This window comes from Staurois parvus, unplaced genomic scaffold (genome assembly GCF_062004578.1).
Source record: "Staurois parvus isolate SC_StPar_1 unplaced genomic scaffold, SC_StPar_1.0 ptg000827l, whole genome shotgun sequence".
Classification (NCBI taxonomy): Eukaryota; Metazoa; Chordata; class Amphibia; order Anura; family Ranidae; genus Staurois; species Staurois parvus.
Window position 1 is genome coordinate 1829043 of NW_028318623.1, and position 62933 is coordinate 1891975.

The window sequence follows — 62933 nt, forward strand, 5'->3', positions numbered from 1 at the left end:
GACCAAGCCATGCCTCGATAGCTGAGGAGCTTCATGCTGACCAAGCCGTGCCTCAACAGCTGAGGAACTCCATGCTGGTTGAGTCTTGCCTTACAGCTGGAGAGCTCCATTCTGAACAAGCCATGCCTTCACAGCTGGAGAGCTTTATGGTGACCAAGCCATGCCTCCACAGCTGAGGAGCTTCATGCTGACCAAGCCGTGCCTCGACAGCTGAGGAGCTCCATGCTGGTTGAGTCTTGCCTTGCAGCTGGAGAGCTCCATTCTGACCAAGCCGTGCCTCCACAGCTGAGGAGCTCCATGCTGGTTGAGTCTTGCCTAAACAGTTGGGGAACTCCATGCTGACTGTGCCAGGCCTTAACAAGCCAGGAGCTCTATGCTGAACAAGCCATGCCTAAAGGTCATCCAATACGTACATTAGCAAGTGCACTGTTATAAATCATAGTTATCAAAACAGATTTCATTGCTTGGCCTGAACAAAGTTCAGAAAACGGAGAGTTGCTGTGGGCAATTGTATATCACTGCACCATTCTATTATTTACGTTTTTGATGGTCAAACCATGAAGTAAAGCTGTAGGCCTCGGCAACCAAACTTCTTTTGGAAACTACAGCATGGATAATAAAAAGCTGCCTTCTGATTGGTTGGCAACAAATAAACGCTCAGTAACTGCCACTTGCAATGCTGACAACGCTGCTGCCAGTAGCTCAGTCTAGTTGGCCATAAATTATTCAAGTTTCTTGTACAATTTTCCTTTTGATTTACCAAAGCCATATAATAGGAGGTCAAACCTAAACACTTTCAATTTGTATCCAATCAGGCAGGCTCTTGCAGTGCATAGTTGAAGGTAAATCTAAAGGAAATTGAACAAAACATTGTATAATGTATGGCCAGCTTGATATTACCTGAATGGAACAGTCTGATGAATATGCATGTGTATTGAGATGTGGCCACTGTCATTGATCTGTACAATTTTCCTGGATGTCAGGTGTTCCCAAAAGCCTGCGATTCCTGCCGCAGAAATCTGCTATCCGTTTGTGAACGTAGCCTAAGGCTGGCCACACACTGTACAATTTCCTTTAGATTTACCTTCAACTATGTAGTGCAAGGCCCTGCCTGATTGGATACAACTGAAAGAGTTGTTAGTTTTGACCCTATATTATATGGTTTTTGGTAAATCTAAACCAAAAATCTCAAGAAAATTGTATAATGTATGGCCAGCCTTAGAGACTGATTTACTAAAGGAGTTGAGAATCTTCACACAATAAATATTCACTTCAATTATCCAATCAGGTGAAAGCAAATTCTTTTACTTTTGAATACCCAATCAGGTGCAGATGAAATAAATAAACAGGAATTTGCTCTTCACACGATTGGATAAGGTTTTTAGCAGCATGCGCTAGGTGTTGCCCCTCAGGCTGGCCAAATTCAGATATTTTTTGCATTCAGCCTTCAGGTTGATTGGCTATTTAATACCCGAACAGCAGCTACAACTCATTGGATACAGCCACTGTTTGGCCGACAATCAGTCTGGGTCAGGGGCAGACTGACCATTTGGAAACTCTGGCACTGCCCGAGGGCCCGGGCTTAGTAGGGGGCCCCATGAGATGCCCCTGGTACCTTTTTCATAGGCTCTTTTGAGTTTGGGCAAGGACACGGGCCCCATGATCCCCTATTACCCGGGGGCCCCATGAGTTGTCAGTCCGCCCCTGGTCTGGGTTCACACTGATCCAATGCGGAATGCGCAGCGATTTCTGTGTGAATTCCGCACTACATCACAATTGCACCCCGTTCATGCGAGCCGCTGCAGGTGTGTGTGTTAAGTTAACAACACCCCGAAATCGGTCCGGTGCAATGTGCAGAATCGAATCGCATTGGTGTCAATACCCATCCAATCCGGTTCTAGTGTGGAACAAAAAAAGGGTCCTGCGCCTTTTTGGTGTGGATGCGGTGCGATTTGAGCTATACAAAATGTACGGCTCAAATTGCAGCGCACAGAATTTGCATGTGACTTGCAGAGGAATGCGGTGCGGTTCCTGTGCGAACCTCATGTGATATGCCGCACAAGTGTGAACCCAGGCTTAAGGCCTTCATCAGGAGCCAGCCAAAATTCGCATAGTGTATGGTCATCTTTAGTGCACATTTCTATATATACATTTCTCTTATTTGGTCCCTTTTGGTCTGCTACTCTGCAGGGCCAATTCACACTTCATGCGTTTCAGTTGCTTTTTTTTCTGCATCCAAAACGCACAGAAAGTAGGTGATATGGTTGTCAATGACATAGTTCACACCAGTGCTTGCAGTTCCAGCAAGTTCCAGTTGCAGAAAAAAAAAGTAGAACAAGCCGCATTTTTTCTGCACAGAACTGTACTGGAACGTGGTAAAACGCATCAAAAACGCACCAAAAACACACCGGAACGCACATGTCCCTATTTAAATTGAAGAAAAAGAGGGAAAAATGAACTGAAATGCATCAAAAATGCACTGGAAAGCACATATCCCTATTTAAATTGAAGAAAAAGAGCGGGAAAAATGAACTGGAATGCATAAAAAAACCCTGCACTGGAATGCATCAAAAATGCATCGCATACCGGAACGCACCAAAATGCGCCGAAAACACAATGAAACGCACATGTCCCTATTTAAATTGAAGAAAAAGAGGGGGAAAATGAACTGGAATGTATAACAAATGCATCAAAAACGCACTGGAATGTGTAAAAAATGCATCACACACCAGAACGCATCAAAATCACACCGGAACACACGTCCCTATTTAAATTGAAGAAAAATTAACTGAAATGCATCAAAAACACATCAAAAATGCACTGGAAAGCACATGTCCCTATTTAAATTGAAGAAAAAGAGCAGAAAAAATGAACTGGAATGCATAACAAATGCATCAAAAACGCACCGGAACGCACCAAAAACACCAGAACGCACATGTCCCTATTTAAATTGAAGAAAAAGAGGGGAAAAATGAACTGAAATGCATTAAACAAAAAAACAAAACGATGGAATGCGTCAAAAATGCATCACACCAGAACGCACCAAAATCACACCGGAACACACATGTCCCTATTTAAATTGAAGAAAAAGAGGGGAAAAATGAACTGAAATGCATCAAAAACACATAAAAAATGCACTGGAAAGCACATGTCCCTATTTAAATTGAAGAAAAAGAGCGGAAAGAATGAAATGGAATGCATAAAAAAAGCATCAAAAACACACCGGAACGCACATGTTCCTATTTAAATTGAAGAAAAAGAGCAGAAAAAATTAACTGGAATGCATAAAAAAAAAGAAAAACGCACTGGAATGCGTCAAAAATGCATCACACACCAGAACGCACCAAAATCACACCGGAACACACGTCCCTATTTAAATTGAAGAAAAAGAGCGGAAAAAATGAACTGGAATGCATAAAAAAATGCATCAAAAACTCACCGTAATGCATCAAAAACACACCGCCACGCACATGTCCCTATTTAAATTGAAGAAAAAATTAACTGGAATGCATTAAAAAAAACGCATAAAAATGCACCAGAACGCACCAAAAACGCGAATGCAAAAATGCATCCAGAATGTGTTTCTATAGTGTGAACCAGCCCCTAGCCCTGGTTCACACTGATGCGGTCTGGAATTGGCAGCATTTTCTATGCAAATTCTGTAACGCATCAGAATCGCACCCCATTCATGCGAACCACTGCGGGTGTGTATGTTAACAACATCCCGAAAGCGGTCTGCAAAACGCAGTGCGAAGTGCAGAATTGGATCACATAGGTGTGAATACCCATGCGATCCGATTCTAGTGCGGACCAAAAAAAGGGCCCTGCACCTTTTTGTTGCGAGTGCGGTGCGATTAGAGCCATACAAAATGTACGCTCCGATCGCACCGCACACAAATCACATGCGATATACCGCACCACATATATGTGAACCCGGGCTGAAAGTTTTGTATAATATTTGTTCTACAACTGCAAAAAAAAAAAAAAAAAAAGACTTCCTGTACTTCTGCCTGGACTGTTATGTCAGGTAGCATTGTCCTCTTATCTCTGGACTACAAAACACCTCCCCCTACAAAGAAGAGATATGTCTGTGCCTGCGTGGGTTTCCTCCGGGTACTCCGGTTTCCTCCCACACTCCAAAGACATGCTGGTAGGTTAATTGGCTCCTGTCTAAATTGTCCCTAGTATGTGTATGTATGAATGTGAGTTAGGGACCTTAGATTGTACGCCCCTTGAGGGTTAGGGACTGATGTGAATGTTCAATATATATGTAAAGTGCGGCGTAAATTGATGGCGCTATATAAGTACCTGTAATAAATATGTAGTCTAAAGCAGACAAGTGCGTTTCATTTTCAGAGATTCGAATGTATACGAATCTCCGAATGGACATAGCAAAGAATGTCAACGAATCTGAAAAAAGTTATAATGAAATGAACGCATTTGTGCCATTCAGATGCCATCACATGCGATTCGATAGTAGTTTGGGCCAATGGGGAAATGAATTAAATTTTTGAATTTGTTCAATAATTTGGATAACGAATGGACTTGATTTTTGTTCCATTCGTTCATTTCGATGCACATGACGCCAGTCGGTATTGTCCAATCAGCTCACGTGACTCGTCTTGGTGGGTTGGACTAGCATCCTAAAAAAAAAATCCTTACGATTCGAATCCGTCCGATCTGATAATATCGAATATACAAGAATCTTCCAGAAAAACTGCTCTTTTTAATTCACCCGGACCAACGAATATACCAAACAATTCCGAAGATACGAAAAGAATTCCGAAGACGAATTGTTCAATATGACAAAACAAAATTCTTCAATGTATCCGAAAGGAAAAAATTCCAACGTGCACATGTCTGGTCCAAACACAGAGTTATGTAGTCCTAACCAGGGGCGTCCCTAGGGTTGGTGCAGGGGCGGACTGACAACTCATGGGGCCCCCGGGCAATAGGGTATCATGGGGCCCCTGTGTCCTTGCCCACACCCAAAAAAGCCAATGAAAAAGGTACCAGGGGCATCTCATGGGGCACCCTACTGACCCCGGGCCCTCAGGCAGTGCCCGAGTGCTCGAATGGTCAGTCCGCCCCTGCGTGTATATATATATCTCAATTATTTATTACCCACTTGCCCTCCTGAGTCCCCCCCCCCCCCCGACCTGGCCATTTTTTGTGTTACGGCGCTGCGTTACTTTAACTGAGAATTGCGCGGTCATGCAACGCTGCACCCTAACAAAATTTACGTCCTTCCTCCCACAAATAGCGCTTTCTTTTGGTGGTATTTGATCGCCTGTGCGTTTTTGCGCTATAAAAAAAAAACTGACAATTTTGAGAAATCTCATGGGGCCCCCTACTGACCCTGGGCAGTGCCCGAGTGCTTGAAAGGTCAGTCCGCCCCTGGTCGCACCTGAAGTCGGAATGACATCCAACTTCCAGTGAAGTCGCACGATTTCAAAGTTGTATCGGTGTGACTGGGGATTCCTCCCAGTGGCCAAAGGGGGTTGTACATATGTCACAGTAAAAGGGATACTCCCTGATCCATTCACGTGAAAGGGGCTGCACAGGCAAAAGGATACCCCCCCCCCCTTGCATTTGTCAGCAGTGGCCCATTCAAGTGAAAGGAACCACCTGCAATGAGGAGAGCTGTGGCACAGTGGTGCAGGCTTTTAAAGGGTTAAAACAGGAGCTAAAGACATCGCCTCTCAGCTGCCTGTCAGTCGCCCTCAGCAAAAAGAGATCCAGTGGAAAAGAAAAGTTAAAAAAAAAAAAAAAAAAGTAGAAACAATTATGATCCACACTAAAAATATTTAGTTTTTACAAGATGACTTCAAAAATATTTTGCTTGTAAAAAAATAAATAAAGAAAATCCCTGCCTTAAAGCCTCCCGGGGATTACTCCCAATTAACGCATTATTACTACACAGGGTGGGAAGTCGTTCCGCTCAAGGGATAAAAATGTGTCAAGTTTACGCTTTAAAATATTTAAAAAACACACACAGGATTAAATCGACACCTACAATGTAACATTGAACACAAAACGCAACACGAAACCGACCATCTGGCTCAGTGCACTTACCGTCATGGGAGTTTACGCTGAAAAATCCACCCTACGGAATGATAGGAAAAAAAAAAAAAAGAAGAAAAAAAAATATATATATTAAAAAATCAGAACAGCTGGAATTCTGCTTGGAGAGCAAAAAAAAAAAAAAAAAAAAAAAAAAAAAAAGAGAAATCAGCTTTCGAATTGCTCCGGCTCGAATTAAAGTCCTTGGGAGTCAATAGCTGTTCCAGCAGCCCAAGTCAACGTCCAGGTCAAGAAGGAGCCAGCAAGGCGACTCACTTGAGTGGTGGAGATCAGACAGGTCAGGAGGAAGAGAAGGTCAGGCCAGGAGGAAGAGTAGGGATCATCAGCATGCAGGAATAGAAAGAACCTGAAATGACAGATGACTTGTTGCTTTGGGAAGAGTTTTCTCCTGCAGGAACAGGGGGGCTAATTTCCACTGCTGAATCACAATGTGTTCCTCCTTTTCCTGTAAGCTCACCCGCCTCTCTCTCTCTCTCCCCCCTCTTCTCTTTCCTTTTCACCAGCTCAGCCCCTACTGATCAGAAGTCCAGCTCAGGTAGCTGGAGGAGGGCTAGGAGGAGGGCTGGGAGGTCACATGGCTAGCTGGGAAACAGGTAGAAGCTGTACAAAGGGCCAGAGGCAGGTGCATGGTGGAATGTGAGCATTCCTCAATGACCCTCCCTCTGCTTCAACTTCGCAGCTAAGTCACTGACTTGGAACGCAGCGATCAGACGTAAACTCTTTGCAGATTCGCCCCGGGAAGGGGGGGTACACAGAAAACAAGCGTCCGGATCAATTTATAATAGGCACATTGCAAAGGGCGATGCATTCCGGAGCGGGTTGGGAGCTCAAGTAGATGATGTGGTATTAAAGGATAAGTTCACCTTTTAGACCACAGTTGTCAAATACAAGGCCCCCCGAGGGTCGAATCCGGCCCTCCAGGACATTTCATGTGGCACCCCCCACCCCCTCGTCTCCACTTTGTCTCAGCAGTTGGCAGAAGGGAGGAGGACAGAACTCCTCCGCCAAGTCCTGCACTTCTCCATGCACCTGCGAGAGGCTCATCTCTTCAACCCCCCCACCCGTGGTCTCAGCAGTTGGCAGACGTAGTACAGGAGTTGACCAGAGACTGCGAACGTAGTACAGGAGATGACCAGAGACTGCGGACACAGTTCAGGAGATGACCAGAGACTGCGGACATAGTACAGGAGATGACCAGAGACTGCGGACGTAGTACAGGAGATGACCAGAGACTGCGGACGTAGTACAGGAGATGACCAGAGACTGCGGACACAGTACAGGAGATGACCAGAGACTGCGGACGTAGTACAGGAGATGACCAGAGACTGCGGACACAGTACAGGAGATGACCAGAGACTGCGGACGTAGTACAGGAGATGACCAGAGACTGCGGACACAGTTCAGGAGATGACCAGAGACTGCGGACAGTACAGGAGATGACCAGAGACTGCGGACAGTACAGGAGATGACCGGAGACTGCGGACACAGTATCGGAGATGACCAGAGACTGCGGACAGTACAGGAGATGACCAGAGACTGCGGACACAGTACAGGAGATGACCAAAGACTGCGGACATAGTACACGAGATGACCAGAGACTGCGGACACAGTACAGGAGATGACCAGAGACTGCGGACACAGTACAGGGGATGACCAGAGACTGCGGACACAGTACAGGAGATGACCAGAGACTGCAGACACAGTACAGGAGATGACCAGAGACTGCGGACACAGTACAGGAGATGACCAGAGACTGCAGACAGTACAGGGGATGACCAGAGACTGCAGACAGTACAGGAGATGACCAGAGACTGCAGACAGTACAGGGGATGACCAGAGACTGCGAACAGTACAGGGGATGACCAGAGACTGCGAACAGTACAGGGGATGACCAGAGACTGCGAACAGTACAGGAGATGACCAGAGACTGCGGACAGTACAGGGGATGACCAAGAGACTGCGGATCTTTGGGGAGGGAAGGGGAGCGGGTACCTGAAGTTGTCCTTTCTTTAGTGTGGGCACGCTGGCTTCTTCCCGTGCCGCCATCTGTGATAGCCGGGTGCCCACTGCGCATGCGCGAGAAGCTTTGTGAATGGCCCGGCGCCTTCTGGGACCTGTCATGTGTCCCAGAAGTCGCCGGACCATTCACAAAGCGCAGCGCTTCTCGCGCATGCGCAGTGGGCACCCGGCTGTCACAGAAGCCGCTGCGGGAAGACTACAGCGCTGGACAGAGGAACAGGTAAGGTCCTGCAGGAGAGAAGAGCTAAGCGGCCGGCCCGATATTCTGACATGGTGGCGGTGGCGGAAATACTGGACCAGCCGCTCCATATTCACTCCATAAGATGCACTGATATTTTCACCCCTTTTTTTGGGGAAAAAAGTGCGTGTTATGGAGCGAAAAATACGGTATATATATATATATATATATATATATATATATATATTGAAATATATTGAATATGGACAAAATTGTAGTGTTTCTAATATATGTCAATATACTTGGGAAGAATATTTTTAAAATATATTTTTCTCCCATGTGGGTAGGAATAAATGTTAACATTTAACCCTAACGTGACTTTGGACACAAAGTTTCTGGCACTACTTTGGTGTGACTTTAATGCTGCTTAGATGCTACTTGAGTGCCAGAGAGTGTAAAGTCACATCAAAGTCGCACTACATGAACAGAACTGTCATATTCCTATTAGCCGAAAAAATAAAACTCAACACTTGCATTTTTTTGTGCGGGTCCATTGAAGTCTATTACATGCAAAACTCAAGCTGCTGTGAGGAAAAAGGTCCCAGACCCTTCCCAAAAAACGCTCAGATGTGAACTAGATTGCAAGCTCCCGGGATCAGGGCCCTCCTTTCCCTCTTGTCTTGAACTGTATTGTTGCTGTATTGTCTCCCGTTATATTGTAAAGCGCTGAGCAAACTGTTGGTGCCATATAAATCCTGTATAATAATAATAATATATAAATCCTGTATAATAATAATAATATATAAATCCTGTATAATAATAATAACTAGATCCATAGGAAACAATGTTAAATAGACTGTAGTGCGTTTCTCTGCAACCCCCCACCCTCGGTCTCAGCAAACTGTTGGCGCCATATAAATCCTGTATAATAATAACTAGATCCATAGGAAACCATGTTAAATAGACTGTAGTGCGTTTCTCTGCAACCCCCCCACCCCCACCCTTGGTCTCAGCAAACTGTTGGCACCATATAAATCCTGTATAATAATAACTAGATCCATAGGAAACCATGTTAAATAGACTGTAGTGCGTTTCTGCGAAATGCAAAACTCACTAAAAAACGCATAGGTGTGAACCTGGGGTCAGATCTCACTTCTGCAACAAGCAATCAGGATCAAGACCAGCTGGTTTTTATAGGACTCGATAGTCATTATTGATAAAAATTGATCGAAATCAAATTGAAAGCGATTGGTGCTGGTGAATGTAGTTTGCTACTTTAGATTTTGGATGGTCCAAATGTACTTTGTAACTGCAGTTCAGCATCTGGCAGATGTCCGGTTAGGAAAAGGAAGTGAATTATCAGGAAATCGATCGATTGTTGCTTTACAACCATGCCACAGAGAGGAAAGTGCTTCGCCAACCTCCCCACTATGAGAACCCTATCATTATTGGTTCTACTATTAGGTTTTTTTTTCCCCCTTTTTCACCGCACACTGGTGTGGAATTCACACCAGTTTCTGTGCGGAATTCACACCGGTTTCTGTGAAAATTCTGCACCGCATCACAACTGCACCCCGTTCATGCGAACCGCTGCAGGTGTGTACGTTAAGTTAATGACACCCCGAAATCGGTGTGATGTGCAGAATCGGATCGCATAGGTGTCCCTATTTAAATTGAAGAAAAATAGGAGAAAAAATTAACTGGAATGCATAAAAATGCACCAGAACGCACCAAAAACGCAAATGGAAAAATGCATTCGGAACGTGTTTCTATAGTGTGAACCAGCCCCTAGCCCTGGTTCACACTGATGCAGTCCGGAATTTGCAGCGTTTTCTATGCAAATTCCGTAACGCATCAGATTCGCACCCCGTTCATGCGAACCACTGCGGGTGTGTATGTTAACAACACCCCGAAAGCGGTCTGCAAAACACGGTGCGATGTGCAGAATTAGATCACATAGGTGTGAATACCCATGCGATCCAATTCTAGTGCGGACCAAAAAAAGGTTTGCGCCTTTTTGGTGCGGATGCGGTGCAATTTGAGCCATACAAAATGTATGGCTTCCATCGCACTGCACAGAATTTGCATGTGATTTGTACAGGAATGCGGTGCGGTTCCTATGCAAATCACATGCGATATGCCGCACCGCAGAAGTGTGAACCCGGGCTGAATCTTCCCAACGATCCAACTAGTTACAAATCCCAGGATTGTTCATTGTCTAATATTTGTTCTTCACATAGGAAATTCAGGGTGAGATGCCAGACTCTTATGACTTTGGTCCTTGTTTGCTAAAGGTGACGGCAGAGCCTGCAGCCGTAACGAAATCTTGCTTGGAGCACCAAGAAAATGACATCGTGCCTTCGATTTATTAGTGCCAAGTGGAGAGGTTTCATTTTAGGCATTCAATAGTTTGTGTGTGCACAGCGGAACATCACCATCCTACCATCAAGGACTGGATTAGGACTGGTTCAGGGGCGGACTGACAACTCATGGGGCCCCCGGGCAGTAGGGGATCATGGGGCCCCTGTGTCCTTGCCCAAACTCAAAAAAGCCTATGAAAAAGGTACCAGTGGCATCTCATGGGGCCCCCTACTGACCCCGGGCCCTCGGGCAGTGCTCGAGTTTCCAAATTATTATTATTATACAGTATTTATAAAGCGCCAATAGTTCGCTCAGCGCTGTACATTACAAAGGGGGACAGAAAATGTGACAGAACAATACCAATACAATGCAAAACATGAGGGGATCGAGGGCCCTGCTCTTTTGAGCTTACAATCTAGGAGGGAGGGGATGGTGGCACAGGAGGAAATAGCTGTGGGGGTTGGAGTGGTAGGAGGAGTGGAGGAGGTCGGCAAGTTAGCAGGGGGTGGGGTAGGCTTCCCTGAAGAGATGGGTTTTCAGGGTGCACCTAAAGGAGAGGAGAGTAGGTGATAATCTGATGGGTTGGGGCAGGGAGTTCCAGAGGATGGGTGACACCCTGGAGAAGTCCTGGAGGCGGACAATGGTCAGTCCGCCCCTGGACTGGTTGCTGGGTTTTTGCCATCTGCACTAAAATACTGACTAAGGCTAGGTTCACATCTGTGCGGGTGGTGAGCACATAAATAAATCATATCCAGTTTTTAGGAACATTATCATGAAGTGGACACAGAAGTGGAATTTATGTTAATTATTGGACATTATTTTGGCTTTTTTTGGATAATTTCTTATATATACTTTCTATTTTTTTCTGATTTATCACATTCACTGGTTGATAGTTATATTATTCACAGATGTTGATAATTTCAAAATATATATTTTTTGTTTATGGATTATATAGTATATGGCTAAATTGAGCACATATTTCACTTTATAAATTATTCAATATATCTAGTGGAGCGCGGCACATATTAATTAATATTTTATTGTGCAGGTGGTGCCGCTGCGGATCCGCACGAAAATCCTTGTAGCCGCACCACCCGCACAGAGGAATGAGGACCCGCGGGCGGGTGCCATTAATTCTAATGGCACGCCACCCGCACTGTAAAACGCAACCGTACTGGGTTTCCGTTTGGGCTGCATTTTCAGAAGAAGTGCAGGGACTTCTTCCCTGCGTGTCACGAGGCACGGGAGTCCATTCAAATGAATGTGCTCTCGTGCTCATTGAAAACGCGGCCTGCATGGCCGCATATATGTGAACCGGGGAATAGCCCCAGTTCACATATATGCGGTACAGGAAACGCAGCGAATCTTGAGCACTCCATTCATGTGATCTGCATGGCCGCATATATGTGAACCGGGGGTTAGCCCCAGTTCACATATATGCGGTACAGGAAACGCAGCGAATCTTGAGCACTCCATTCATGTGATCTGCCACCGGTGTCAATGTTAAATTAATGATACTGCAAAACAGGTCCCAAAACGCAGTGCAATTGCAAGAATCAGATCGCATTGAAGTGATCACCCATGTGATCCGATTCCGGTGCAGCAAAAAATAAATGCCTGCACCCTTTCCTTGTGGGCGCAGTGCGAATTGTGCCCATACAAAATGAATGGGCTCAAATCGTTCAGCAAAGAATTGCATTTGATTTGAACAGGAATGCAGTGCGATCAGAGCCGCCGTCAGTGGGGGGGACAGCCCATACACATGTAGGAGGCCCGCGCCCCAACCAGGAAGAAAAAGAGGAACAAGGGGCAGCTGCCCAGGCCCAGTCATTGCTGTGGGGCCCAAAGCCCCTTGAGCCCCTTTTAATGGAGCTGGGCAGTGAACAGCAGGATGATAGAGCCTTGCTCATTTCCACATGGCGAGCGGGCAGCCACGGGGAAGGCGAGCAGTGAGGGCAGCTAGGACCAAGAACCTGGGGGGGAGTAGACCTCCACTGCCTCTCTGACCCCCGAAGAGGCGAGCAGCTGCAGGTGCAGCATCCCCAGTGCCTCCCAGAGCCTAGACTCCTTCTTTAACTTCCTCTCTGTTCCCAGCTCCAACATCAACAGTGAGGGCGGCCTGGTGGATGAGATCTGGCAGGAGGCACAGGCAGCTGGGGATCCGCTGGAAGGAGCAGAGCACACCCATCATCACCCAGAAGGAAAACAGGTCCTGCCCGCTGGATGCCATCATGGACATCCTACTTTTGGCATGGAAGGTACTAGACATCACACACCTCTCTCACCCCCTCTCTCATTCTCACCCCCACCCCCTCTCTCTCTGTCTCTTACCTCCCCCCATGGAGAACATGGGATGGAGGAGATGGGACTCTAGGAGGAGGACATGGGGTTGGGGGGGGTTTGGACTGGAGGAGGAGGACATGGGGTAGGGGGAATGGGACTGGAGGAGAAGGAGGACATGGGGTGAAGGAGATGTTACTGGAAGCGGAGGAGGACATGGGATGGAGGAGATAGGGCTGTAGGAGGAGCACATGGGGTGGGGGAGTGGCACTGGTGGAGGAGGAGGACATGGGGTAGGGGGAATGGGATTGGAGGAGGAGGACATGGGGTAGGGGGAATGGGATTGGAGGAGAAGGAGGACATGGGGTGAAGGAGATGTAACTGGAAGCGGAGGAGGACATGGGATGGAGGAGATGGGGCTGTAGGAGGAGGACATGGGGTGGGGGGGGTGGCACTGGAGGAGGAGGAGGACATGGGGTAGAGGGAATAAGACTGGAGGAGAAGGAGGACATGGGGTGAAGGAGATGTTACTGGAAGCGTAGGAGGACAAGGGATGGAGGAGATGGGATTGGGGGAGATGTCAGACATGGGATGGAAGAGATGGGACTGGAGGAGGAGGAGGAAATGGATTGGAGGATATACTGTTTTAAGTTGCCAGAGTGTTCAAATAAAAGAGGGTGCACTGAAGGACTTGGTGAGAGAGCCAGAGGGAGAATTTGGTAAGACGGCAAGTGGCCGGGCCCTGAGGAATGTTAGCGGTCAGGCCAAAATTTCTGATGATCACATGCGATTTTCTGCACCACTGTAGTGTAAACCCATGCTCAGAACAAAAAGCTGTCATTAACCCAGATATTTCAAACTTTGTAAGCACTCTTGGACACTGGCAGCTTTTTGGTGGTAAACACAGGATGCCATGCCACAGCTTTATCACATCCCACCACCACCACTCACTACCAATACAGCTTGGCACTGAAAATTGCTCAGTCTATATGTCAGGATTCAGGAATAGTGATGAGCTTGAGTTTGGTCCAAACTTTGGTTCGGCCAAACCAGAAGGCTATGACATTGACCTAATATGGCTAAATTAGGTCAATGATGTCATGAGCATCCCAATCCCTTTGTGTAGATGCAGCTTCAGGGCAGGGAATTTCCAAGCCACAATTCATTGGTCTGACAGCTGACTTCTGGGTTTGGCCGAATCCGGGACCAACTCCAAGCTCTTACCTAGTGTCAGCACTTGGCTCTGAACCTGCGACCTCTGCTGTGCCTGGTGATGTCTTCTCTTGCTAAGTCACCTGGAATGCTGGGCAGCTCCCTGGACAATTCTTTGAACATTATTGCCTTGAACCTTGTTTGTCTTGAACCTTGAACCCTCTGGTCCTCCCAAAAACGTCATATTTTACCCATGCCTTTCAACTTCCTGTTTGCCAGATTACTATGCTCTCCTCCAGACAATATCTTGCTCTTGTCTCACCTTCTTCTGTCCGTATCTTTGCTACCACTCGTTACTGACCTTTGGCTTGTTCCTCAGCTATGCTTTTGCTTGATCCCAACCTGCGACCACTTGTTACCGACCTTTTGCTTGCTTAATGGCTACGCTTCCACTTGATCCATATCTGCTGCTGGACCCCAGTTTGTCCACCTCCTGGTGGGGCAAACCTTGAGCACCACAACCTGGTACAAACATGCAGAAAAACCCATCTCCGCCATCAGGAGCTCTAGTAAAAACCAGTTGGTGCTTAGACTTTGCACCTTGCCTGAGCCCACGTCATCTGCCAAAGTGGCCTGCTCCAGATGGTCTCTCTCTACTGTTGTAGCCACTGATCTCCAAGCCTGACCCTTGACTGTGACACCTAGTCAGGAGTAAAGGAATACATGATCCAATACATCTTTCACAAGGAACCAAATATACAGAACAGTCATTGAAGACTAAATAGCAGTATACACTAGACCTGTCTAATAAAAGTGCACTTGGAGTCGGCATGGAACCAGTATTTACCACTTGCCATCTGGAAGGTTTTACCCCCGTCATGACCATTCCTTTTTTTGCTATTAAGCACTGCGCTACTTTAAATTGCAATTGCTTGGTCATGCAACACTGTACCCAAATGAAATTTTTATAGTTTTTTTCACACAAATAGAGCTTTCTTTTGGTGGTATTTGATTACCACTGGGTTGTTTTTATTTTTTATCATATAAACAAATTCCCCAAATTTGTGAAAAAAACTATATTTTATACTTTATGTTATAAAACATTTCCAATAAAAAAAAAATAATAAAATCTAATTTCTTCATAAATGTAGGCCAATGTGTATTCTTCTACATGTCTTTGGTAAAAAAAAATCCAGTAAGTGTAAGTTAATTGGTTTGTGTGAAAGTTATAGCGTCTAAAATCTAACGGTGTATACACTGCTCAAAAAAATGAAAGGAAGACTTTGAAAACACATCAGACCTCAATGGGGAAATACTGTATATCATGCTGGATATTTTTACTGATATGGATTGGGTAATATATTAGGAACGTAAGGATGCCCGATTGTTTGATGGAAATGAAAATTATCCACTGACAGTGGACTGAATTCAAAGACACCCCGAAAGTCAAAGTGAAAAAATGATGCGGCTGACAAGTCCATTTTGTGGAAATGTCATTGCAGCAACTCAGAATGGTCCTCAGTAGTTTGTATGGCCAACCACTTGCTTGTATGCATGCCTGACAACGTCGGGGCATGCTCCTAATGAGACCACGGATGGTGTCCTGGGGTATTTCCTCCCAGATCTGGACCAGGACATCACTGAGCTCCTGGACAGTCTGAGGTGCAACCTGGCAGCGTCGGATGGACCGAAACATGACATCCCAGAGGTGTTCTATTGGATTTAGGTCAGGCGAGCGTGGGGGTAATTCAATGGTATCAATTCCTTCATCCTCCAGGAACTGCCTGCATACTCTCACCATATGAGGCCGGGCATTGCCGTGCACCAGGAGGAACCCAGGACCCACTGCACCAGGAGGAACCCAGGACCCACTGCACCAGTGTAGGGTCTGACAATGGGTCCAAGGATTTCATCCCGATACCTAATGGTAGTCAGGGTGCCATTGTCTAGCCTGTAGAGGTCTGTGTGTCCCTCCATGGATATGTAAAAGGGGAACCTCCTGCACTGCCAAGAAAGGACCTATCTTAAAATGAAATAGCTGCTAACACCCAGCTCTAATGATTAAGTAACCATAATAATGTCAAAGATATGAAACGAATCCCGAAAACGAATCGGGTCTACATACAGTAGTGTATATGACAAAACAAAATTCTTCAATGAGCGAATGCATTTGAAACCATACGAAGACTTCCGGCGTGCTCATGTCTAGTTGTGGCATAGCGTTGAATCTTAATGTTTCCAAGTTCGAGGATATAAAGATAAAAAGAACATATAGAGGAGTGAGGAAATGCAGAGGTTTGCTTCACCTTAGTGGGCAAGGGTTGGTGTGTGGGAAGAGGGTGGAGGAGGAGGTTCAAGGGATGGAAGAGGACAGACCAGCCAGCCTGGGTCATTGACAATGACGTTTGAGGTCGTTTCAACACAAGGTTTTAAAGGTGAATTTCAAAGCAGACTCAGGGATCCTGCAATTGTCCATAGTTAGGTGAGAGCTTCCATGAGCTCCACAATTTTGGTAAGGATTCTTATCTTTTTGGTGTTTTCCATGTATACTGTATTTATTTTAAGACCTGTGATCTCCTACAGCAGCTGGTGACTCCTTTGTTTATTTAATAGGAGGTATAGCTGAATAATACATTCCAACCACGTCACCAAATTGCACAGTCTGTGTCTCCTGAGTGATGTAGGAGCTATTTAATCATCATATACATTTAACCCTTGCTGCACCACACAATACGTTCAAACAAAGCAGTGATTACATGTTAATTATTCAACTCCAGCTAGATCAGCCTTTCTCAACCTTCTCAACACGGGAGGAATCCTTGAAAAACCTTTCTGGTCTCAGGGAACCCCCGATAAAAATGTCTACAACTCAGGGTACATTAGTGTGATGGTCATTAAGAATGCTGCTCACATTTGTGGTCTTTGTTGAGAATTCCCCGTTTACAGATAGCCGGTGTCAGTGGGCAGTTATCCGAGAGGCAGAAATTGCTTGTTGCTTAACCCCTTGCCTACCGGGCACTTATACCCCCTTCCTTACCAGGCCAATTTTCAGCTTCCAGCGCTGTTTCACTTTGAATGACAATTGCGCGGTCATGCAACATTGTACCCATATGAAATTTTTATCATTTTTTTCTCACAAATAGAGCTTTCTTTTGATGGTATTTACGTGCTGCTGGGGGTTTTATTTTTTGCGCTATAAACAAAAAAAAGCAAAAAATTTGAAAAAAAAGGTTTCTTTGTTTCTATTATAAAATTTTCCAAACAGGTAATTTTTCTTCTTTACTGATGTGCGTTGATGAGGCTGCGCTGATAGGCAGCACTGATGGGCACTGATAGGCAGCACTAATAAGGTGGCACGGATAGGCGGCACTGATAGGTGGAACTGATAGGTGGCACTGATGATGGGTACTGATAGTCAGCAGTGCTGGGCACTGCTGGGCACTGACTGGCACAACTGCTGGGCACTGACTGGCACAACTGCTGGGCTGCATTGATGGGCACTGGTGGGTGGCACTGATGGGCACAGGTAGGTGGCACTGATGGACAGAGGTGGGTGGCACTGATGGGCACATGTTGGTGGCACTGATGGGCAGAGTTGGGTGACACAGGTGTGTGGCATTGATGGGCACAGGTGGGTGGCACCGCTGGGCACTGGTGGGCGGCACTGCTGGGTACAGGTGGGAGGAACTGGTGGGTGGCACTGCTGGGCACCGATCATCAGGGCACTGATCATCAGTGCCCTGATGATTGGTGCCAATCCTTGCTCTGACAACTGCCGGTTCTCGGCAGTACTTTCACCATGTTCTGACAGCGTGAGGAAAGTGCAGCTGAGAACCGGCAATTGAATTTCTCGGTGATCAGTGTGTCATTGGACACGGCTGATCACGTGGTAAAAAAACGCTGTGATTGGCCTTTTACTATATCACGTGATCAGCTGTGTCCGTAGGACACAGCGATCACGGAGATCGCCGGGTGCGCGCCCCTGGGGGCGCGCAGGAAAGCGCGTTCTGGGAGGACGTCATATGACTCCCTCCCAGAACTGTCCGGCCGCAGTGTAGTCGTCATTTGGCTATCTGCGGTCGGCAACTGGTTAACCACTTGCCTACTGGGCACTGATACCCCCTTCCTGCCAAGGCCAATTTTCAGCTTTCAGTTCTGTTGCACTTTGAATGACAATTGCGCGGTCATGCAACACTGTCCCCATATGAAATTTGTATCATTTTTTTCACACAAATAGAGCTTTCTTTTGGTGGTATTTAATCACCACTGAGTTTTTTATTTTCTTGCTAAATAAAACAAAAACAACTGAAACTTTTGAAAAAAAAGCACACTTTTCTTCATTTCTGTTATAAAATTTTTCAAATAAAAAACATTTCTTCATAAATTTAGGTCAAAATGTATTCTGCTACAATTATGGGGAAAATAATAAAAATAATAATTTAATTTGTATTTTTTTTCAAATCTTTTTATTTTTTTTAATTTTTTACTACATTATGTTTTCTTTTTTTTCAGCACACTGTGACCAAAGCAATACAATGTTACCATATTAACATTGAACTACTCTGGGCAAGTGATCAGGATTTATTTTTTTTATTAACACATTATGATTGCTAATGCCAATGTATTTAATTGATATTTGCAGTCATTGTTACTGAATGAAACTGATTCGTTCAGTCTTTTGTTGTGATTAGCTGTGATTGGGCAAAGCTGATCACATGATACAGATGGGCTGTGAATGGCCCGGTCTGTATCATGTGACTGCTTTGACCAATCACAGCTAACAACGCAGGGGCGGACTGACAACTCATGGGGCCCCCGGGCAATAGGGGATCATGGAGCCCCTGTGTCCTTGCCCAAACTCAAAAAGCCTATGAATTAGGTACCGGGGGCATCTCATAGGGCCCCCTACTGACCCCGGGCCCTCGGGCAGTGCCCACGTTTCCAAATGGTCAGTCCACCCCTGTAACAACGCAATTGTAGACAATGGATGGCATTATTATTATTATAATGTTTGGGGGTTCTAAGCAATTTTCTAGCAAAAAAGAAAAAAGATTATTTTTTACATATAGGAGAGAAACGACAGAAGTGACCTGGTGGGCAAGTGGTTACAAACGCACTATTCCGTTATATTGAATCCTTCATATAGTATAATTGGGTCACACGTGAAACCAGCGGCAGACTGACAACTCATGGGGCCCCGGGCAATAGGGGATCATGGGGCCCCTGTGTCCTTGCCCAAACTCTAAAAAGCCTATGAAAAAGGTACCAGGGGCATCTCATGGGGCCCCCTACTGACCCCGGGCCCTCGGGCAGTGCCCACGTTTCCAAATGGTCAGTCCGCCCCTGCGTGAAACCTACTTCTGTATATTCAAACTTTGTTAGATAATAAATAAAGAGCAAATGTCAACATGGCTGTCACACACGTTTGATTTCATTGCCAGCGCTATCCAGCGCCTGGATTTATGGAAATATAGTGTTCACCAAACACAGTCGCACCCACAATGCTGCAGTGACATCCCATTACGGCTGACTTTCACCCTGTTACGGGGGGGGGGGTGTTTTTTTTAAAAAAAAAACATGAAAAACAGGTTTGTGGTGTTGTTTTTGCCTGGTCAGGCACTACACTGATCCTGACAACGACTGGCTCTATGCTGCCCTTTAAATCCGGAAGAGTCTTTCTTTTATTTACAAAGGATGTGATGTCACTGAAGATGAATGTTTCATTCCACCTTTTTTTTTTTTTGGGCCCAGGAGCAGTTTCTGGTCATTGAAGGTTGTAGAAGTGAGAATGTTGATAAGGATCTGCATAGTTTCACCTTCGGATTAACATCTGAGTATCTTCTCATGTTCCTCCCTGTCTGGGATGAAGGTGGACTATACTTCCCAGGGGCGGACTGACCATTTGGAAACTCGGGCGCTGCCCGAGGGCCTGGGGTCAGTAGGGGGCCCCATGAACCCATGAGATGCCCCTGGTACCTTTTTCATAGGCTTTTTTGAGTTTGGGCAAGGACACAGGGGCCCTATGATCCCCTATTGCCCAGGGGCCCCATGAGTTGTCAGTCCGCCCCTGATACTTCCTGATCATTATGGTGAACTCCAGGTTGCAGAACGGATCCATTTAATTGAGGAGTAAAAGCTATTAAAGTGTTACTAAACCCCCAACAGTACAATCAGTCTGTAGATGCAGCAAAGCATGCTTGATATACTCACTGTGGAACCTAAGGGGTTAATCCTCTGCATTGTGTAAAAAGGCTGTTTGATCCTGTCTTCTCTGATCCTCCCCTTCTTCTACTGTCCTCAATCCATCTGCTGATAGTACAGAGCCTTGGAGGGGCAATCTGCACATGCTCATTTTGGTGTGTATTGGTAGACAGTGTTTTGTTCTTGGGAGGGTGCACAGGGCCAATCAGCACTGTCCAGACAGAGGTCAGGGGTTATGTAGCCTCATAGGAGAGAATGAAAACTCCTACAAGCTGTAACCGGTGCTCGGCTGGACACTGATAGAAGTCACAAGACTGCTATATATTGCTGATAAGAAAAGGGATTTAGCAGTTTATATTTACTAAAATAATTGCATTTCCATGTTGTGTGTACTGTGGGAGACCAGATATAGTGAATGCAGGGTCCGGGGTAGATCAGATATAGTGAATGCAGGGTCCAGGGAGAGCGGATATAGTGAATGCAGGGTCCGGGCAGAGCGGATATAGTGAATGCAGGGTCCAGAGAGACCCGATATAGTGAATGCAGGGTCCGGGGAGAGCGGATATAGTGAAAGCAGGGTCCGGGCAGAGCGGATATAGTGAATGCAGGGTCTGGGGGAGACCAGATATAGTGAATGCAGGGTCCGGGGAGACCAGATATAGTGAATGCAGGGTTCCGGGGAGACAGTATATAGTGAATGCAGGGTCCGGGGAGACCAGATATAGTGAATGCAGGGTCCTGGGAGAGCGGATATAGTGAATGCAGGGTCTGGGGAGACCGGATATAGTGAATGCAGGATCCGGGGAAAGCAGATATAGTGAATGCAGGGTCCAGGGAGACCGGATATAGTGAATGCAGGGTCCGAGGAGACCGGATATAGTGAATGCCAGGTTCGGGGAGAGCGGATATAGTGAATGCAGGGTCCGGGGAGACCGGATATAGTGAATGCAGGGTCCTGGGAGAGCGGATATAGTGAATGCAGGGTCTGGGGAGAGCAGATATAGTGAATGCAGGATCCGGGGAAAGCAGATATAGTGAATGCAGGGTCCGGGGAGACCGGATATAGTGAATGCAGGGTCCGGGGAGACCGGATATAGTGAATGCAGGGCCCTGAAAGGCCGGATATAGTGAATGCAGGATCCGGGGAGAGCGGATAGAGTGAATGCAGGGTTCGGGTAGAGCGGATAGAGTGAATGCAGGGTCCGGGGAGATCAGATATAGTGAATGCAGGGTCCGGGGAGACCGGATATAGTGAATGCAGGGTCTGGGGAGATCAGATATAGTGAATGCAGGGTCCGGGGAGACTGGATATAGTGAATGCAGGGTCCAGGGAGACCGGATATAGTGAATGCAGGGTCCAGGAGACCGGATATAGTGAATGCAGGGTCCGGGGAGACCGGATATAGTGAATGCAGGATCCGGGGAGACTAGATATAGTGAATGCAGGGTCAGGGGAGACTGGATATAGTGAATGCAGGGTCCCGGGAGACCGGATATAGTGAATGCAGGGTGCGGGGGGAGACCAGATATAGTGAATGCAGGGTCCGGGGAGACCGGATATAGTGAATGCAGGGCCCGGGAAGAACAGATATAGATACAGATTTATTGATCACATTAGATACGGATTATTGATCACATTAGATACGGATAATTGATCACATTAGATATGGATTATTGAACACATTAGATGTGGATGATTGAACACTTTAGATGTGGATTATTGATCGCATTAGATGTGGATTATTGAACGCATTAGATGTGGATTATTGATCGCATTAGATGTGGATTATTGAACGCTTTAGATGTGGATGATTGAACATTTTAGATGTGGATGATTGATCACATTAGATGTGGATGATTGAACATTTTAGATGTGGATGATTGATCACATTAGATGTGGATGATTGAACACATTAGATGTGGATGATTGATCACATTAGATGTGGATGATTGAACACTTTAGATGTGGAATATTGATCATATTGATATGGCTGATTACTGATCACACTTGCATGCCCTGTCATGGAGTTCCTGGTACCTGACCCTCATGCTCAGGTTTCCTCCATGGTAGAACGGTTGGGAAAGTGAATGATTTGGTGTATATCAGCCTGGCCCTGTGATTGTGTATTTCATGTTTCACTCTTTGATATCAGGTTCTCTGTCACAGACTTTATTGGTAGAATTCCCTCCTCACTACACGGAGAGGTGAAGCGCTGATATAAAACAGAGCCGCCACATGTCCGAGCTCCGAGCCCAGCCTCCTCCCTTCCGGCCTGAGAGACACACCACAGAGGCGGGGACTCTGGCGGCTCCGCCCCTTGGCAGGTCATGGACCAGACGCTGGCAACATTCCTACGTCATAACTGTGCGCTTATTTGGGATTACAGAGAGGCACTTCCGGGAAAGGAAAGGTAAACACAGATTTGTCCCTGCACTGGCTATTGTTTATTTTTATAAGGGAGGTATCTGTGGGGTGATGGGGAGGATATTGATATCATGGGACTTGTCTGTGGCACTCCAGTTGCTGCGACTAGTAGTCCTTCAGCAGGTGAGGGAGCCTAATGGAGGTCTGGGCTGATGGCTTCCATTCGTTTGCCCAGGTTCTATTTTCCAGCTTCCACATCTCCTGCTTCTTCTTGGCTGCTATTTCCAGTCTACATGCATGTCCAGAATGTTGTAGAAACACACAGGGTGGGGGGTTGATTTACTAAAACTGGAGAGGGCAAAATCTGGTGCGCCTGTGCATGGCAGCCAATCAGCTTCCAGGTTTTATTGTCAAAGCTTAATGGAACAAGCTGAAGTTGGAAGCTGATTGGCCGCCATGCACAGATGCACCAGATTCCGAGCGCTCCAGTTTTAGTAAATCTCACCCTCAGCCCTGCTTCACACTGATGTGGTGCGGATTTCGCACCGGTTTCCATGTGATTTCCGCAGCATCTCATAATCGCGGGTGTGTATTTTAACCACTTCCCCTCCAGAGGATTTACCCCCCTTCCTGACCAGGCCATTTTTGCGATACAGCGCTGTGTTACTTTAACTGTCAATTGCACGGTCATGCAATGCTGCACCCAACTGAAATTTATGTCCCTTTTTCCCCGCAAATAGAGCTTTCTTTCGGTGGTATTTGATCGCCAGTGTGTTTTTTAATTTTTCAGAAGCTGATTGGTTACCATGCACAGCTGCACCAGATTTTGCACTCCAGTTTTAGTAAATCTAGGTTCACACCTAAGCGTTTTCTGTTGCGTTTGGCAGAAACACAGTGCAGTCCATTTAACATGATTTCCTATGGGACAGGTTCACATGTCCGCGTTTTCACCCGGTGCATTTTTTGGAAAAGGTCAGGGACTTTTTTAAACGCAAAATGTTGCTTTTTTTTTTTCTATAGACTTCAATGGGACCGCTGCAGAAAAGCATGTAGTGCGATTTTGATGCGTTTTGCATTTTAATCTGCCCGCAAAATACATCAAAAACGCAAAACGGATCAAACATAAACTGCATAGGTGTAAACCTCGCCTAAATCAACCTCATTGTTATAGGAGCACCATGTGAGACAGCACAGTGGCTAAATGGTTAGCATTTCTGCCTGGCAGCACTAGGGTCATTGGTTCAAATCCCAACCACGGCACCACCTGCCTGGAGTTGACATGTTCTCCCTGTGCCTTCGTGGGTTTCCTCTGGGTACTCCGGTTTCCTCCCACACTCCAAAGACATGCTGGTAGGTTAAATGGCTCCGGTCTAAATCGGCCCTAGTATGTGTATGTATGAAAGTGAGCTAGGCAGCTGTTTCAATACCGGACAGGCCGAACCATCCCCCACAGGACATCAGTCATTTATAGTGGAGGCCACATATGCCTTTTCTGCGTGCTCCCGGCACATTTACCAGCACCTCACGGAAAGGTCCCGATCACTACTTGCTGTCAGGACCTTTCTGATCATGTGACCACTGTGGCAGTCAATCAAGGCAGTCACTTGACCCTAAACCCTGCTCCACCTTTCGCTGTCACAAACCCCTTAAAGGGGCCAAGAGGTTAAATCCATTGGGATCCTTGTCTGGGCTTCCATTTTTACATCTATTTTCTGCTAAGAAACATTGCAGGACATAAAATCTTTTTCTGCTAAGCCCCTGTGGTGCCCCTTCCGGCCACCTCTGGGAGAGGCCTGGAGTACTATATACCTTCCTTAGTCCCATCTAGGAGATCCTTGGATATGTTGAACAGCAAATACTTTCTGGTTTTAAATTATGGAGGTTTTCCTTCCTTAGTCACTTTATACAGGGTATCTTGCTTTGTATCTAGGCACCTCTGAGGAAAAGATTCTATGTTTGTATCGAAACGCGTCAGTTGCCCTATTACTGATGTCTTGATGTCTGTTTCCAAAATCTTACTAAATGTGATCTACGACTGATGTAAAAATATTAGATCGCCCAGTTTTTGTTGTATGATTTTTAGAATTTTTTGTACAGTAAAATCTGTCTTATTATTTTTACAATTTGTGTTTATATTTGTCTTGAAAATCCCCCCACAAAAGAGAGTCTGTTCTTTATTCTATAATTTGAGGATGATGGCACTAGTTAAAACCATACCAACATGTACTCTATGAATGTGAGTTAGGGACCTGTACGCTCCTTGAGCTCGGGTTCACACTTCTGCGGTGCAGCATATTGCATGTGATTCACACACAAACCGCACCATATTCCTGTGCAAATCACATACATTTTGTATGGCTCAAATCACACCACATCCGCACCAAAAGAGGGACCCTTTTTTCTTGTCCACACTAGAATCAGATCACATGGGTATTCACACTCATGCGATCTGATTTGGCACATCGCACCGCATTTTGCAAACCGATTTCGGGGTTTTGTTAACATACACACCTGCAGCGGTTCACATGAATGGGGTGCGAGTATGATGTGGTGCGGAAGTCGCACCGTTCTCTGTGCAAATTCCGCACCACATCATACTCTCACCCCATCCATGTGAACCGCTGCAGGTGTGTATGTTAAGTTAACAAAACCCCGAAATCAGTTCGCAAAACGCAGTGCAATGTGCCAAATCAGATCGCACTGCATCAGTGACCCCAGGCTGAGGGTTAGGGACTGATGTGAATGTAATATATAAATTGATGTGCGTATTACAGTTGCAAGAAAAAGTATGTGAGCCCCTTGGGATTACGTGGAGTTTTGCATGAATTGGGCATAAAATGTGCTCTGAACGTCATCTTAACTCACAACAATAGAAGAACACAGTCTGCTGAACATAATACTACACAAACATTAGATGTTGCCATGGTTTAATTGCACATAACATGTAAACATTCACAGTGCAGGGAGGAAAAAGTATGTGAGGCCCTAGCTTAATGACTTCTCCCAGAGCTAATTGGAGCCAGGAGTGAGCTAACCTTGACTCCAATCAGTGTAATGATATTGGATGTGTTGCTGACAGCTGTCCTGCCCTTAAAAAACACACACCTGTTTTGGGTTTACTGGTTTCAAGAAGCACTGTCTGATGTCAACCATGCCTCGCAGAAAAGAGCTCTCAGAAGACCTACGATCAAGAATTGTTGACTTGCATGAAGCTGGAAAGGGTTACAAAAGTATCTCCAAAAGCCTTGATGTTCATGTGTCCACGGTAAGACAGACTGTCTACAAATGGAGAAAGTTTAGCACTGTTGCTACTCTCCCTAGGCATGGTCGTTCTGTAAAAATGACTGCAAGAGCACAGCGCAGAATGTGCAATTAAACCATGGCAACATCTAATGTTTGTGTAGTATTATGTTCAGCAGACTGTGTTCTTCTATTGTTGTGACTTAGATGACGTTCAGAGCACATTTTATGCCCAATTCATGCAAAACTCCACGTAATCCCAAGGGGTTCACATACTTTTTCTTGCAACTGTATGTGTACAGCACTGTGTAAATTGCCACCGCAATTCACAGTCATTGTATAGAACATGGTTTGTAAACTCAGCTAAACTTGGCTGCATGTTCCTACTATAAATATTTACTTCTATTGATGACCCTGTGGTCAGTGGCCTAATGGTCTAAAGACAGATGAACATCTGTCTTCGGCTCCATCCACACGGGGCGTTTTAATGATGCTGGTTGTATTAGCTGTGTAAAGTCACACTAAAACTGCAAGCTTTTCAGCATTCTTTGCATTAGTGTTTTTCCGTGTTTGCGGTTTTTAGCGTGTTTTTTTTTTTTTTTTTTTTATTATAAAAAAGTTAAAACTGCTGGTTTGCTGCATTTTACAGCTAAAAAACTCCTCTAGAAACCCACTTGTTCTGAGTTTTTTTTCCCAGCCAAAAAACGCCCCTGCCAAGAACCGCTGATTACAGTCTGTGTGCATGGACACATAGGATAAGATGCTGGGGAGTATACTGGCTGTAGAAAAAACCGTCAAAAGCCAAAAACAGCCGCTGTAAAAACGTCTTTAGTCAGGAAATTAAATCCTGCTAGATCACATCAGGCTGGCCCCTTGTGCAGCTATAGTATGAAAAACAATAAAAAATAAGTGTCTTTAAAATTTAGTAATACACTGTCTCACCTTGCTCTGCACATGCTCAGTTGCTCTCTATTTTTCGGCACACTGCTGAAACTGTAGAGGCCGATCTGCTGACAGCCTAAAGATTTACTGCTGCTCGGGGATTTGGGCTTCAGCAAAATGGCAGTTTCCAGCAAGAAGATACAGGAACAGTGCTGTAGGCAATTTACAGCACACGCTCATTTTGGTAGCATATTTATCAATGTGAAATGTATGTTCTTGCTAAAGAACATTTTTTTTTTTTTTATCAAGTTGTTATGGGTAACGTTCCACTTTAACCAGTTTGAAGAGCACTGTATTCGGTGGGAACACTGGAGATCCCTGCAGAGGTGTCAGGACGGAAATAGAAAAGGAAATGCTGTACTGTAGTAATTCTTTAAATTTGTTACAAAAACAATTGTATTTGTGGTTTGGTGAGGATGATTAGGATCTGTGATATGCAGCTAATCCATCCTTGTGAGGGATATTACTATACAGCAGTGGTTCTCAACCTTCTTAATGCCGTGACCCTTTAATACAGTCCCTCATGTTGTGGTGACCCCCAACCATAAAATTATTTACCCCGTAATTATAATTCATGAGTGACGTTTTCCCTCCAATACTGCTGCTTTCAACACAGCAGCTGCTTTCTACACAGTAGCTGCTCTTTACACATCGGAAATATGTGTTTTCTGATGGTCTTAAGGGACCCCTGTGAAAGGGTCGTGCGACCCACAGGTTGAGAACCACTGCTATACAGGGATACTACATCCATAGTCACTAGAAGTGTATTAGATGGTAATTGCTGTATGTTGTTGATCTTGTTTAGAAAGTCAGTTGTGTCTTGCAGGAAGCTAGCAGTATTCTTGACTAACGGTTTTAACATTTTTTTTTCTACAAAGCCTGAAATTTGTTCGGTGAGTGTATTCATACCTGTTATGATGGGTCTGCCTGGATTTCGTGGCTTGTGGATTTTGGGCAGCATGTAGAAGTCCCCGATTGTGAGTGTAGTCTCCCCCCTCCCCAGACTTTGCTTTTGCTGTGTCTTATCTTATCTGTACTCCTTTTCTTTTTTTTTTACTTTTTCTTTTTTTTTCCTTCCAACTCCAAAACATCTCTTCTATCCCTTTGTGATCAGTACTGCTTTTACCTGAAGAAGGGGACACTCCCCGAAAGCTTGTCATTAAAATTGTTTGTTAGTGTATATAAAAAAAGTATCACGGACAGCACTCAATTGTTTCTGTCGCAAGTGCACTCCTAGATTGTAAGCTCGAAAGAGCAGGGCCCTTGACCCCCTCGTGTATTGTATTGTTACTGTATTGTCTCATGTTCTGTCCCCCGCTATAATGTACAGCGCTGAGCAAACCTTAAATACTGTATAATAATAATACGGCTACAATCACCTCAAGCAATTTGTTACAAGAAACTCTTGTTTACCTTTCTTGCTGAAAATGTTAGCTGCTTGGTTCTCGTGCTGTAAAGTTTCAGAACAAGTATTCAGTTAAGACTTTTACTTGCTACATGCTTGTTCCATGTAAGTGACTCAAAAGTATTGAAAGCAGAGACAGCCAGGCAACTGTCTGTTCAAAAGGATGATTTACCATGGCGGTGTATGTTTCTTTTGTGGCGAGTCTGTTCATATTTATTTCATTTCCCTATGGGTATTTCTTGAAGAATGCAGTAAACTGACACCCTGCTTTTGTATTTCTATAGTTGCTTCTTCTTTGACTGAAGATGACAAGACATGGAAAGAACTGCACGGCTGGAGCGGTGTACACCTACTACGAGAAGAGGAAAGACACTGGTGTGTAGCACTTTAAAATGGAATTTCAGCCAGATGTTTATAATTAGTTTGGGATAGAATGGTAAAGGGCTGCAGCCCCTGTCCTTCAGCTGTCAGTTACCTACTCATCACGATGACCCATTCGTATCAGTTCTTTTTTTTATTATTATTATACAGTATTTATAAAGCGCCAATAGTTCGCTCAGCGCTGTACATTACAAAGGGGGACAGAACATGTGACAGAACAATACCAATACAATGCAAAACATGAGGGGATAGAGGGCCCTGCTCTTTCGAGCTTACAATCTAGAAGGAACGGGATAGTGGTACAGGAGGAGATAGCTGTGGGGGATGGAGTGGTAGGAAGAGTGGAGGAGGTCGGTCAAGTTAGCAGGGGGTGGGGTAGGCTTCCCTGAAGAGATGGGTTTTCAGGGTGCGCCTAAAGGAGAGGAGAGTAGGTGATAATCTGATGGGTTGGGGCAGGGAGTTCCAGAGGATAGGTGACACCCTGGAGAAGTCCTGGAGGCGGGCATGGGAGGAGGAGACCAGGGAACTAGAGAGGAGGAGGTCTTGTGAGGAGCGGAGTGTGCGTGTTGGGTGGTACTTGGATATTAGGTCAGTGATGTAGTTCGGGGCAGTATGGTGGACGGCTTTGTACGTCAGCGTTAGGATTTTGAATTTGATCCGTTGTGCAATCGGAAGCCAGTGGAGGGATTGGCAGAGGGGGGTGGCGGAGATGGAGCGGTTGGAAAGGTGAATGAGTCTGGCAGCCGTATTCAGGATTGACTGAAGCGGGGATAGCCAGCGGCGAGGCAGGCCAGTGAGGAGGGAGTTGCAGTAGTCGAGTCGTGATATGATGAGGGAGTGGATGAGCTGTTTAGTGGTTTCTGGGGTTAGGAACGTGCGGATTTTGGCGATGTTGCGGAGGTGGAGTCTGCACGAGTTTGTTAAAGATTGGACTTGGGGCTGGAAGGATAGGTTGGAGTCCAGAATGACACCAAGTACTCTGGCCTGCGGGGCGGGTTTGATATTGGTGTTGTTGGATGTGATGGGGGGTGGGGTTCGGGTTGGGGGGAAGACAAGAAACTCGGTTTTGGAGAGATTCAGTTTAAGGAAGTGGAGCAACATCCAATCTGATATGCCGCTCAGTAGGTGTGTAATTCGGGCAGAGACCGAGGGGGTGAGTTCTTTCTTAGTTAGTGACCTAAAAAGCAGTATGCAGATCAGAAGCTCTGACATCACTAAGACTTTTTGACCTGCTTGTTCTGGGTCAGTGTTTCCGTAGGGCAGCTGAGCAACTAGCACTGCTTGAAGGGTAAAAGCAGTGGCAGCACCTATATTGCTCTTATGCACACAGTGCATTTGTGTACAGGTATCTGCGTTCAGATCTGTAATTTGTACAGATCTGAATGCAGTACTATTGTATCCTATGGGCTCATGCATACAGGTCGGTTTTGGGGTGCAGTGTAAAGCTACGTAAACCAAAGCTAGAAAAATCTACATCCAAGGTCCTGCATTAGGACCGCATTTCATGTCGTACACATGTAAACATCTGTGGTAACCACAAGGTGATTATCCCAGGGCCCAGAGTCACATTCAGCTGATCCCGTTTGGAGCCAGGTCTACTTTAGGGGACCCCCAGATGCGGTACCCCCATCACGGAGTCATCCATTCCGAGCTTCATTCCATCCATAGCTGGAGGGACCTTTTGTGTATATGACACAAATGCGCAATTAAATTGTGCCTCTGGTGAGTGTGCAATTTACTCATTTTTTTCTACACGACGCCGGACTATATTTATCATGGGGATCTTATCAAGCTATTCTCAATTCATCCGTGGCTTTTTCACCACTAGATATTTACTAGACTAGCATTTATATAGTGAAGTGAAAGTGTGTGATGTACGCCATTACTGCATCTTTGTTGGGAATTATATACACATATCATGTGGCCTATACCATTTGATAATATCTAAATAACTTTGCACCATTTGTTTTATTTTTTATTGGTGCAGTTATATATATCGTTTCTAGCGCTGCACTATTTATGTTTGTTATTTTTAAGGTTCTATGGTTTTCCTTTTTAGTGTATCAGCTGCTGTATCGGTTAGCGCTCACTGAACCTCTTGTTATTATAACATTTTTATGTGTCTAACACCACGTTTTGCAACCTTTTTTCAGTCAAGGCACCCTTTAAAATTATGGACAGTCTTGAGGCACCCCATTCTATAATAGGTTACCTCAAGACTGTCCATCATTTTAAAAGGGCACCCCATTCTAAAATGTGAAAAACTATTCTAATAGTTTTATATAACGCAGCAACACCCACACATGTAGGACAGCCAACGTTAGAGGTGATTTATTCTTCCAAAGCAAATACACTTCTGCACACTGGAACTGACTAGTATTCCAGTGTTTCTCCTCTCCCTCAGTTTTTCTCCATCACAGAGCTAATGTGACCCCCAGCACTGATGGAGAGGGGCAGGGGAGGGTCAAACTAGGATGCTGTGCAGGCAACTGACATCCTCTTGATCAACTGATGATGTCATTGGTTGTCAGGACACTGGCGGCTAGAAGGTCATAATGGCGCACAATGAAAAACTGTGGCTTTGTGTAAGTAAAAGGCAGGCTTGTTTCATCCGCTGGCTTGTATACAAGTTTTTGGCAATTTTTAGACATTTTTCCAAGGCACCCCTGAAGAAACCTCAAGGCACCCCTGAAGAAACCTCAAGGCACCCCAGGGTACCTGGGCACCCTGATTGAGAGAGGCTGGTCTAGCACCATGTTTCTCAACTAATCGATTGTGACCCAAAAGTGGGTCAAGACCAGGGGCAGACTGGGCCACGGGGCAAGTGCCCCCCAGGCCTCTTTAATGCCCCAATAAATGTCCGGTCCCCTGACAACATAGCTTAATGAAAACCAACGGCTGCACTAATATAAATGTTAAGATGGCCAGGACCGCAACTGCGACAGGCCTTAATGTTTGTTTTATTGCAGCCAGCCGGTCTTTACTAAGGTGGTGCGCACAGTGCATTTACAAAGCAGTCTCACTGCCCTCGCGCTCATTCCTCCTTCTCCTGCGGCAGCGCTGGGAGGATGTGACATATAACTACACTTCCAGCCAGCCGCTCATGAGGAAAGAAAAGCATCACTGGATGCCAGGGAATGACTCCGCTAGGTACTTTTCCTGGGTTGTGGAAGGCTGATGTAGAGTGCATTTTGAAAGGAGTGAAAACAGAAAGGTGATGGGGGGGGGACGAGGACTGAAGGAAACCATGAAAGGGTGTCAAAGTGGGTGTTAAAGGGGGATAAGGAAAGAGCATAAAAGGGGAAAGGAAGGGGGGCATCAAAGGGTGGGCTAAAGAAGGGCATGGAAGGGGGGGATAGAGGAGTGCAAGAAATGGGGGGGGGGGGGGGTTACTGAAAACCCTCATTCATATATTGCACAAACTATATAGGTTATTTGAAAGCCGCTGAAGACATTAAGCCCGGGTTCACACTGATGGGGTGCAGAATTTGCAGCGTTTTCTGTGCAAATTCCGCACTGCATCAGAATCGCACCCCGTTTATATGAACGGCTGCGGGTGTGTATGTTAAGTTAACACCCCGAAAGCGTTCCGCAAAACGCGGTGAGATGTGCAGAATCGGATCGCATAGGTGTGAATACCCATGCGATCTGATTCTAGTGCGGAGTCCTGCACCTTTTTTGGTGCGGTGCGATTAGAGCCATGCAAAATGTATGGCCCCCAATCGCACCCCACACAAATCACGTGATTTGCACAGGAATGCGGTGCGGTTCCTGTGCGAATTACATGCGATGTACCGCACCGCATATATGTGAACCCGGGCCATTACACTTAACTTAGTGTGCCTTTGAGAGAGTGAGAGGTAGAGGACTCCGGTTAATGGGTTCTTAGCGTGAGGTAGAGGGGACATTGCTTAAAGTTAGGGGGTATTTGTGGATATTTGTTGTTTTATGTATGCTTAAAATATTTATTTTAAAAGTCTAAAAAAGTGTTTATTATGTAAAATTGTGTGCATTGTAGAATATTGCACAAGTTGTTTTGGAAATTAAATTATTTTTGTGTCACGACTTAATGACCAAATATAAACGTGGGTCTTGAGTTTCCACAGGTTAACCACTTCCAGACCGGACACTTTCACCCCTTCCTGACCAGGGCAATTTTCAGCTTTTAGCGCTATCACACTTTGAATGACAATTGCGCGGTCATGCAATACTGTACCCAAATGAATTTTTTTACCATTTTTTTGAGACAGATAAAGCTTTATTTTGGTGGTATTTATTCACCACTGGGATTTGTATTTTTTTTGCTATGTAAATGAAATGTCCAAAAATTTTGAAAAAAAGTGTTTTTTTTAATAAAATTTTGCAAATAAATAATATTTAATCATAAATCTTAGCCAAAATTTATTCCTTTATCTTTTTAGTAAAAAAAAAATCCAAATTAGTTTATAACCAAAAATTTATAATTTTTAAACTTTTTTTTTTTTACATTTTTATATTTTTTTATATTTTTATTTTTATTTATTTTTTTTTTACATACTGTCACCCTAGCAGTACAGTGTCACCATGGTGACACTGTACTACTTTGTGGGGGGTGGTGAAGATTTTTTTTTTTTTTAACACTGATTGCTTTTACACCCATATAGGATGTAAAAGCAATCATTTCTCTTTCTCTCTGTCTGCATTCTTGCACTCATTGAGAAGTACTGAGTGAGCTGTGATTGGTAACAGCTTGTCACATGGTACAAGGCTTTTGTGAATAGCCTTGTACCATGTGACCTCTGTGATCATTCACAGATTTCACACGTAGTAAGCAATGATGTCACAAGTGACATCTTGCTTGCTACTTTGCATGTGATCACTGATTGGCCAATCAGTGATCATATGATCGGGACCTCGTACAGAGGTCCCGTCCAACGATCGGTGTTTCACTGTGTCCGTAGGACACAGCGGGCACTGGATCGCGGTGCTGCGCGCTCCCAGGGAGCGCGCACAAGCAGGGTGCGGGGAGGCCGTTTATAAATGGCCACCCGACCCTGCACTGCCACCGTCCGGCCGTTTATATGCAACGGCCGGTCGGGAAGTGGTTAAGAACCACTGGTCTAGCATACATGGACCCCATTGCTTGCTAATGCTGCTCAGAGCTGACATTGTAAATATTAGCAATGGGGGGGATTTACTAAAGGCAAATAGACTGTGCACTTTGCAAATGCAGTTGCACTCTGCAAGTCCTGATGCACTCAGAGCTTAGTAAATGTGGTAAAGTGTGGTTAATCATCTAATCATGTGCAAGCAATAATGCATTTTTAAATTTTCCTTGCACCTGATTGGATATTCTGTACAAAGTGAAGCTTTACCACATTACAATTACTAAGGGAAGTGAGTACAACAGTACTTGCAAAGAGCACAGTCAATTTGCCTTTGGTAAATCAACCCCATTGCGTGATTACACACTATTGATGTTTTGATGTCAGCCCCGACTGAGTCATTCATTCTGCAAACATAAAGGTATCTTCATCACACACCAAACTGACATACACCCAATTACAGAGTGCTGAAGCAACAGCAAGCAGATAAAGGATTTGTTGCTAGCACACCTTAATCTGATGTGAAAGGGAGGATTTCTTGCAGTCAGAACAACTGAGGTGACACAATCCTGTGACGCAGATTTTAGAGGACCTGTCAAAAATGAATTAGTAGAAATACTTTTTGAAATACCATTGTTGACCTGTTTTCCTTCTCTGCTTCACTACTTAGTGGGTTACTGACCTGCAGCAAATATGCAAGTCAAAGTTCATAAGGTGCATCTGTAAAAGGAATCGGTAACTTGTCCAGGGGTGGCTAACCTGTTGTGGAACTACATTTCCCATGAGGCATTGCAAAGATGGGAAGTTACTGACTTGCAGAGGCATGATGGAACTTGTAGTCCTGCAGCAGCTGGAGAGCCGCAGGTTGGCCACCCCTGATACTTGTCCATTCAAGGACCGTTGGGCACTTGTACCTACTTTTACTTGCTTCCTCAGCATCCTAGTCACCCGTCAGAGCCCTGGCAGAAAAATGGCACTAACAGTTATGGAGACTGGTACCTAGCAGTCCAATATTTGATGAGCCTGTGCCTTTAAAATCCCATCAACCAGAGGATTTCTCTACTGTGCACTAACCGTTATGAGGTTTTTTTTTTTTTTTAACCCTGTGGAGGCTCCGACCCAACTCAATCTGTGCACTCTGATTTTTGAGGGGCTTTGTGGGAAAACATGACAGTGGGGGAGCACATGAAATAAACCAATCAGAAGCTGTCGAGCTAGGAATCCTGATGTTTGCCTTGTATGGGCCAGGCAGGGGCGGACTGACCATTTGGAAACTCGGGCACTGCCCAAGGGCGCGGGGTCAGTAGGGGGCCCCATGAGATGCCCCTGGTATTTTTTTTCATAGGCTTTTTTGAGTTTGGGCAAGGACACAGGGGCCCCATGATCCCCTATTGCCCGGGGGCCCCATGAGTTGTCAGTCCGCCCCTGCACCAACCCTAGGGACGCCCCTGGTTAGGACTACATAAGTTTGGGCAAAGACACAGGGGCCCCATGATCCCTTATTGCCCGGGGGCCCCATGAATTGTCAGTCCGCCCCTGGGGCCAGGTACATTAAATACTTGTGTAAATATAAAATGGCAATTTCAGGTTCAGCTTGATTTTTTTTTTTTTTTTTTTCAATCATTCTAGAAGAAGGTCCTGTTTTTAGAAATTCCTGCTGGGACTGAATTGAAACACTGCTTAAACATTTTTTTTTTTTTTTTTTCAGCTGCTTCTGGATATGGAACACAAACTGTTCGTCTCAGCAAAGATGCTGTGAAGGATTTTGATTGCTGCTGCTTATCCCTTCAGCCATGTAAAGATCCTGTGGTAACGTGAGTATTAAATGAACCACATGTCAAATATAGGGCATCATTGAGGCCCACTGACTGTTCTGCCTTCTTTGCACATAGCTTAGAATATCATAAAAGGAATCGGTTATGTAGGGTCGGTTGCTGCCTGGCACAACTCGGGTTCCCAGCAGGGGCTGTAGGATGCCACTGTTTAAATTCTGAATTTGCAGAACTTAACAAGGGTCCACCATTAGTGACGATGAAGTCCAGAAAGATATTTTCTTGAAAGAGCAATAATATGAAAATGCTGATACGTTCAGTGGGTTCCCAAACTCCTCTTTCATCATTGCTACAATGCAAGGGAAAAAAAAAAATAAATTATATGTATATTTATTTATTATAGCCGCCCTGATCCTCCTTTTCTTGGGTCCCCTGCCAGTGCTCCTGGCTCCTCCACCCCTGCCCAGTGCCCCCATAGAAAGCTGCTTTCTATGGGGGCACTCATGCGGGGTCACTCCTGATCCTCCCTGTCTGCGTCTATTGACACAGACAGTGGGGCTCGGCCCTGCCCCCACTCTCACATCATAGGATTTGATTGGCTAATGCCTCCCGCTGCTATCATTCTGCCCATTGAGAAGGGACAGAGCTGCTAGAGCTGCAGCTCTCACTCGTAGAGCTGTATCAAGATTGGTCTCAGGTGAGTATAGTGTGGGTGAGGGGGATCCTCTGCAACTGAAGGATTTTTCCAGCCCATTACTGTTTTCTGGAAGAATGTTACATTGTGTATCACGGAGGTTCTCATTCCCCCTGACTGTCTCTGTATACCTCCTGGACCTGGTGGATGAGGTGGTTCCGACCAATGCCCATAGAACCCTTCTCAACAACCTATTATTCTATGCTCGTAAGGCTATTATATTGGCAGAAAAGGCTATCACTGGAAGACACCCATTGCCCCCAAGGTCTCCTTCTGAAAAGGTCTAGTAAATACGATGATCCCTTACTACAAGGTCACTTACCTGTCTACGGGTTGTGCAAAGAAGTTTAACAAAGTCTGGCAAGCATGGCTTTCCTCCTCTGCTACGACAGGGTAGACCACATGGTATTATATTGAGGTCTCTTACAAATTCCAAATACCTGTTAGCCATGTGAGTATTCCTCACAATCTCTTAGGCTACGTTCACACTAGCCTTGTGTGCAGGCGGCAGAGAGGCGTTTGGGAAGCGTTTTTACCGCTTCCCAAACGCCTCTGCCAATTCTGCACATTACAGCACATGGTGCTGTTCTAACGGGAGCGTTTGCGTCGCGGCAAAACGGACGCCTCTGGACGAGTCAGGAGGCTTTGAAGCCTCCTATTCTCGTCCATGGTGCCGCTTCGCAAACGCCCGGCCGGCGTTTGCGGTGCGGTTGCGACTCGCGCTTGCGGGGCGTTTGCGGAGCGGTAACACCACTCAAACTGCATTATAGGCGTTTGTGGGGCGTTATTAACGCTCGGCAAACGCCTAGCAACCGCCGCTAAACCGCGCATGCGGCGTTTGCGGAGCGTTTGCCGAGCGTTAAAAAACGTTCTGCAAACGCCGGACCAACGCTTGCCAAACGCTATAGGGGCGTTTGGCAAGCGTTGGCAAAACAGCCTAGTGTGAACTAGCCCTTATAGTGATGCCTGTGATGGCCAGGATGAGAGATTTTACCTGCCTTATTTTCTCCTGTGTTACTATTAGTTGTTGGTTGGAGGGCGATACACTGTTGGAGGGATCTCCCTGGATAATAATAATTGGATTGGAGGTGCGGGTGGGGGGAATTAGGTTCTCTTAGTCCCATTAGTCGGTCCCTGTTTTTGGATATCAATACAAGTTAGTTCTACTGTTCTTCTTGTAATTGTTCAGGGCCTTGTGAAGCCTGTATTATGTTTGGTGCTCTGTGAGGCACAATGTTAAGTTTCTGTGTCTGTTTTTATGCAAAATTGAATAATAGAATTACCAAAAAAAAAACTAAAGGATTTTTACCTTAATGCATAGAATGCATTAAGGTAAAAAACCTTAAGGCTTTAGAACAACTTTAGACTAGATTCACACTATTGCGGGTGTCGGAATCACAGCTGTTCCCGCACCCAGAACCTCCCGCAGTCAAAATGCACTGCTCTTTAAAAATATTCAGATCTGCAATTCATTCTTAATAGGATCCCCGCACATTTAAGAACACAATGCATTTGCGAATGCGGGCACCATAGGGAAATCGTATTGTGCAACTGCGATTTCAAATTGCTGCAGGAACCTTTTACCTGTGTGAAACGAAGGCACAGCAACCCATCCAAATGAGTGGGTTGCCATGCTCTCACAAAGCCGCAAAAGTGTGAACCTAGCCTTAATATGTCTGGCAAGTTCTAGTCAGCAAAGTCCACAGTAAATATTGGACTGAAAGCTCTGTTGGACAGATACTTACTGTATATGGTTGCAGGTTCTCTAAAATACTGTAACAAGGATAAAACGGCATATAAGTGAGCGCTAAAGGTGAGCTGCTCTAACACCGAAAGGCACCAACAACCTTCTAAGACCAGCTGATATATTAAGGTGCAGTGCTAGAATCATAAATCTAATATAATGCAATCATTAATGAAATTATAAAGTGCAGATGCTAACAACGTAAGTGATGAATCAATCATCACAGGTAAAACCATAAAGTGACAAATGTTCCCAAATGCAGGTAAAAGATAAAGTGGCAATAGTGCAAACGCACATCCAGGAAAGTAAAGATGGTGCTATAAGTGACAAAGTCTGTATAACAATAAATGTGAGGCTTCAAATGAAGTGATCCTCTTTGTATCTTCTGGTGATCAAATAATAGAATTACGCACTCACCAGATGCATAATTCCATCATGCATTTGAGAAAAATTACATCTCAGTGGGCCAGCTGGATCCTCTTGTGAACACCTCTATCCCAGTATGGACTTCCTTCTGGGTCATCAGTGGAATGCAGCACCTCTCACCTCCTTTCTAGGTGGGCTCTGTCGGTGGTAAGGCTCAGCAAGAGCCCCAACAAAGGATGCCAAAATAGTATGATACCGAAAGATGGCTGCTGGATCATAAGGTGGATGCTGCGGCGTGACGTCAGCATGTAGGCTCCTCTCTGAGAACGTGCGTGCACACAAAACGCATCAAAGGGATCCACCTAGTGGATCTAAAATACTGCAAAAGGGAACACAGCTTTATGAACAAGCAAAATAATTTTCCTAGACATAGAAAACACAGTTAAATATTTACTGGCTGGCTATACCATGCTGCTATAAATAACAGTTTCCCCTGATACGTATCTATGCAGGCCAGACGGATACATCTATGAGAAAGAAGCCATCTTGGAATACATCTTGCACCAGAAGAAAGAAATTGCTCGTCAGATGAAGGTGAAATATGGTTATGGTGGGATTGCACAAGAGGGAATATATATCAAATTGTCAATGGTGCAAATAGGCCTCTTGTTTTTCTTATAATGCTACCATATTTCAAAAAACGTTATCAGCTGCCAGGAAAGGGACACAGTTGTGCAAATCACCTAAATGTTTTGTAGTTCATAGGCGTGTCGTGCAGTTCTCTTACAAAATGTTTAGAAAATTTGAGGTTATGGAATCATAAGCTCTGTGTCTTTAGTGATTTACAGGGTTACTGAATATTCATTTTAGGTTGACTTTTTAGCGAGCAGAAAGTGGGATTAACAGTGCCCCCCTTTCCCCTTACATAGAAATGCATGCTAACAGTTAAAAAATAAATACACATTGCCAGGACTGGGCACCTCCAGAGAGAGGGGGCCATCTTCTTTTTTACAGCCTGGGGACAAGCTTGGCCTCCATATTCTTTTTAGTATAGGATCCAAACTATTGGCGAAAGCATAAAACTGACAAGACATACCTTGTGCTTGATATTTTGTTGCAATGAAAAGGCTGACTATCTATTTGCATTGCTGTCGGCATGTTCCTCCGCATGTCTGCTAGGTCGCTCAGGCATTATACAGTGGCGGGGGGGACAAGAGCCTACTCTTCTTTAGGAGCACCACTTCCTCTTTATTCACTATAAAGCATCCAGTGGTTGATTACAATTGTTTCCTATTAAAATGGCACAGTTGTCTGTAGCAAGAGTTGGCTTCCATATGTCTTATCTTTCAGTCTTGGTTTTATACTGTAGAGAAAGCTAACACTTGATTACCGTATTTTTCGCTCCATAAGACACACTTTTTTCCCCCCAAAAATGGGGGGGGAAATGTCTGTGCATCTTATGGAGCGACCGGCCTGGTATTCCCGCCACCACCATGTTAGAATACGGGGCCGGCCGCTCGGCTCTACAGTGAAGAACCTGCTCCTTGGTTCTACCTGTTCCTCGATCCAGCGGTGTCCTGCTTCCATCGCCCGCCTTCTCTCCCTCATTCCGGCATCTTCAGTGTGGGCACCCGGCTGTGACAGCTTGCGGCTTCACAGCCGGGTGCCCACTGCACATGCGCGAAAAGCGCTGCACTTTGTGAATGGCCCCGTAGTCTTGTGGGACCCGTCACACATGTCCAACAAGATTACACAACTCCGCAGAAGTGGGAGAGGGTACCTGTCAAATTAGGGTATAGGCCCCCCCCCCAAAGGTCCGCAGTCTCTGGTCACCTCCTGTACTATGTCCGCAGTCTCTGGTCACCTCCTGTACTATGTCCGCAGTCTCTGGTCATCTCCTGTACTGTGTCCGCAGTCTCTGGTCATCTCCTGTACTGTGTCCGCAGTCTCTGGTCATCTCCTGTACTGTGTCCGCAGTCTCTGGTCATCTCCTGTACTGTGTCCGCAGTCTCTGGTCATCCCCTGTACTGTGTCCGCAGTCTCTGGTCATCCCCTGTACTGTGTCCGCAGTCTCTGGTCATCTCCTGTACTGTGTCCGCAGTCTCTGGTCATCTCCTGTACTGTGTCCGCAGTCTCTGGTCATCTCCTGTACTGTGTCCGCAGTCTCTGGTCATCCCCTGTACTGTGTGCGCAGTCTCTGGTCATCCCCTGTACTGTGTGCGCAGTCTCTGGTCATCTCCTGTACTGTGTCCGCAGTCTCTGGTCATCTCCTGCTGTACTGTGTCCGCAGTCTCTGGTCATCTCCTGTACTGTGTCCGCAGTCTCTGGTCATCTCCTGTACTGTGTCCGCAGTCTCTGGTCATCTCCTGTACTGTGTCCGCAGTCTCTGGTCATCTCCTGTACTGTGTCCGCAGTCTCTGGTCATCTCCTGTACTGTGTCCGCAGTCTCTGGTCATCTCCTGTACTGTGTCCGCAGTCTCTGGTCATCTCCTGTACTGTGTCCGCAGTCTCTGGTCATCTCCTGTACTGTGTCCGCAGTCTCTGGTCATCTCCTGTACTGTGTCCGCAGTCTCTGGTCATCTCCTGTACGGTGTCCGCAGTCTCTGGTCATCTCCTGTACGGTGTCCGCAGTCTCTGGTCATCTCCTGTACGGTGTCCGCAGTCTCTGGTCATCTCCTGTACGGTGTCCGCAGTCTCTGGTCATCTCCTGTACGGTGTCCGCAGTCTCTGGTCATCTCCTGTACGGTGTCCGCAGTCTCTGGTCATCTCCTGTACGGTGTCCGCAGTCTCTGGTCATCTCCTGTACGGTGTCCGCAGTCTCTGGTCATCTCCTGTACGGTGTCCGCAGTCTCTGGTCATCTCCTGTACGGTGTCCGCAGTCTCTGGTCATCTCCTGTACGGTGTCCGCAGTCTCTGGTCATCTCCTGTACGGTGTCCGCAGTCTCTGGTCATCTCCTGTACGGTGTCCGCAGTCTCTGGTCATCTCCTGTACGGTGTCCGCAGTCTCTGGTCATCTCCTGTACGGTGTCCGCAGTCTCTGGTCATCTCCTGTACGGTGTCCGCAGTCTCTGGTCATCTCCTGTACGGTGTCCGCAGTCTCTGGTCATCTCCTGTACGGTGTCCGCAGTCTCTGGTCATCTCCTGTACGGTGTCCGCAGTCTCTGGTCATCTCCTGTACTGTGTCCGCAGTCTCTGGTCATCTCCTGTACTGTGTCCGCAGTCTCTGGTCATCCCTGTACTGTGTCCGCAGTCTCTGGTCATCTCCTGTACTGTGTCCGCAGTCTCTGGTCATCTCCTGTACTGTGTCCGCAGTCTCTGGTCATCTCCTGTACTGTGTCCGCAGTCTCTGGTCATCTCCTGTACTGTGTCTGCAGTTCTTTGGTTCAGAATTTTTTTTTTTATTGTTTTCCTCCTCTAAATTCTAGGTGCGTGTTATGGTCAGGAGCGAAAAATACAGTAGTTGCTTTGGGCAATGGTCTCTTTTGGTCCACTTTTTACAGTTCAGTCCAATAAATGACTTTGTGCAGTGTCAGAATGGCATGGAAAAATAGCATTCAATAGAAATAAACATTAAGAAATATATTCAATTCCATATTCTGCACTCATTTTAGTTTATCAATCCAGATAATTTAATCCCTAAGAGGGATAATTATTCGAGAGTGGTAAGTTTGCACTAATGAATGACGACTTGAGACAGTCAGCGAAGGGTAAACTAAGAGGATAAAAACAAAATGTAAATTAAATCTTAGAGAATTCAGGAAGAAAAATAAACTAAAGAGAAGATATAAGAGTCTACTAGCAAAATGAAGACATTGCCAAATCCTAACAAAAGAAACCAGTTAGTTAGAACTCTATGGGATTGGGAATGCAAAATCTGGTGCAGCTCTGCATGGTAGCCAGTTGGCTTTTAACTTCAACATGTTCAATTAAGCTTTTACAAAAAAAAACCTGGAAGGGAGTATTTGATAATACTGTAAGGGACCGCCTGATGGCACCACTAGCACTCCACTGATCAGGTGTCCCCAGAGCGCGTAATCTAAGCCCCAGAGTACTTGTTCACCAGGGCCCCTGATGGTGGGGATGGACTTGGAGTACCCCGAGACCAGGTCGCGACTACTGAGTACACCCGTCAGTGGTAGGGGTGTTCGCCAGGGGCTCCAACAGGGGAGAGCCTGATATGAGGAGGTCGGGTGACCCCGATGGGATGGATGGCTGAGCAAGTGCGAAGTCAGACAGGCAGAGTCGGTAACAGAGAGGACGGTACGGTACAAGGCAACGGGCAGAGAATAGTCGGGTCACACGCCAGGTCGGCAACAGCAGGTCAGATTTAATGGGGGGCATTCAGGAGAGAGGTCAGGCAAAGCAAGGGTCTGGGCAGGAGAAATCAGCAGGTCAAGAACAATCCGGGTCAACAACTTACTAGGTACAGGTTCGCAGGATACAGGTAAGACCAGAAGGCACTGAATATCCCGCCCTGCGCTGTCATTGGTGCCACGCGCGCGCCCGCGGTCCCTACTGCGCATGCGCAAACTCACTCGCCGCGGTCGGCCAGGTCTCAGTGCCCGCATTCCATCACAGGGCGGTGCACTGCGCCGAGCCCTTTGCGGCGGTGATCCCTGACAAATACTCAGCAGAATATTGGAACAGGAACCATGCTGTTCACAATTTATGGAATTTTAAAGTTTTTCTCTAGCCATAGCCATTATTTCTTCCATATCATATAGAGTCCACTCTATGCACCCAGTCTTTAACCGTCAGGGTATAAGGCAATTTTCAGTACTAGGGATTAGGGATTTGGCTGCGTTTTAACAGATGCTTAGTCAGGAAGTGTCTTTTACTGCCTTAGGGGGTGAGTAGAAGTATGCAGCAAGCAACATGCCGGTGTAAGTGTAACTTTGGTTTCCGGTATTCAGAAAATCCGCTACCAAACCTTTTGCCAAAAAGGAGCAATCAGGGGCACAGCCACCATATGTGCATCATAGTCCCTTTATCTTGTCTACGTACCTCGTTTAGGGAAGCATGCAAGAAGTACAGGAGACATGGGTCAGTTTTATTAGTTGAATAATGTCCTGATTATAGGATAAATCTGTTCTCTTGAAATTGGCTAAATCACAGCCATTTCAGATGCACAATCCACACCTGTAATGGCTTTATATAAATGTAACAAAATGTGCTGTTATGCAGAGTGAATATTATCTGGACTCTGACAACCAAATTGCTGCAACTTTCCAAACTGTGTAGTATGAAAATTGCTGCTCGACGGAAGACAGAATCCTTCGGTTTTTTTTTTTTTTTTTTAATTTTTATTTTATAATTACACAGTTGTATGACAAGCAGAAGAATGAGAAGAAGGCAGAAATGGAAGAATTAAGCAAAGCTGCAAAAGAGTCCAAAATGAAAGTGTTTCTTGACAAGGAAATGTCCATCATCAGTAAACCACTCAACCCCTTCTCAAAGAAAATGGGTATAGTGAAATCTTTTGTTTCTTTGCCAATCATATATTTGTATGTACTATTGTTGGTGCAGTCTGCAGGGTTGTTAAAGTGGTTGTGAAGGTAAACAAAATCTTCATTATACTTTATGAACCTGCAGCCTCCCCAATACTTACCTGATCCAGCAATGTCCATGAGAGCGGCTGCTGTCCCAGCTCTCTGCCTCCTTATTGGCTCAGAGACAGCAGCTGGAGCCATTTGCTCCCACTGCTGTCAAACATAGGCAGTAAGGAGGGAGCAGAGGTGGGGTCGAACTCTTCTCTGTGTCTTATGGACTTGGGAGCAAGCACGCACGTATGCCCCCAGAGCAAGCTAAATGCTCAGGGGGCACACATGGGGGGGGGGGAGAACCCAGGGCGCCAGGGGGGGGACTCGAGAAGAGGAGGCTCTAGACTGCTCTGTACAAAACCTTTGCACAGAGCAGGTAAGTATGACATATTTGTTATTTAGAAAAAAAAAATTAAGCCTTTTAACCTCCCTGGCGGTATTCCCGAGTGTAGCTCGGGGTAAAATTTCTATACCAAGAGCGGTAACCCCGAGCTACACTCGGGCTTACCATGCGGCGTTGCTCTGGGGGTCCCTGCAGCACTTACCTTGTCCTTCGCTCCCGCGATGTGTCCCCTGCAGCGTCCCCGGCCATCTCCTCCGGCCGATGCCGGCATCTGGCTTATGTGTTCCGGTCCCTGTGACGTTGGGACGTACGGGCGCCGGAACCGGTGGGAAATTTGAAATTTTTTAAAAATGTCATTTTTGCTGTCATTGCTGTTTCAATCCATTTCACATACATTTTGTCCCTACTGCTTTGTCCTGTCCCCTGCCTGCATTTTGAATGTTCTTTCTGCCTGGAAACTTAGAAAAGTCCATGGCGTCCAAAAAGCGTCCCTTTACGTCAAAAGCGGTTTTAGACCGGCTAGAGAACAGCGATAGTAAATCAGAACCACTTGCAGAATTGAGTGATAATGATTTGTGGGGAAATTCGTCATCAGACACTACTGAAAACGATTTTGTGACTTTGCTCAGCGATGTGCGAATTTGCCTCTGTATTTCAAATTTCAGTGTTTTTGGTTTGATTTTATTATTGAGTTAAATTTATTATTATTATATTATTATTTTTTATGATTATTTATTAAATTATAATTTATGATTTCGTGGTTTCAAATTTTATCATATCCGGAATGTTTAATAGACTCTTGTTCGGACAGATTTCAGTGAGTTATTCCTAAAAATTACAGCCTACAATAAAAAACTACATATTTCCATGCAAAATAATGGTACCGCTTTCAGCACAAAAAATCGGAAAGAATCATACCGCCAGGGAGGTTAATATCACTTTAACTCATCCCATCAACTGGTGATGCATATTAGATGACATACATTTTGTGGCTGTTTAAATCTTTTGTTGCCAATGGTACCTTCCATTTAAGTTACATTTGCTAAAGACTCCCCAATCCTATAAACCATATGTTTTTAGAAAGCATGAGGTTTTTTAATTGGTAAGGGGCATGTAACTCTTTTCAGCCACTTTTTAGATCTGCTACCACACACTCTGTCCTAAGAAATGCTCAGCCTGGTAAAACTACACCGAAGCTTCTCTGAAGGAGCCAGATCTCTTTAGTGATGTGGAGCCTGTTAAAATGCAGGTTCAGCATCACTGAGCATGTTGCTGCCAGCCACTGCACCTACTTGTGTGGCAGGCACAGTGGCGGAGCAGGAAACTCTGCTCAATAATGCTGAGCCTGCACTTTTCACAGACTCCGTGTCACTGAGCTGATTGCTTTTGTGTGTGCTTGTATGTGTGGGGGGGTGCACATGGACACGGGCACCAAAAAGTTTGTCACAAGCACACCAAGGATCAGTATGGGTTCAAAGCTTTATTTAGTGATCACATCATAAATACAGAGGCAATGTTTCGGAGCCACTAAGGACCCCTTCACCAGGCATGTGAAGATTGCCTAGTGTATTTATGATGTGATCACTAAATCTTTGGACCTGTTCTGAAGATCCTTGGTGTGCTGGTGACAGACATCTTGCTTTGAACGTCTGCGGTCTCCAGACGGTGGTCGCTGCAGCACCCACTTACACCCATAGCCAGGGGCGGACTGACCATTTGGAAACTCGGGCACTGCCCAAGGGCCCGGGGTCAGTAGGGGGCCCCATGAGATGCCCCTGGTACCTTTTTCATAGGCTTTTTTGAGTTTGGAAAAGGACACAGGGGCCCCATGATCCCCTATTGCCTGGGGGCCCCATGAGTTCTCAGTCCGCCCCTGCCCATAGCCATTTAACAAGACCGTGTGTGTTGAGAATAGTGTGTACATAGGCAGCGTCACCACCCAAGGCAGCCATTTGTGCGCTGGGAGGGGCAGAAGAAATGGAAATGAGTGACACCACTATTTCTTGTTATTGTGTTTTTTTTTTTTTTTGTTTTTTTTTTCTTTTTTAATAGCTTCCTGTGTCACCTGTCACGCCAAGCTTTTTATTCACATTTCAGTCTGAGAGTTTCTCCCTTAGTTTGGCTGCCTGGTGATTTAAAGGGGGGTTTTATGGGTTCCCAAATATCATCTGATGCACATGATGATCTTGCGTGTGCTTTCTTTGTTTTCTTTTTGTGAAAACTTCGAGGTAATCATAATATTAATTGTAAGTTTTTTGTGTTTTTTTTTTTTTTTATTTGTTTTTGTTTTAAGAGAGTAATGGCTCAGCAGAGGAGGCCAGCAGTAGTCGGCAGAGCAGTGAGGATAAAAACAAGCAGCTCCCCAGCTTTTGGATCCCATCCCTGACACCAGAGGCCAAATCCACACTTGTGAAGAAGCCAGTGAGTATCCTAAATTCAAACAAAAAACAATTTATTTATACAAATAGATGTTCCTAATTTATTCACTTCATAGGAGACAAGGCAGTTCAATTAAACACAAATAGTTTTAACCTGAACTCCAGGCAGCTAATACAAAAATGTAACTGTCTTATCACTGTAGAATACATTGGGGCAGGGGCGGCACTGCCCGAGGGCCCGGGGTCAGTAGGGGGCCCCATGAGATACCCCTGGTACCTTTTTCATAGGCTTTTTTGAGTTTGGGCAAGGACACGGGCCCCATGATCCCCTATTGCCCGGGGGCCCCATGAGTTGTCAGTCCGCCCCTGCATTGGGGAATATTTATTAAAATGGGAGAGTGCAATTTCTGGGGCAGCTCTGCTTAGAAATCAGTCAGCTTTCAGGTTTTATTGCCAGAGCTTAATTGAACAAACTGAAGTTAGAAGCTGATTGGCTACCATGCACGGCTGCACCAGATTCTGAGTGCACCAGTTTTAGCAAATTCCCTCCATTCTGTTGCACATTTAATAATAGATACATCACAGCCTGCATTCAAACACAGTGGGGTTGATTTACTAAAGGCAGATATACTTGCACTACAGGTGCACTGTAAGAGCAGTTGCTCTAAATTTGACGGAAAGTTCTGAAATGAAGGGAAGCTCTGCTGATTTCTATCATCCAATCATGTGGAAGCAAAAATGTTTTTCATTTTCGTGGCATGTTACTGGGTTTTTTTTTGCAAAGTGAAGCTTTACCTCATTTACTAAGCTATGGAGCAACTGCACAGTGTATTTATCTTTATGTGATCCTCCCACGCTACTGACCCCCAAAACAAATTCCGAGAAGCCACAAACACCTTACCATATACCACATGGGGAAATGTACAAATTTAAGGCTAATTGGTGCTGCGCGATCTCCAAGTATTAGAAGAACATACAATATGATCACCTAAAAGAAGTTCCCTTCACAATGTAATAATTCATAAATATAAACAAACAAAGTGGTTATATAAATCAAATCAAAAATTAACACCAGGCCTCAATATGAAAAAAAAAAAAAAAAAGGACCTAAAGGGGTTTATTTACTAAAGCTGGAGAGTCCAAAATCAGACTCCTTTCTGCATAGAAACCAATCAGCTTCTAACCTCAGCTTGTTCAATGAAGCTTTGGCAATGAAACCTGGAAGCTGATTGGTTTCTATGCAGAAGGGAGTCTGATTTTGGACTCTCCAGCTTTAGTAAATAAACCCCAAAACGTCCAAAAATTTGGATAGTAAAAGTGAAAAACGCCCAAACATAAAAGGGCGTAACTTAGGTACACCACTGACCACCATAAATAGGTGACTGTGGGTGAAAACAAAACTACTTAATATCTATTTGAACGTGCCAACATAAAAAGTGATATGATCCATAAAACAGGATCCCAAAAAGACAGTGCTTGTTGTAATGTGAAGATAAGCCACAAGACTTGTGCGACGCAACTAGAAAAATTGCTAAGGAAGATAATCTAAACAAAAAACATACAGATTATAAGTGATAATAGTGAAAATGGATTTTCCAAAGTGAAAAACCAAAATCAGTGAACCTTAAAACGGATTTGTGAATAAATATGTTGATAAGTGACATAGACTACACGGACTAGAAATGGCCCCCAAAATATATAAATGACCCAACAAATATTAAATCACATAAAAACCATATAGTCCAGCCAATAACCTAAAATCCAATGCACCGTAAACGGTGAAGGTGTTCTGTAGTTCTAAATGGTGCAGGTGTTAAAAGGTGAATACACACAAAAAGGAGGAGATCCAAAACTAGGCGAAATGCCCCCTCTCACCTCCATGGAGTGACCCTACAGGGCCAAAAAGCTTTTCTCACACAATATCGCACCAACCAGGAACCAGAGAAAACAGGTGGCGCACACACCTAGTGCATTATCCAAGGTTTATTGTAGGAGTGAAAGAATAATAAAAACATACTCACAGACGAAGCATGTATCTAAAAAGCATAGAAAAATGACAATGGCCACAGCGGCAGGCAAGGTGTTCTCACTGTCAGTGCAGTCAAATGGCTGACGCGTTTCGGGGACGAATCCCTTTCCTCAGAGCTGATGACCAACCTCTGATGCAGATGTATGATGAATGGAAAGTAGGAGCCTTGCTGTTGATGCAGCGAGACAGTAAGAACACCTTGCCTGCCGTTGTGGCCATTGTCATTTTTCTATGCTTTTTAGATGCATGCTTCGTCTGTGAGTATGATTTCTATTATTCTTTCACTCCTACAATAAACCTTGGATAATGCACTAGGTGTGTGTGCCACCTGTTTTCTCTATCCAGTGGCTGATTTCCCCGTCTGAGGAGGGCTGCACCCCTGAAGCATTTCCTTTTGGTTGTCGCTGTCCTGGTACCCTTGGCTTCCCTTTTGGCTGTGCATATCCTGAGGCGCTGGAGAGTACATACGACAACCAAGAACCAGGACCTACATCCAGAAGGTATCAGGTACAGCAATGGATAATCACTCTCACTGGTAGATACTGGCACAACAGGAACCCTCTCCAGAGCAGTACAATAAAGGATCAGCCAATTCACATGCAGCCTCTGATGCCGTCAGATGGAAAGAGGTAGAGTTAGGTTGCTTCTCATGTCCCTCACCGGTTCTCCTGACCTATCCCCCCTGTTGAGTGCCCCCACAGCAAGAGGCTTGCTATGGGGGCACTCAACAGGGGGGGATAGGTCAGGAGCTCCGGTGAGGGACATGAGAAGAGGAGGATTGGGGCTGCTCTGTCCAAAACTATTAGAACAGGTACGTATGACATATTTCTTATTAAAAAAAAAAAACGGGCCTTTAGTGTTACTTGAAATAGTTTGCTAACATACATGTAGTGTTGGCAGTATGTGTATGTAACCATCATGATATTTTTAGTTCAGTAGCAGCTCCATTCAAAACCAATTTCCACATTGTATGCACATTCCTGTTTTCTGACAGGACAAGAATGTTTACTGTCCCATGAGCGGAAAACCTCTGAAGATGAAAGACCTGATAACTGTAAAGTTTACTAAAGTAGATGAAAAGGTGGATCGGGTCGGTCTAATAAACCGTCAAGATCGATACGTTTGTGCAGTGACGCGGGACATGCTTGGCAACTCTGTACCCTGTGCAGTTTTACGGCCTTCGTAAGTCAAAGAATTTTTTTTTTCTTGCTGTGTCTCATTTTATAAAGATGGCAAAAGAGGAACAAAACCTATGAAGTGATTTAAAAAGATTTGCACACCATTTTTTCCTTTTCTCTTCATCAAAAAAAAAAACAGCAGTAGAATCCTTCAGTTACATTTTACAGTGGGGCTAGGCAGAATTGAGCGAATTTCAGAAAATTGGGGAAAAAAAAGTCACAGTACAGTATTGTCATTACAGCAGAAGCACCTTATGCCATGGGGTTGATTTACTAAAACTGGAGAGTGGAAAATCTGGTGCAGCTGTGCATGGGAGCCAATCAGCTTCTAACTTCAGCTTGTTCTATTAAGTTTTGACCAAAAAAAAAAAAAATGGAAGCTGGTTGGTTTCACTGCAAGATACACTAAGTTTTGCACTCTCCAGTTTTAGACCTAGCAGTCTGATTGGGTCGGATGCCAGCTGGGTGTAAATGGACAGGTGGTCTGTTTACATCTGACTTTCCATAGAGGAGAACAGGCTGTGTCTGCTCTGCATAAGTGGAGCTGGCACCGACCAGTCACCCACCTGCTCATCAGACAGATCCCCCACTGAGCAAGCGGACTCCCTCCTGTGCGGAAGGGGCCTTAATCAAACCCCAATGTGGGGTAGCAGTAAATTTAAAGTTTGGAAAAATATAGTGGTTAGGTGTCAGTTTCACAGGGGTACCAATCTGTACATCGGTGCAAAAAGCCATCTTCACCCCTGCAGGATGCACAGATGTCCTGTGCAGGTATGTAGAAGTGGAGAACCCAGCTACTCCAGCACTTGGGGATGGACTCAATGTCATTAAGACCACATATGGAAATTCTTGGAATATGGACGCCTTGCTGCCCTCAAAGGACCGGGGGAGTCCAAAGTACTGCATAGAAAAAAACAAACAGAGGGCGCACCGGCCTAGTGTATTACCATAAAAATATTTAATGAATGTGAATAATACGTATTATACTCACAAATGATCAATAAATAAAAGGCACATCATAAAGGAACAGCTCTGTCCAATTCACACTGCTTGTCTGTCTGTAGTGAGAACTTTGGACATCCACAAGGCTGACGCGTTTTGAGGACTAGCCTCTTCCTCAGAGCCTTTACATTCATGAAAGATTTTTAACCCCTTGGCACCGGCGCCTCCCTGCCCTTTAAGGGTTTCAGAAGCCGGGAGGTGGGGCGGGGTTTAGGGTCATGTGACCGCTGTGTCATGCTGTCACGGCGGTCACATGATCGGCAAAGGTCCCGGTCAAAAGAGGAGATTGGGACCTTTCCGTGAATACTGGACATGTGTGCTGGGAGCGCGCAGGGCGCGCTCTCAGCACGTGTTTTTTTTTTTTTTTTTTTTTTTTTGTAATAGAACACAAATGTGCGGCCGCTCGGCACCTAGGCCCAGACGCCGGGAGCCTGCACATTTGCGTTTGCCCGGCTCCAAGAGGTTAAGGTAATGCACTAGGCCGGTGCGCCCTCTGTTTGTTTTTCTCTGTCCTGCGCAGATAGCCTGCTGTATGGACCTGCACTGATCCCTAAGCGCATTCTGGAGTATACACACAAAACATATTGGTCCAATGCACAGATCAGGACACAGTGGGGTTTATTTACTAAAGCTGGAGAGTCCAAAATCAGACTCCCTTCTGCATAGAAACCAATCAGCTTCTAACCTCAGCTTGTTCAATGAAGCTTTGACAATGAAACCTGGAAGCTGATTGGTTTCTATGCAGAAATGAGTCTGATTTTGCACTCTCCAGCTTTAGTAAATAAACCCCAGTCTGTCTCCATTCTGATCTGTGTATCAGTCCCGCATTATATCTACTCCAGGATGTGCATGCAGGTCCATGCAGCTGCCCACCTGTCATTGATTTGAACAGGCTGATTGCATGGGGCTGCATGGAACACCTTGCACAGGTGAAGACCGCCCTTCATATAGGTCAGTGTTTCTCAACTCCAGTCCTCATAAACCCCCAACAGGTCATGTTTTCAGGATTTCCCTCAGATGAAACAGCTGTGGTAATTACTAAGGCAGTGAAACTGATCAAATCACCTGTGCAAAATAATGGAAATCCTGAAAACATGACCTGTTGGGGGTCCATGAGGACTGGAGTTGAGAAACACTGATAAAGGTGTACGTATCAGTACTCCTCTTTGAATGAGGCCTAAACATATGGGGTTTCAGATCATATGAAGCCTGATTAAGCACAAGAAGGCGTCCCAAACCCTTGTATCATGTGACTAGTACTCTGCATGACAGACCACCATCCAATCAGTGCAAGTGGGAGGGATGAAGGGGAGAAAAGCTGCAGGCAGAATATCAATACTTGTTTCATGGGAATAGTGGAGGGGAAATGTTTATATATATATATATATATATATATATATATATATATATATATATATATATATATATATATATATATGAAAAATTTAGTTGCAAAACTAAACAAATGTTAAAATTGAGAACAATGAGAATAGGGTGACTGTAAATTAGAAGATCACTGTATGTACAATCTCTGTATACAAACCAAATTGTACCAGTTAAACTGCGTTTCCTTTCACACAGGATGGGTTTGTGACCTATTTGTCTCATGTGTGGTAGATAAACATTGTTTAGGTCATGTCTGCTTTTCTATTTGTAGCTGGATTGTCTTCGTCACCCATTCATTGCTTTCTAGCAAAGGCCTTTCATAGGGAATGGCCTTCGTTGCTGGGTAGGTCATATTTGATCTATAGCTAAATGTCACATTGGCAGTTCACTGTAGACTGAACATTTTCACTTAAAAGAGAGAGACAAGGTAACCTTTGAAATGGGGAACATTTATTTCTTTGCATACACATGAATTGCATTTGCACTGCATCAACAAGATTCATTCATTCGTTTCATTCAGTTTTATCTCTCATTGAGGTTATGACATTCTTTTGTCTACAGTCTAGACATTTTTTTTTTTTTTTTTTCTTTCTTCACCCCAGACCATATGTGATTGGATCTGGGGTCACTAGTCTGGATGGTAGATTTAGGCTGACACCTGCAGGACATAACTGGTACTGCAGATTGTTTGATCGACGTGTCATTTGTAAATTTACTATTTGATTTATTTATTGCATTATTATGAATATTTATTATTAACCATCAGGGTGAATAAATGTGAAAAAAACAGATCTATAAAGTTTTTTTTTTTAATAGTAAAAACCAAGTATAATGGAAGACAGAGCCCAGAATGTAGAATTGTATAGGTGTATTAGATTGCAAGCTCTAACAAGTCGGGCCCTCTGATTCCTCCTGTAGTAAATTGTATTGTAACTGTACTGGCTGCCCTCATGTTGTAAAGCACTGCGCAAAATGTTGGCACGATAAAAATCCTGTATAATAATAATAACAATTGAATCTTTCTTGTACTAAAGGTAAAAGTGAATCCTTACCTTGTAAAACAACCTGTGAAGGGCAAAATGTTTGTTTGTTTTTTTTTTTTGTTTTTTTTTTTACTTACACACACAAACAAAAAACATATATATTTTCCACACTCCAAATGACATGCTGGTAGGTTAATTGGCTCCTGTCTAAATTGGCCCTAGTATGTGTATATATGAATGTGAGTTGGGGGCCTTAGATTGTACACCCTTGAGGGTTAGGGACTGATGTGAATGCTATATATATATATATATATATATTACATACATACACACACACAAAACGCTGTGTAAATTGACGGCACTATATAAGTACCTGTAATAAATATATATCTATCTCTATCTTAATATCACATTATAAATTTAATTTCATATATATATCACATATTCTCTGCTCTCAGCTGCATAAGGGGCTTAGAGAGCTGGTGATTGAAAAACCGCAGTACACTGATCTTCCTAGTGAATGGCTGTGCGGGGAGGGAAGTCAGCACAAGTCTGGCCATTGGAGGGCATGCAGGATGTTCTCTCGGCACAGCCAGAAAAGCAGAGGGACTGGCAGGAACACCAGGGATTTCACACAAAGGAAGCAATACAAAGAGGACAGGAGACTTTTTCATACAAGTACATGGTACAGCAGGCACAGATCAGGAATATGAAATGTTGGGGTAACATATTCTCTATTAACCTTCTTCTGATGTCTTAGGGGAGTTGTGGTCACATTGGAATGTGTGGAGAAGTTGATCAAGAAAGATATGACTGATCCAGTAAGCGGGGAGAAGCTTATGGAGAAGGATATTATCGTTTTGCAGAGGGTAAGTGTCATTCCCTTATTCCTTGTAGATTGTCATCTTTTTCCAGGCTGTGGAGCTCCTGAAATTATTGCTGATTCATTTTATTTTTCACACTTTATTAGCAGTGCTATATAGAAACAATATTTCTGACTCACGTACAGCTCTCAGGTATTTTAACAACTTATATAGGACCATGGCCTAAGCCTCAGAACATTGTGTCTCGGCACCAGTTATTGTGCTTTGCAAAACACAGTTGAAAAAGTTTGAGTTTTTAACCACCTCCCACCCGCCATATAAGGAAATGACAGCAGTGGTTCTCTTTTCCCACTCTAACCACTTGTGTGCGCCCCCGGTGGTGCACAGCGTGGTGATCGGTGGTGCACTGTGTCCCTGGGACACAGCAGATCACTGATCAGCGGAAAGAGCCAATGACTTCGGCTGTGTCCAATCACAGCTGCTCGCATGTAAATAAGGAAATGCCGGTTATTGGCATTTCTCTCCTCGCAAGCTGTTGGCGTCAGAGCCGGTAATTGGCATTTCTCAGAGGGGACATCTACACTGATCATCAGTGCCCTGATGATCAGTGTAGCCCATCAGTGCCACCTGTCAGTGCCTACCAGTGCACATCAATGCCATATAGTGCCCATCTGTGCCACCTATGAGTGCTGCCAATCAGTGCCACCTAACAGTGCCAGTCATTGCTGACTATCAGTACTTTCAGTGCCAGTCAGTGATGTCTGTCAATGCCCACCAGTGCCTCCTCATAAGTGCTGCCTATCAGTGCCCATCACTGCAATCTCATTAGCACACATCAGTAGAGGAGAAAAATTACTCATTTACAAAATTTTATAACAGAAACTAAGAAAAAATTTTTTTTCAAAATTTTCAGTTTTTGGTTTGTTTAGAAAAAAATAAAAACCCCAGTAGTGATTAAATACCACCAAAAGAAAGCTCTATCTGTCTCAAAAAAATGGTAATGTCATATAGGTACAGCATTGCATGACCGCACAATTGTCATTCAAAGTGTGACAGCGCTGAAAGCTGGCCTGGGTAGGAAGGGGGTGAAGTGCCCGGTAGGCAAGTAGTTAGTGTTTTTTTTTTTTTTTTTTTTTCCTTCTGGATACTGAATGATAAATACCCAGATATGAACTTAAAATGTCTGTGCCAAAGGAGACCGTAGACAATCAACCCAGGTTTTGCAACTTTACATGCTTTCCTGTTGGTTGAGAAAGAGGAAAAATCCTTGTAAGTAGTGTTGTGATTTCAACACTGGATCTTTCATCCTGTGTTGCCAATAATGGTTCAACCCTAATATTCTGCTTTAGTCACTGTAGTACCAGGGTCCTTTAACATAATTTATAAAACTGAAGTAGGAAAACATGTACATGTTGCCCATAGCAATACATCAGATTTCATGTCATTTTCTAGTCAGCATGGGGTAGGTTACTATTGGCGACAAACACAGATAAATCTGTTGCTTCCAGGTTTCAAAATGTGTCCACACTGTGCTGGTACCCCAATGATATTCAGCAGTGCTTCATTCCTCCTGGTTTTAGCTGTCGGTGAAGTATACAGTACTTCTTACATATAGAAATGGAGAGTTGCTGGAGCACACTCCCGCACAGCAAATGCTTGTTCAACTGACAGAAGGTCCGAAATGATGGACAGTCCCTCCAATTTTTTTCAGCTATTGGCATGGCAGAGAGGCATTTTGCTCCATTAAAGCAAAAAATGACGCACAAATACTGTGAAATGAATCCGAAGAATTGTTAGCTCATAGAAAAGGGTGCAAACCTTGTACATTTAAAAGTAATTAACTTAAAAATATTTATAGAAAAGTCATCAACTAATAGCACGTGAGGCACTCTAGGGATGCAGCAATAAGTCATTGACTAGTGGTGGAGCGCAGACATGAAAGGATCATTATATTCAGTTGCTTGGGGAGGCAAGTGCTTCCAGAAAATGATGCTGGACAATGTGTTTTGGGGCCTCAATGGGTTCTATGCAGTTGCTGCCTGATACTTCCATCTTTCAGCCCAGCCACGGGCCAGGAACTGTTGTACTTATTGCTGCTACATTCCCTGCGTGCCTCAGATGTGCTTTCAAATGATCATTTTACTGTAAGTGTTTTTATGCTAAAATCCACTTTTAACCGGTTCCCAACCGCGCTATAGTCAAAGGACAGCTGCAGCGCGGTTGTGTAATCCTAGGATGACGTCCATGGATGTCATTCCAGAACACTCCCCCAGCGGCGTGCAGCCGGTGCTTGCTGTGTCCTACGGACACAGCTGATCACGGGGTACGGTAAATGGCCAATTGTGGTGGCCTTATGCCACGTGATCAGCTGTGTCCAATGACACAGCAGATCACCAGGTAAATACAGTTGCTGGTTCTCGGCTGCACTTTCCTCACACTGTCACAGCGTGAGGAAAGTACTGCTGAGAACCAGCAATTGTCAGCGCTGATCCTCAGGGTGCTGATGATCAGTGCCCAGCAGTGCAGCCCACCTGTGCCACTCAGCAGTGCCTACTAATCAGTGCTGCCTATCCATGCCATTTATCAGTTCAGCCTCATCAAAGCACATCAGTGAAGGAGAAAAATTACCTGTTTGCAAAATTTTATAATAGATACAAAGAAAAACGTGTTTTTTGTTTTTTTTTTCTCATAGCAAAAAAAATAAAATCACCCAGCGCCGATTAATTACCACGAAAAGAAAGCTCTATTTTGTGTGAAAAAAAATTATAAAAATTTCATATGGGTACAATGTTGCATGACCGCTCAGTTGTCGTTGAAAGTGTGATAGCGCTGAAAGCTGAAAATTGGCCTGGACAGGAAGGGGGTATAAGTGCCCGGTAGGCAAGGGGTTAATGCACACATTTTTGTCCTTGTTTTCTCAAATATTTTGCACCAGCTGGGAACAGTTAGGGCTCGTTCACACTTGACTGTTTTTCCAACTCTTGCCAAACGCTCCTATAGCATTTGACCAGCGTTGGTCCGGTGTTTGCGGAGCGTTTAACGCTTCGCGAACGCCACATGCGCGGTTTAGCACCGGTTGCTAGGCGTTTGGCAAACACCTACAATGAAGTTTGAATGGTGTTACCGATCCGCAACTGCATCGCAAACGCCGGCCTGGAGTTTGCGGAGCGGCACCATAGACTTCAATAGGAGGCTTCAACTCCTGACTCGACCAGAGGCGTCCATTTTGCCGCGACGCGATGCTAACCTTCTCGTTTGAACAGCACTATGTGCTGCAATGTGCAGAATTTTCCCAGGCATTTGGGAAACAGTAAAAACGCTTCCCAAACGCCTGTCTGACGCTTGCTAAACAAGGCTAGTGTGAACGTAACCTTAAGTAAAAGAAATGGAGCTCAACATTAAAGCAATACTAAAGGTATGTTATACTTACCTGCTCTGTGTAATGGTTTTGCACAGAGCAGTCCCTCCCATCGTTCTCTCAGGTCTCCCAATGGCATTCCTGAATTCCCCCCCCCCCCCCCCTCGCACGGATTGCCCCCCAGGGCAAGCTGCTTTATTTCTCTCACTTTGCATAGGATAATAAGTGTGTTTTCTTTGCAGGGTGGCACAGGATTTTCCGGATCCGGAGTTCAGCTGGAAGCTAAAGAGGCTCGTCCAGTCATGCAGGCATGAGAAATATTTGTATCTTGGATCTTTCCATTCACAGACTACGCTTCAAAAATTGATCATTACACTTTGTGTGCAATAAAGTAGCCATTAAACATTTGTTGGGTCCTGACTGCTATGCAGAACCGAATTTCAGCTCAGTAACAAAAGTATCCAGGCCCCCAGTTTGTTGCGGCTTTTGCTTCTCTCAACATTGAACATTCGCGTCACTCTCATTACCCAGGAGTAGACAGCTTGTACATATTTGTTCAGGATATTAAGGTGAGAAAGAGCCATTTAAGATTTAGGGCCAGTTCACACTAGGAACTGCATGTCAGTCACACAGGAATGTTGTCCTGTGTGATTCACTTGCAGTTCTGTACGGTGCCACTGCAGCCCATTCTTCTGGAATGGGTTGAAATTGCACCACAACTCACTAAAGTAGTGCATGCCTTACTTCTGCAAATGGTACAAAAGTAGGTGCAGGCTCGCTGCAGTTGGGGTGTCATTAACACCTGCTGCAGAATGCAAATGAAATGCGTTTTGAATGCGGTGTGGGAAATGCACACAAAACAGGTTTCCAACACCTCATTCTGGAGTGATCCGGCCCATTAGCCTCCCTACCGGTCTGATTATGTCCATATTTCTCTGCTCAAAGCGGTAAATTTTTTTGCATGGAAATATGTATTTTTTCCCGAGTCATCTTCTAGGACAGCTCACTTGAGAGATAGGCTCCTCCCAGGAAACACCCGCTCCACCTTTTTCCTCTATAAGTAGCCTCTCTCCCAGGGGACCCTCAGTATTAGTGTTTCCTCAGGCCAGGAGTGAGCTACGCCCGTTTTGTTGTTTTTCTAGGGCCACCTGGCGAGGTGCTGAGGCCCCCCTTTCCTCCTTTTCTAAGCAAGGCAGGGGCCTTGTGAGGGGGCTTCAGTCAGGTCCCCTTTGTGTAAACCCCTCTGGGGTGGGGGTGACAGACCCCAAATGGTCCTAGCGGGGCTCTCCAGGGGGGCAGAGCCCGCTACGCCGACCTGGGCAGGATTGCCTTTCCCTTGGGCTGAGGTGAGCTTACCTTTTCCGGGATCTCTGCAGCATGGACGGTGGTCGGGCAGGACGCCGGAATCGCGTCATTTCCGGGCGCCGGGAAGTGACGTCACTTCCGGCGCAGGAACAGGAAGCGGCGCTGCCGCCATGTGGGCCATGGGCGGCGGGCCGTAGAACTCGCCCACACCACGGCCGCTTCTTCCACCGGCGGCCGTGAGAGGGAGGCCGGCGCATGAGGACCCCAGGGAGAGGGCGGAGCCCGCTAAGCCCTGCAAAATAGCCGCACCAAGGGGGAGTTCGTGGCAAGGATGGAGGCAGATCTGTCAAGGCTGGGGGAGGCCTGCAGCAGGTAAGGGCCTTTTTGGCTGCCACAACCACCCCGCCCACCCTCTCATTCCCCCCTGCCCTTCTTCCCTACACTACCTAGGGGCTTTCTGGGTGCTGGGGGGCCACGTAGGGGCCCCAAGGGGGCTGCACGGTGGATGGGCGCCCTATGTTCCTCATCCCCAGGTGGGCCCACAGGGGGGTGGCACAGAGGCTTGGTGGTTAGCATGTCTGCCTTGCAGTGAATGGGTTGTGGGTTTGATTCCCGACTATGACACCTCCTGCATGCTTTGCATGGTTTGCATGCTCTCCCTGTACATGCATTGATTTCTAAGAGTCCGGGTCCCGCCCAGGACAAAGCCCCAACCAGGCACCTCAGGGAGATGACCTGGAGGAGGAACAACCGGATCTCTCCCTCCATGACCAGCTGTATGCAGGTCTAAAAAAAAAAAAAAAAAAAAAAGAGAAGAGCGGCCACGCAGTCCATGCGTATTCTACTTTATGGTCCACCATCAGAAGGGAATGGGAAGAGCCGGAAAAGGAGGCTCTTTCCCAAATACCTCAAGTGGAGATTCCCATTCAAGGAAGAAGATGCTGCACCGTGGGGACAGCATTCCGTGTGGCTCAGAGAGAAGCAACTTAGTCTATCACTGCAAAAAGGCCCTGGTTCAAACCCAGGCTCAGGCACAAAATCTACTCTTAACTTGCCCAAGGGCTGTTGGCCCTTCGAGGGAAAACGCCTCTTCGGGCCAGTACTAAATTCGGCCCTGGAAAGGTCAGCCAACAGAAGGAAAGGCTTTCCAGCCCCAAGCAGGCCTACAGGGCGGAGGGGGTTTCGGCCCAACAGGCAGTATACGACAAAAGGAGACTAGGCACAGGCTGGGGATCAAGGATTAGTCAAGGGGAATGGAAGACTTCCTCTTCAACCCCAACCAGAATAGATCCAGGAACCGGTCCAAGTGACCGGAGGAGCCAAGTGGGAGGAAGGCTGGGACACTTCCACATACAGTCTCTAAAAATCACTCGGAACACTTTATCTTAGATGCATTCCGAATGGCTACAGAATAGAGTTCTCAAGACCCCCCCCCCCTCAAAGGTTCTTCGCAACACCCCTGCCAATTAGTCAAGGGGAATGGAAGACTTCCTCTTCAACCCCAACCAGAATAGATCCAGGAACCGGTCCAAGTGACCGGAGGAGCCAAGTGGGAGGAAGGCTGGGACACTTCCACATACAGTCTCTAAAAATCACTCGGAACACTTTATCTTAGATGCATTCCGAATGGCTACAGAATAGAGTTCTCAAGACCCCCCCCCCCCCCCCTCAAAGGTTCTTCGCAACACCCCTGCCAAGGGACAGGGGAAAAGCGGACATGTTAGTAGACCTCCTGGATGGGATGCTCGGGCAGAATGTAATTTGCCAGCTGGAGGAGGAAGAGAGGGGGAGTGGTTTTCTACTCCCATTTCTTCCTTAGAAGGAAGGCGTTGGGAACCTGCGGAATGATACTCAACCTGAAAAAGGGGAACGAGTTCGTGGGACCAAAAAAAAAAAAAAGTTTTGCAAGGAGACCATACACACAGTGAACAGAACTACTGCCACCAGGGCATATTTATGGCTTAGATGGATTTGAAGGACACATATCTGCATGTCCCGATAAGGGAGGAATCAGAGAAGTTTCTCAGGGTTGCGCTGGAAGGCGCAGGGGCAACAATTCTATTTCAGTTCAACGGAGGCAGCATGCAGGGGCGTGCATCTGTAATCCCAGCTCCTTTGGTGGCAGAGACTCTCAGACTGTTTGAGTCCAGGAGTTCTGGTCTCTCCTGAGCCATAGTGGTTGGCGCGTCTGCCTTGCGGTGTATGGGTTGTGGGTTCGGTCCCCGACCGTGGCGCCCCCTGCATGGAGTTTGAGTGTTCTGCCGCGCTTGCAGGGGTTTCCTCTGGGTACTCCCATTTTCATGCACTCCCCTCCGGTCTGTCATCGGCTCCAAGGATATTCACCAATGTCCGAGCAGAACCGCTACTTTTATTTGCAAATACAGAGAGGGGTGTGGAATCCCACGTACGTTGCACAAATTCCTTCCCAGAATACTTGGGATGGCTAATCAATAGGGGGGGAATATCCCCGCTAATACCTCCCAGAAGGATCACGTATCTGAGGTATGCCCTGGATTCCGAGAATACCTGCTTATACCTAACGCGGGGAAAAAAAAAAAAAAAAAAAAAAAAAAAAAAGCTCTCTGACTGCAGCAAGATACGAAGATCTTCCGGGGGATGGCGACCTGCACGGATGGGCAGCACAGTGGCTAAATGGTTAGCACTTCCGCCTGACAGTACTCGGGTCGTTGGTTCAGATCCCAGCAACAGCACCACCTGCCTGGAGTTTGCATGTTCTCCCTGTGACTGCGTGGGTTTCCTCCCACACTCCGAAGACATGCTGGTAGGTTAATTGGCCCTAGTATGCCAGTGCTGCAATGAGGTTAGTGGGGCGCATGACAGCTGCCATACCCGGAGTGCAATGGGCACAGTTTCACTCCAGAATACTGCAGGACCATGTCCTCTCCCACTGGGATGGCAGCCAAGCAGCCTTAGATTCCAGGATCCGCCTCACACGCATGAGGAATTCGCTAAAGGGGGGGGGGGGGGGGGAGAACATCCACACCTTAGAGGCTGGGAGAAAATGGCTGCAGGTCAGCCCGGTAAGAATCACCACAGATGTGAGTATGTCTGAGTGGGGTGCTCACATGGAAGACCGCCTGGCCCAGGGCAGGTGGGACGCGGAAATCTCGGGCAGATCATCAAACTACAAGGAATTGTTGGCTTTCCAGGGTACGAGAGGGGAAGGAAGTTCAGATCTTATCCGACAACACAACGGTTGTCACGTACTTAAACAGATAGGGGGGGGCACGAGGGCCCCGAGACTGATGGATCTGGCAGAAACCCTCCTGAGCTGGGCAGAGACAAACCTAGAGTCCATCACAGCAGCGCATCTGAAAGGATATCTCAAACAGTTGGCGGACCAAATGAGCCGGAGAGAGGTCACTCAGACAGAGTGGTGCCTCAGCCGTACAGCATTCAATCAAACCTGCGCCAGATGGGGCACTCCCTCTGCGGATCTCTTCACCAACAGCCAAAATACAAAACTGGGGAGGTACTGCAGCCTGCAGAAGGACCCCAGGAGTGCAGGGAGAGATGCATTAGCCCCGCATTGGGAGGGAGACCTTCTCTATGGGTTTCCTCCGTTCAGACTGTTGCCGGAAGTGATGCAGAAGATTCAGTCATCCCAAGCCAAAGTCATCCTGATTGTACCGTTTTGGCCCAAAGGGCTATGGTTTGCCCAGCTGAAGGAATTAAGCTCAACGGACCCATGGATGATACCGCCCTCACACGATTTACGGGGGGCAAGGGGAGGTGCTACACCCTCACCCAGGAGAACTCTCCCTAGCAGCGTGGCTTCTGAGTGGGACAGGCTAGCCAGGAAAGGCCTGTCAGAGAAAGTGGTCGCCACCATCTTAGACAGAAGGAAGAAATCGACAAACACCATATATGATTAACTTGGAAGAAGTTCTCCGCCTGGAAAGATCGGAATGGGTCGCCGGGGGCTCCCATCTTACATACAGCATGGGAATTCCTCCAAGCCGGGGTAGATAAGAACCTGGCTGCAAATTCCCTTAAGGTGCAGGTAGCAGCACTATCAAACTTTCTGGAATTAGGATTGGCGGCAGACCCATTAGTAATCAGGTCCCTGAGAGCTATCTCTAGGCGCCGAGTCCTGCCCACGCCGAAGCACCCTACATGGGACCTGGGCACAGTTCTGAAGAGTTTTTTCAGCAAGAACCTTTTTGAGCCTTTGGAGGTGTGCTCCTTTAGACTTTTTGACTCCTAAAACCATCCTGCTTGTAGCAATTACGTCTGCCCGCAGAGTCAGCGAACTGCAAGATCTGTTGGTAATAGAACCATACTGCACTAGCCTGCGGGACAGAACCATCCTCCGCAC

The 62933-nt window shown here is 45.6% G+C and overlaps 2 protein-coding genes across 3 annotated transcripts in view; one reads left to right on the forward strand and one right to left on the reverse strand.

The window, feature by feature from the left end:
- The window catches only part of PRRG2 (proline rich and Gla domain 2), a 90699-nt gene extending 84090 nt beyond the window's left edge, over positions 1 to 6609 (reverse strand). The window contains exon 1 of the mRNA XM_089655173.1: positions 6076 to 6609. Within this exon, the coding sequence (XP_089511299.1) occupies positions 6076 to 6081 (6 nt within the window). The 5' untranslated portion in view covers positions 6082 to 6609. The remainder of the gene's footprint in view (positions 1 to 6075) is intronic.
- A 15949-nt stretch (positions 6610 to 22558) lies between these two features.
- NOSIP (nitric oxide synthase interacting protein) lies at positions 22559 to 57696 on the forward strand. Of its 2 annotated transcripts, none has more exons than XM_089655174.1 (9): positions 22559 to 22686; positions 28512 to 28602; positions 35401 to 35506; positions 38781 to 38862; positions 43591 to 43732; positions 46445 to 46572; positions 49553 to 49740; positions 53868 to 53976; positions 57532 to 57696. In XM_089655174.1, the coding sequence occupies exons 2-9, from the start codon at positions 28533 to 28535 to the stop codon at positions 57601 to 57603; spliced, it is 897 nt and encodes a 298-aa protein (XP_089511300.1). In that variant the 5' UTR covers positions 22559 to 22686; positions 28512 to 28532; the 3' UTR covers positions 57604 to 57696. The 2 variants fall into 2 exon arrangements, with proteins under 2 accessions (XP_089511300.1, XP_089511301.1); XM_089655175.1 differs by lacking the exon at positions 22559 to 22686 and adding an exon at positions 27746 to 27799.
- Positions 57697 to 62933: the final 5237 nt, after the last annotated feature.

Bases quoted from the DNA above. Each gene is read 5' to 3' on its own strand.
- NOSIP (XM_089655174.1), top strand. From the start codon at position 28,533: ATGACAAGACATGGAAAGAACTGCACGGCTGGAGCGGTGTACACCTAC. The intron at 46,573-49,552 runs GTGAGTATCCTA...GTTTTCTGACAG, and splicing joins CCACACTTGTGAAGAAGCCA to GACAAGAATGTTTACTGTCC. The intron at 53,977-57,531 runs GTAAGTGTCATT...TTTTCTTTGCAG, and splicing joins ATATTATCGTTTTGCAGAGG to GGTGGCACAGGATTTTCCGG.